This window comes from Pinus tabuliformis, chromosome 7 (assembly GCF_031772625.1).
Source record: "Pinus tabuliformis cultivar Carrire ecotype Pingquan chromosome 7, CPIR1, whole genome shotgun sequence".
In the NCBI taxonomy this organism is placed as follows: domain Eukaryota; kingdom Viridiplantae; phylum Streptophyta; class Pinopsida; order Pinales; family Pinaceae; genus Pinus; species Pinus tabuliformis.
In genome coordinates this window covers 309,071,161-309,143,249 of record NC_142293.1, presented here as the reverse complement: position 1 = coordinate 309,143,249, position 72,089 = coordinate 309,071,161, and positions in this window count along the sequence as shown.

Sequence of the window (72,089 nt, the reverse complement as noted above, 5' to 3'; positions counted from 1 at the left end):
CACATGTATTCATCAGAGATGTGGTCAGATTGCATGGTGTTCCAAAGAAGATTGTGTCAAAAAGGGATGAAAAGTTCACTTCCAAGTTTTGGAAGGAGTTGTTTGTAGGTTTGGGCACAAAGTTGGCCTTCAATAAAACTTATCATCCACAAACAAATGGATAGATTGAGGGGGTCAGCAGGATATTAGAGGACATGCTGAGGATGTACATGATGCATCAACAACGAAAGTGTGAAGAGTATCTTCCACTAGTAGAGTTCGCTTACAACAATGGGTATTAAGAATATTTGAGGATGAGTCTGTTTGAGGCATTGTATGGGTGGAGTTTCAATACTCCCATCAGTTGGAGCAATCCAGTTAACAGGGTGTTGATTGGACCAGACATGTTGACAGACATGGAACAGGAAATGTAGGTTATAAAGAAGAATCTAAAGGTAGCACAGGATAGGCAGAAGAGCTATGCAGATTGGAACATGTTGTTCAAGGAGTTTCAGGTTGGGGAACAAGTGTACTTGTGCATCAAACCAAAGAAGAGCTCCTTATGGATTGGATCATGTGCCAAGCTGGCACCACGGTTTTGTGGACCCTTTAGTATTGTTGAGAGGATTGGACCAGTAGCCTATCGACTTGCACTACCTCCAACAGTGAAAGTACATGATGTTTTCCATGTGTCATTGCTTAAGAAGTATGTTAAAGATGTTGATCATGTGATTAACTGGTTTATATTGCAGGTGGAACCAGATGGAGAATTCCAGTTAGAGCCTCAGTAGTTATTGCAGAAAAAGGTGATCATGATCTAGAATAGAGAAATCGAGCAACTTAAAGTGCAGTGGAAGCACTTTGGGCTCGATGAAGCTACATGGGAGATGGCGGATCATATGTGGGCTATGTATCCTTCATTGTTTGTCGGTTGAGGCAAAGCAGTTTTGGTATATGTCTTTGATATATGTTTTGGTACATGTTTGGTGATGTTTTGGTATATGCACATATGTATATGGATGTCAATACCGCCATGAGATATGTTATAAAGCTCCAATAAGCGGTATGCGTGTCATGTCATTGTGATGTTATGCTTGTTATGTTTTCATGTTGGTTTGCTTCTCAGCAGGGTGATCATTGTAAATACTGCATCGAGCTATGTTATAAAGCTCCATGGGCAGTATGTTTGCTTTTCAGCGGTTTTGCTGAGGTATAGGTGTGGTTGAACACCGAAGACAGTGTCCCCCAAGGGGGATGGTTTTGTAACAGCCCTGGTGAAAATTCCATGTAATAAAAGTTAATAAAGGAAAAAATAATAACCACGGTTGATGGGATACTTATTCCACGTTGAATGTTGGGCAAAAAATCCTAGTGTAGATGTTCATCGATTTAGTATGGCTAAAGGCAATGGCTAAGGCTTTGGAAAGGCAAAATGGAATTTTTGGCACATTTATTTATGAAAATAATGGAAATTAGGAGAAAAGGAAGGTGAAAGGTCACAAGTTGCATGTGAGGAGGAAAATGAAGGAAAATATAGGCCTAATTAATAAAAAGGCTTCCGAGGACCCGTTTGTAACCTTTTTTTTGTTCATTTTTAGAGCTCTCTCATTATTCTCTCTCTCTCTCTCACTCTTGGACACTTAGAGTTTTCTTGGAGCAACTTGGCCTTGGATCAAGAAAGGAAAAGAAGGCAAGAGGAAGGAAGGAGCAAGAAAGGAAGAGAAATATCAAGCAGCTACAATAGGATTCTTTGCAAGTATCAATTTGCATGTGTGTTTTTCTTGCAAGATTTGGCATGCATGGTATTGCATGTGGTTATTTTCCGTTATGGCATGGGATTTGCCAAGTGAGATAGTTTTTTAGCCTAACCTTGCCATTTCCAGATAGCCATGGTGTGATGCGGTTCTCATGTTTTAGTTGAGTTGGATTTCCAGATGGATTCGAAGCTAAGTGAGGTGGATATCTGAATGTTGGAGCACATGGCCTAGTGGTCCCTAAACCAGACTGTGGATCATGGTAAAGCCACTGGCCTAGTAACCCCTGAGCCAGACTGTAGGTTGCGATAAAGCCAGGATTGTGTTTCCTCGGTGGTCTTAGGAATCCTTATTGGTGAATGACAGGATATACGGTAAATCCAAGAGGTGGATTACTCTCTGTTGGCCCTAGTAATCCCAGGTTGGGATATGCAATAAATCCTAGAGAGTGGGTCTCGGTTTAGGGCCTAGTGATTCGATGTGGATTGTTGTAAAGCTTGAGAGACTAGGAGACAAGAAAACTCCTCATGGTGTAGGTGGAGAAAGCTGGTGGCATCCATGCTTGTTGGTCTAGTGATCGGGTGGAGATCACGGTAAAGCTTGTTATTACATGTTTATGGTGTTGGCCTAGTGATCTGAGATGGATTACGGTAAAGCCTGGTTTCTATTGATGAAGGTGAGGTGGTTTAGCCTCAAGATGCCCTGGTTGGTTCTTTTGGTTTGAGTCCCACATTCATGCTTGAAATATGGCACAGGGGTGAATGGCTGAAGAGAGACTTGGCTCAGCCATTCTATGGTCGGGTGGAACATGGTAGTCCCATCTCAGGTTTGGATTTTGCATCATCAATATGAGGTTATTTCTCCTTGTATTTTTATGAGTATTATATTGGTTTATATGTGGATCATATGGATGTGATTTCCTTGGTATTTATGTGGCTATTATGTTGGTTATGTATATGTTTTATGACAGTGGCTATGTATGTCTCTCATCATGTTTTACTTGTAAATGAATGAACAATGTATCTATGACCTAATAGATGATAATGCAACAAATGATATAAGGGAACAATGTTTCATAGTGATTCTTAGATAAGTATGAGACCCCTATGCTTAAATATGTTTTTTACACATGTATATTACATATTTGTGATATGTTTGATGAAACACTTGTCATGGTTAGTAGGGGTCCAGTTAAGGGCTTGTTAAAGTATTTACATTTGCATTATTGTTTCCTTGTTATCTCTCTGTTTAGAAGGTGTCATTCAATTTTGGGCAATGACCTCGACTTTGGGCCTAAAAAAGTGGCTCAAATGTCGGGGATGTTGGCACAACACTGGGAAAAATAGTCCCTGGATGCTAGCATGAGAGTGTCCAGAGGCTCCTAGATGTTATCAGATTCATATCATGGGAGCATCCGGGGGTCAAGTGGTCTAAAACCTCAATGGGACCTAGGGGTAGTTACCTGAGTGGTTGGGATGGTCCCTGGGAGTCCTGTAGCTAATTTGGAAGGTTTATACGTTATGTTTATGTTGATTCCACTTCCTTAAGGTCACATAGGAGGTTGAATCTAATCATAGTAGCCTCTCGTCACATGTTTACCCTGGTTTGTCGATTACTTGGCTAGATATGGGAAGAGGGTGTTACAGTGAGGTCTAATTTGGACTTCACATTGGGGAGACCCCCTTGGTTGATGGATTTCCAACACCATCAACAGATGGTTCTTTTCTTGGGTAATGTGATCGATGTCATAAATTCTAAGGGCTCATATGGCTAGAGTGTTAAGAACATCAATAATTTGCCAGGGGTGATGGTGGTAATTGGCATGGAGGTAATTGTCACTGTGAGTATTTTTTCTGTAGACCTAGTGTCCTAAGGTTCCATCAAATTTCTTGGTGACCAACACATAAAGGAAAGGTACGTTATTGTTTTCTTCAATCTCCATCTTAGATTTAATGTTCTTTGATCTAGAATTAAGGAGGCTAAGAAAATTTTCATGTTCGGTATCATCATGACGCCACTTGACATTAGTGTCATCAAAGTGCCTTTTCCACCAATCAAGCTTTAAATGGTAAGAATCAAGGGCTTTATTTTCAAAAAATTCAATAAAAATGTCTGCTACAATGGGAGATAAGGGGGAACTAATTGCTACTCATGTGCTCTGTTCATAAAACTTGCCTTGGAAACTGAGAAAAATAGAGCATAAGCAAACCTCAACAAGACTGGCAATTTGAGGATCAACCAATTCTTTGATAACATTTATGGCTTCAATAAGAGGAATCATGGTGTAGAGAGAGACCACATCAAAGCTGATAAGTCGATCTTTATTCTCAACTTTTTCTTTCTCAATCATCTTCACAAAATCACTAGAATCTTTGATAAAGGAATCTGAATTACCTACAAGGGGCTTAAGGATTTTAGAGACATATTTTGCAAGTTCATAAGTGGGGGAGCCAATAGTGTTGAAAATAGGTCTTAAGGGAATTTTCCCCATCTTTGTGGATTTTAGGGAGACCGTAAATTCTTGGAGTAATTTCACAATTAGGGGTAAGTCGCTTTTTAGTCCATTCATCTAAGTTAGAATTCTTGATGATCTTTTTAACCTCTTTAATAATCTTGGAAATTGGATTATTTTCTAACTTTCTGTAGTTTCCACTACAATCAAGGTGTTCATTCATCTTTTTAATATAGTCACTCTTATCCATAACAACTATGGTGCCATCCTTATCAGTGTTAAGGACAACAATATTGTCATTGTTTTTAATGCTCTTGATAGCTAAAAGTTCTTCTTTGTTAATATTTCTCTTAGGAGGTTTGGAGTTTTTTAATATAGAGGTGCAGTCCAATCTAATATCTTCTTTGTCCTCAACATTCAAATCATTAGTGCCTTCTTCAATACTACAAATTATGTTTTCAAGAGGAATATTTTTGGGAGCAATGGTAAAATTAAGACCCTTCTTTAGAATTTAATATTCTTCTTTAGTTAATTGGTGAGAGGAAAGATTAATAACTCTTCTAGGGATTCTACTAGATCCTATGTTACTAAGATCAAGCATGCAGTTCATGTGGTTCTCAGGGGGATTGTTATTGGAGTTAATGAAGCCATTTCTAGTGATGTTATTAATAAAGCGTTGATCACTTGAGCCCTTCCCTTTGCTATTGATATCATTAATGTTAACACTAAGGGTGACATATTTATTAAATTTATCAAAGACAACCAAGTTATCATGAGAGGAACACGAGTTAGAAACGTTCCCAAGATTATTAACATTGCGGGTGATAGATATGACTGAGGTATCATACAAGGAGCATGAGTTAGAATCATTAATGCTGAGGGTGACAGATACACCATGGAAAGTTAAAGAAACAATACCATCTCCCCTGTAATCAATGGTCACTCTAGCCAAGACATACCATGAAGGGTTTGAATGAGTGGTAACACCACACAATTTTGACTTGTGCCTCACTTCCCATATGGACTCCCAAGTCCACACCCACTCATACACAATTATGATTTCAATATATATTGTATCAAGTACAAGTTTTCCATGTAAATGAATGTTTCCTTTTTCGTTATGAGGGCCTGAAGTTTTTGTTACTCATGCAAATTTTGAGCAAGCTTACCCCAACTCTGTTATGACCAACTAATTCATTATTTTTATCCTTTTATTATGTCTCAATAATGCCACAAAAATAAGCATTGATGCACAAAGAGTTCTTTTCCACGTCATACTTAACACTTGCCACTTCCTCTGTTGTAACAACATTGCCCATTCTAATCATTTTTATAATCATTGGGCATAGTTAACTGCAAGTAAATAATAAGTTTCACTTTTGCATCTACTCATTGTTTATACTCTGTTTCTTACATAAATACTGATTTGTAGTTATGTATATGGCTATTGCTGTAAAGAAAAAAGAAAAAAAGAAAAAAAGGGAACTCGAAATATTGGCTTAACTTTTACTAAATTGCAGGAATTTCATATATTTTTCATCACCTTTCGTAACATACATTTGATACAACTTGTGCTTCATAGATGAATTGGTCATATCTCACTTGTGACATACTCAAAGGGGAAACCACCTCCAAGTTGGTCATTTACATACTGCTCTTTACAAACCCGCAATTTTATTTAACAACTCATATCGACATAGAAATGTTTCTCATGTTATGTCACTCTATCAGCATACATGTCTTGCTACACTAGTCCTGGATGCATTCATGCACACTACCTTTCCCCTTTTACTATTTATTTCCCTTATGTGTCTTTACAAAGACTCTAGTATTACATGAAAAATGATTATAAACAATTTTTATTTTGTTGTTTAATAATTAGGAGGTTGATGGTTGTATAACCAAATTGTTATGGTTACAGTTCAACATGAGCTTTTTTATCAGAGTTTCAAGGAGAAATAGAAGAGGATAGAACAAAAGAACTAATATTACATAGCTTGAAAGTAAAAATAAGAAGATCATATTTCTCTATTCATTTTGACGTAGATTCTGAGGAATTTAACTAGTTAACTCAAATTGGTCATTTGTACCTTTGAGGTCATCCTCCCCCTCCTCCTACTCCACATGCATCTCAAAACATGCCTTTGCCTCACCCAAGTATAATGTAATTTCATGAGCCTCGGGCTCCCCAAGAAAAACCAGTTCAAAACGATGAATGGGAGGCCAACCCTGTCAGACCTTCCTCTAAATTTGCTCATTAGCCCACTTTTTCTCTTCATTCTATGCATCTTATCATTGCTCCTCCTAAGATATCCTCTTCTCTATCTCATGCTACATAATTTCATGTTCAACAACCTCTTAACTCCTTTACACAATTAGCAGTGGGAAAACTTCATGCATCTACTATTCTTGTACACTCTCCTTTCGAGGCCACCTCGTTTCATACCCACTTTGACATCCTCATAGTTGAAGGAGGAGGGATGAGGGAAATTTAATTTATTGATATGCATCCTGAGATATAAGGAGAGAGAAAGAAGGAGGAAAAGAGATCCTCTTATATGGATGTTCCAAGCACAGACCTCAAATTGACATGAGTTTTTCTGATATTATGGTTCTTATTGTAGTTTACTTGCAATTTTTTCAGACTTTGAAATTGGTATTCGCTTTTGACAATGCTTAGTTTTTATCATGGTACATTGTTGGGTGTGGAGCCTGATTATCTTTTGTATTCAAAGGTATCGTTGCATTGGACCTCAGTTTGAAATGGGGTGGCAACGCCACCCGTAGAATATTCGTTGTAGGGGGGTCCAAGGGGGGGGCGATTGCGACCTTTGGGAGCCCCCCCCACCCCCCCCCCCCCCCCCGGGAGGGGAATTGGGTGTAGCGCCCCCGAAGCTAAGAATAGATGTAAAATTACTTTGTAAAATGTTGTAATTTCGTAGTCAATCTAGGCCGTTCATTAGGCGGAGATCTGACGATAGAAGTTATGTTTAATTTAGGTTTTTTTGCCCTTAAATGCAACCCCTTGCTATATATGAGGGAATTGTATTGCGTCTATGTATATCAGTATTCTGAGTGAGGAAGAGAGAGGAGATTGAGAGAGACGGGGGTATTACAGCAGATCTGCTGTAGGTTATATCTCTCCAGTTTGCATTTTCTGTGTTTATATTTCTACAATATTTTATGTGTTCCATTTCTCTGTAATATATAATTTTCTAATAACTAGTATCAAAGTCGAAGGTCTATTTGGCTGATAAACTCACAGGAGAGAAGGATTCCTGGTTCGAGTGGGAGAAATGGCGGAAGATGGTAGGTTTAGGGTCAAAAAATTCAACGGCCAAACTACCAGCTGTGGAAGATGCAGATGGAAGATTATTTGTATCAGAGAGATTTGTACCAACCATTGAGCGGAAAGACAAAGAAGCCGACAAGTAATAAAACACAGAATGGGACATTCTCAACAGAAAAGCACTTGGAACAATACGGTTGTGCCTAGCGGCATCATTAGTGTTTAATATTTCAAAGGAAACGACAACAGAGGGTTTAATGTCGACATTGGCCAAACTATATGAAAAACCCTCCGCCTCAAATAAGCTATTTCTTATGAAGCATTTATTTAATATGTAGATGTCAGAAGGTGGGTTTGTTGCTGATCATTTAAATGAATTTAATACAGTTACCAGTCAGTTAAGTTTTGTAGGGGTAACTTTTGATGATGAAGTTAGGGCTCTTTTATTTCTATGCTTATTGCCAGAAAGCTAGAATGGTTTAGTTATGGCCATTAGTAACTCTGTCTCTGGATCTAGTACTTTAAAGTTTGATGATGTTGTCGGTGCAATCCTTAGCGAGGAAATGCGATGGAAAAGCTCCGGTGATACATCAGGTAATGCTTTGACTGCAGAGCTTAGGGGAAGAAAAATGGAAAGAAGAAAGAGCCCTGGATATCGAAGTAAGTCAAGAAAAGGCAGATACAAGTCCAGATCCGGGATAGTGTGCTGGAAATGCGGGAAGAAAGGACACTTGAAGAAAGACTACAAGTCTCGAAAGGGAAAAGAAGGAGATGCGCAGCGAGAAACTAATCATGAAGCGAATGTAACAGGTGATGTGTTGCAAGATGCTTTGATTCTTTCATTAGAAAATATTATTGATGCCTGGGTGGTAGATTCAAGGGCCTCATTCCATGCCACACCTGATAGGAAACATTTTTATGATTATGTTTAAGGAGATTTTGGACAGGTTCGATTGGGTGATGATAAACCCTATAAAATCATTGGAATGGGTATAGTTTTCATAAAATAACAAAATGGAAATCAGTGGCTATTGAAGGAGGTAAGGCATGTTCCAAATCTGAAGAAAAATCTGATTTCAACAGGGCAGTTGGGAGGTGAAGGTTGCATAACTACTTTCACAGATAAAACCTGGAAGGTCACTAAAGGATCCCTGGTAATAGCGAAAGGAGGAAAGGTTGGTACATTGTATTTATACAATGGTATTTCTAATTATGTTAATGCTTTAACCTCTACAGGAGAAGATACGACATTGTGGCATCATAGGCTCGGGCACATGAGTGAGAAGGGGATGCAGATTCTTCACTCAAGAAATTTGTTGCCAAGTTTGAAGCATGTTGATTTAAAATTCTGTGAGAATTGTGTTTATGGAAAACAGAAGAGAGTCAGATTCCTTAGAGTTGGGAAAGAAAAGAAGAGCGAAAAATTAGAGCTTGTGCATACAGATGTATGGGGACCTGCTCAGGTATCATCTCTTGGTGGCTCTCGTTATTATGTTACTTTTATTAATGATGCAACCAGAAAAACCTAGATTTATTGTATTCGAAATAAATCTGATGTATTTGATACTTTCAAGAAATGGAAAGCTTTGGTTGAAAATGAGACAGGAAAAAGGTTGAAGTGTCTCAGATCAGACAATGGAGGTGAATATTGCAGCAAAGAGTTTGATAGGTATTGTTCAGAGAATGGAATTCGTAGAGAGAAGACAGTTCCAGAAACACCACAATAAAATGGTGTGTTAGAAAGGATGAATAGGACAATCATGGAGCATGCAAGGTGCACGAGATTGCATGCAGGATTGCCTTTACAATTTTGGACAGACATTGTAGATATTGTTGTTTATCTAATAAACAGAGAGCCTTCAAGTTCCTTGGATGGTGGTATTCCAGAGGAGGCATGGATAGGTAAAAATGTAAACTACTCTTTTTTAAAGACTTTTGGTTATGAAGCCTTTGTCCACTTAATAAAGAAAATAGAACAAAGCTTGAGGCAAAATCAAAGAAATGTACCTTGATTGGATATGGTGTCAATGATTTTGGTTATCGCTTTTATGATTATGAAAAACACAAAATCATTAGGAGCAAAAGTGTCATATTCAATGAAAAGGTTTTGTATAAGGATCAGCTGCAAGAAAAGAAACAGGAAAAAGAACACAGAGAATACATAGTGCTTGACGAGATCACAGAAAAAGTGATGGTGCCTGAAAATCATAATGATCAACAGCCAAAACAACTACGAGAACAGCAACAAGCACCTAAAACACCTAAAAGTGGTGTTAGAAGATCTATCAGGATAAGTAGACCCCCTGAACAATACTCTCCTTCATTATATTATGTATTGTTGACTAATTCTCGTGAACCAGAATGATATGAAGAAGCAGTGCAGGGAGAAACCGGGAAGAAGTGGGAGCAAGCCATGAAAGAAGAGATGGACTCCTTAGCACATAACCAGACTTGGGACTTAGTCAGGTTTCCTACAGGTAAAATAGCGTTACAGAATAAATGGGTTTACAAGTTGAAGGAAGAAGATGGAGGTAAAAAAAAGGTATAAAGCTAGACTTGTGGTGAAAGGGTTTGCACAGAAAAAGGGTATAGACTTTGATGAAATATTTTCTCCTGTTGTTAAAATGACTTCAATCAGAACTATTTTAAGTCTAGTAGCAGCTAAAGATTTGCACCTTGAGCATTTAGATGTAAAGAAAGCCTTTCTCCATGGGGATTTAGCGGAAGAGATATATATGCAGCAGCCATAAGGATATGAGGTAAAAGGGAAGGAGTAACTAGTGTGCAGGTTGAAGAAGAGCTTGTATGGCTTAAAATAGGCTCCAAGGCAGTGGTATCTAAAATTTGACAGGTTTATGTCTGAACAAGGTTATACTAGATGTAACTCTGATCATTGTTTATCTCAAAAGGAAAAATGATGGCAGCTATATTATATTGTTATTGTATGTAGATGACATGCTTATTGCAGGTTCTAACATGCAGGAAATAAATGTGCTCAAAAGAAAATTGGCAAACTCATTTGCAATGAAGGATTTGGGTGCTGCAAAACAAATCTTTGGTATGAGAATAACTAGATATAGGAAGAATCGCAAATTAACATTGTCTCAAAGTGAGTACATAGGAAAGGTGTTGAAAAGGTTTAATATGCAGAATGAAAAACCAGTTAGTATACCTTTGGCTAGCCATTTCAAACTAAGTAAGGAGGAGTGTCCCAAGACTCGGGAAGAAATGGCTCATATGTCTGAAGTTCCATATGCATCAGCAGTTGGAAGCTTAATGTATGCAATGGTCTACATAAGGCCTGATATTGCACATGTAGTGGGAGTTGTAAGCAAGTACACGAACAATCCAGGAAAAGAATATTGGATGGCGGTGAAGTGGACTCTCAGGAATTTGAGAGGTACCACAAATCAAGCATTATGCTTTGGTGGTTCAAACATTGCTCTACAGGGATATGTTGATGCAGATATGGTGGGTGATAGGGATAACAGGAGAGCACAACAGGGTATGTGTTTACTGTAGATGGAACGACTGTCAGTTGGGTCTCAAAACTGCAAAGTGTTGTTGCACTTTCAACAACGGAAGCAGAGTATGTTGCTGCTACACAGGCTAGTAAAGAAATGATTTGGTTACAAAGGTTTTTGGATGAATTGGGTAAGAAGCAGGAGTTGGGAAGGTTATACAATGATAGCCAGAGTGCCATACATCTTACTAAGAACTCTGCATTTCATTCCAAGACTAAGCATATACAGCTCAAGTACCATTTCATACGGTCAGCATTGGAAGATGGACAATTGAAGCTGGAAAAGATACACACTAGCTAGAATCCTGCAGATATGTTAACAAAAGTTGTAACCAGGGAGAAACTGAGAATCTGCTCAATTTCAATTGGTCTTCAAGTATGATGAAGAAGATGAGAAACAACTAGGTCCAAAGTGGAGTCATTGTCCAGCAAATGAAGCAGCGGTGGAGTTGCTATAATCAGTCTCCAAGTGGGAGATTGTTGGGTGTGGAGCCTGATTATCTTCTGTATTCAAAGGTATCGCCGCATTGGACCCCAGTTCGAAATGGGGCGGCAATGCCACCCATAAAATATTCGCTGCAGGGGGGGTCCGGGGGGATGGGGGGATTGGGGGCAACACCCCCTGTTAGGTTCCTATACCAATAGGTTTCATTTTTCATGATTGACCAGGGAAGTGCCAAATATGTTCATCTTTTTATGCTGCAAAGGTTCCATATTTTGTATACAGATAGGGAAAATTAAAAAATGTAAAGAAGGTATGCCCTAAAAGAAAAATCAAAGGGAAAAAAGAGGAAATTGGTCAACAAAAGCAAAGAAAATGAACCCCAAATCAAAAGACCAGGAAAGTGGCCAGTCAAAATGCCACTGCTATCTTGTTTGCAATTTTAAAATGTGCAAATATTGTTGCTTATCACACTTGATGGATGGCCCAACAGTTCAATCTGGACCATGCCATGTTTAAATTTTCTGTTGTAGAATAGAGAAAGAATATCTGTCCAAACAGTTCAAGCTTGGCAGATGAGTAGATAGGCAGAGAAATTAAGGAGCCCAACTGCTTAATCTGGGCCCTTGGAAGAGATAAGGGTAGATTTAGATAGGAGGGTAGTCAAAAGAAAAGAGGACAATCAGGGTTTGCTAGTCCAAATGCACCCAATCCAAAGGAAGAAAAAATGTTAGGTGTATTAGGCTGGGTAGGCAGTTTGAGGTTGCAGAAGCAGGTGGGTGCTCACTTTTGTCTTGTCGAAGAAAGACTCATATCATCAGTGACATAAGAACAAATGGAAGCATGACTAATTTCCCCTTCATTCCCCAGAAATCTCTGACTAACACCCCCTCAAGGACCTTGGGATCTGCCCAATAGTCCTGTTTCACTTCATTCTAGGAGAAATGTTAAGTTGAACTCTGAGTTTACTTGGTTGTAAGAAGCCACATTTCTTGTGTAAAAATCATCATTCCAAACTCCTTTCATTTCCCTATGCCTAAGTTTCATTCCACAAACTTGGCATTCACTCATGCTGTTTCATTTCACAAAGTCATACTAACCTCTAACTCTATTATTTAGCTCCCTAAAACATTTTCCTACCCCTATCATACAAAAAACTATATAAAAACCCCAAAAAATACTAAATATCCCCACCCCTTGGCACTATAGCCATATGACTTAAGTTTGGGAAATATTAGGTTCATTTGGGACTTATATTAGCCCTTCCGCGTCCAAACCACACTTGGGAGTAATTTAACATTTGGTCAAATTACTAACCGCACCTAAACCCTCCATCTAAACCTTACCATATTACCCCCCGCGCATACATTTTATTTGGGTTTCGTTTGATATTTGGTTAAACGAATAACCATTACCCCGGCGCCCAACATATAAAACCCATTCAACTAAAGTTTATGCCCCGGATATATTATAAAACATTTAAATATGCGCGGGCCCCGTCATTCCAAAACCCCGCAACTTTAACGTCCCGACCGCCGTCCAATCCAGGACCTCAAATCTAACAGTGGGCGGCAATATCGGGCGCCCCAATCTGCCGGAGATTAGCATCCAGGGGATGGGCGGTATTGCTGTCGTACCCCCGCCATGCGTCAATCTCCCGGCGTGATCGGAGGCCCCCTCTGCAATACCGCCCCGGGCCAAAAGCGGTGCGGGGAAAACCGGAAACCGCCCGCCACCTACCCCCTGACGTCAGCTCCCCGTCACCTATGACGTCACGTCCGCATCGGCCCACCACTGCCCTGTACCGTTGCCACATCACCCGCTCACGTCACCACCCCGCCAATGTGTCATCTGCCACGTCACTATCCTCGTCAGCTTCCACGTCACCATCACGTACCCGCGGCGCGCCTAAATACGTCATGCTGACGTCATCAATCAAACGCGCCACGCCAAAATGTCCAAATTTTGTTAAAAAGTGTGAAATTGACCGTTTTGTTTCAATTCTATTGGTTCACTGCTGGAGCGCCCTGCATGCTTTTACGACGAATTTCCGCCAGAACTTGAATTCGTCAACCAAGCACCGCACAGTCCATCACCTTCTGAATTCGGCTCCACAGTTCAAGGCACCCCTGCAAACTGTCCTCTGCGCCATAAACCAGGTATTTACCCGCAGTCGACCTATAAACCCTTTCTTTCTGCAGTTCCTCCATTAAAAATTGATTGAACATCTGCGAATTCGCACTAAATGTACTCCGACACCTGAAAACCCGCTTATAAACTCACTGGTCGATCCCCTGTTCAAAACCAACCCGGCAAATTTGCCCTCCTCTACAAATTCACTATAAAAACGCATTTTAAGCTCGTTTTTACCGACAGGTTCTTCAAACTGCCCAGGCATTCAGTTTCTTTGTCAAAATCCTCTGTAAAATCTCACTCCTTTGGCTAGGAATCAATCCCATTCCCTCTACAGTCTACCCACAGAGTCGATCAATCCAGTGAATTCATTTAAAGACTGTCTAAACTCTGCAGAATCTGCTCTTTTACCATAAAATTCACACAGTGAAGGCTAGTTCTATATCTAAGCTCATTCTACAGCTTCCTCACAAAGTTTCTGAGGCAATTCTCACTGTTTAGTTGTTACACCAATCCAAATTTCAAATTACAGACACAGAGAATTCAACATGGCCACTCCAGCAGCCTTGAACATTGCTCCTCTTAATGCACCTCACAAGGAACTTGAAGCATTACCCCTGGCTGATAGGGACCACCTTATTCAAGATTTGGTTGGGGAAAGAAACCACTTACAGGCATTCTGTCAGTTGAGAAATAGTTTTTTAAACAACTGTGATATGTATGGGATATGGGAATCTAATTTTCCCATTTACTTCCTCCCTTCTGTCAATATTTTCCCTGAGATAATTCATCTCTGTGCTGAAAACTATGAGCCAAATCAAAGAGCAATCAAGTCTCCATCTGGGAGCACCCTCTTCCATATAACTCCTGATTCAATTAACCAAATGCTAAATTTCCAACAGACTCAACTGCTGTTTCCTCTTTCTATGAAATACCTGCTTGATGAAGGTCCCAAACTCTCCACCTCAGAGATAGCCAGAGTTGCCAAAATATTCATGAGAGCAGATCGCCAGCCTATAGAGCCACCTCCTTTTCTCTATGTCAATTTCAATGAAGTAGGGAAACTACTGGTAGACATGATATCCTATGTTCTAGGTTTCAAAACAAGTGATCACATTGATGAAACCATTCTGGTTCTATTGTCTGCATATAACCCAGGACAGCCTCCTGCTGTCAAGTACAACTATGCTAAATTTATCTCCAACAAGATACATGACCAACTACTGAAACTGGATAGGGAGGGAGTCTTCAAATATTCATCATACATTTATCATTTTTTCATGTATTATCATCCAGACTGCTTCCGGTGCCCCATCAAAAGATTGGACTCTAAAGGGGAAAAGAGGTCTGTAATTTTCTGGACCTCGGTCTTTCATGAAGTCCAGAACTCCCCCTACTCTTACTGTGAATTTATTGACCTGTTTGTCTATCCAGTCTCTTGTCTTCTAAAGAGAACTCCTCCTGCTAGGCTATCCTATGACATGTAGAAAATATTGCAACTTTCAAAGAATTACAAAATAGGTGACTGGTATTTTTACCAGAATCACACTGTCATTAGGATATATGGCTGTGAGCTCTGTCCCTACAGGCTCCCAAGATATGTGCCAATGAGACTCTTTGCCTTGGAGTATTACAGGCAACTCATCAATTCAAACTTAACTCATTTTCATAGTGCCAAGAAGAAGGCTCGCCTGAAATTCAAAGACCAACTAGGCCCCTTTGTCATGAACAAGAAAGAAGGTTGGCAAGATGCTGATCAAATATTGGGAGACAAACTCAAGTTGAAAAGGAGTTTCTGGTGGGTTCCTTATGACCCAGATGACTTTATCAGTGCCAGAAAAGTAAAATATAGGCTGACAGTCTATGAACATTTTAAAATCCCATAAATTGAACAATTTGTTAATCAAGATGAGTGGGTGCAAGGTACACTAGTTGAGGAATTCACTCAAGAAGAAATAATGGAGCAAAATGTCAAAGATTTCGAAAAAAACTCTTGACTTGGATTCTTTTGAGCAGGTAACATTCAAACTGCCGCAACAAGTCGGAGAAGGCCCATCTACTGCTGCAGTTTCACAAGCTGCCCAAGAAAGATCTACACCAACAACAGGTACAGAAAAAGGCAAGGAGGTGATGGATGCAGAGCAGGAAACAGTAATAGAACAACCTACCACCTCAAAGGAGCAAAGTCAAGGGCGGGTCCCTCCACAGCAAACAGAGGCACTGCAGGTGCCAGCTTTACAAGCTCCTCTTAATGAGGAAAGAGGTAAAAAGCGGGACCGGGAAGAGACTACACCTGCTAGTGGATCAACACAGCAACCGGAAGCCAAGAGACAAAGAGTTGATCCTCAAGTTGAGGAAGAAATTATTGAAGAAGTGACAGAGAGCCCGAGGAGTGGAAGAGAAACAAGCCAGCAAACACCCACCAGCTCATTCCAGCAAGAGCAAGAGAGGCAGCAAGGTATGGAGGTCTCTTCCTCAAGGCAGCAAAGCAAGCAACCACCTGGCATTAAAGCCACTTTCATGGAAATCAAGGCTCAAAATGAATTGTTAAGAGTACAGCTATATGATCAGTTTCTCAAGGAAACACCCTCCAAACAGCAGAGATTGATGGCAACCTAGGACTTTAAAGAGGAGAAAATGATACTAAGTCATTTCAAGCCAAAGATACCACAGCCACAAACAACTGCAGATTACATAAAGACAAACCTGGAGGTGTTTGCCAAGGACATACACCCCATGGACCAAATAGAACTGCATAAACAAACAGGTGAAATGGTCTATGCCACTCTAGCAGACAAAGCTATGCTAGCCCATCAACTGAAGGAATCACTGAAAAACACAAACACTCAATTGGATTTGGAGAGAATGTCTTCCTCGGCGAAAGATAACCGAATAAAGACATTGGAGGAAATTATTGTGGATCTAGGGCATGATCCTAAAAAGGATGCCAAAGCCATCCAAGCCCTCATAAGGAAAAAAGAGGATGATATTGCTGCACTTAAAAAACAATTGAGGCTGCCTTCAACTATGCATCCTCAAACTACAAAACTTGTACAAGAAAAGGAAGGAGAGGATACCATGGATCTGCTAATGAGGAAGAACCAAAGAATAATTCAGATGGAACAAGAGTTGGAGAGAGCACTGCAAGGCAAGCAGGGAGAGTCGACCTCCCAGCCACCTCAAACAACTCCAACTGTTGTCACTATTCCTCCCACAAAAGCAGCAGCAATCCCTCCTATTATCTCAACATCTACAACAACTACATCAACTACAGATGCTACAGTAGCAGCAACAACCACAACACCTGAATCTAGCATGGCATGGAAGAAATGATGAAAGCAGTTAAAGAGCTAGAAGTTCAGGTGACAGAGGCAAAAGATGCCAAAGAAATGCTGGCCAAGCTGGAGGCAAGCTATGACAAGTCCAAGATGACAGTGGCTGAGAAACAAAGAGAAATAAAAGCCTTGGACAACAAAATAAAATCCTTAGAGAAGGAGCTTACTTTGGACAAAACTCTAACTGAAATCAAGAAGATTTTGTGGGCCAAAATTTGCCAGTCAATCACTGACCAATGGCGATCGATTCAGGCCATACATGAACAGATAGAATTAATAGGCCTAGCACAGTTTGAGACTGAAAGGGCTAGAGTAGCATTGGGAAATATGCCTGAGCAAGCCAATAAAATGGTTCACTTCCTCGACACTCATATCAAAGAGGAATTGGCAGCATTAGATATTAGTAGCAGGACAGATACTATTCTGACAGCAAAAAAGGTGTTGACCCTAAGAAATTTTGTGCAAACTCTAGAAAGAAAGTGCCAAGAAATGCAGGCAGAAATAGATGATTTCAAGTTAAAGCTTGCAGCGTTGCAGAGCAGAGGATTGCCCAGCCTATTAACTAGTGCTGGAAGACTGCTGACCCGTGAGCAGTATGCTACCAGGGTGAATAACTATGTTTCAAATTAGATTACAGCATCCTCAAGTACCTCAGAGGAAATAGGGCCTCCCTCTGGACAGACTCTGTATGACAAATTAGAGAACCTGTTTTATATTGAACATGAAATAAATCACCTCTTTGAAGTACAGCCCAATTTTTACAGATATACTGAAGCAGATGAGACATTAGTAAAGATACAAAGGCATCAATTTCCTACAGAAGATTGGTGGCAGTCAATGCTGGAAATTCTGCCAAGGTGATATAATTTTATTTCTTTTTTAATCAGCTACAGGTCAGTAGCTCCACATATACGGGTCAGCTGCCAAAGTGTCAAGGTGGTAGAAAAAGAAAGTCAAATATGATGGCAGCTCATTAAAGCAAAGCAATCACAAGTGGCAAGAGACAGCACATCAGGAACGCAAGCCAAAGCTACAGCCACCAGCCGAAGAAGCAGCCTAAAAGTCAACAAAGCAGGACACCTAAAGCAGCCAAGTACCGCATATTTACTCACTCAGGTTGCGCTGGCTTCCACATCAGTTATTGCTATTCAGCAAAGTAGATGGATAAATTTATGACTAGATATTTTCCTATGGGATATTTTTGTAACAAACTCTCTTATATATAGACCGAACTCATATGTTTTGTGGGTTGGTGATTTTCTCTCTAAGATGCGCTGTAATTTTTTTAGGCTCTCTAATACAAATGGCTGTTGAAGTTCATGGTCTTTGCACTGTCTGAATGTGGAAATGATGTACTGGGACCTGCTACAGAATTCCTCTGTCACTCTATGGAACAATAAGTCATTCTAACTCTATTTTATGTTTTCTGTGTTTGTAAAATGTCATGTATGTTCCATAATCTTTGTAACAGAGAAGAATAATAGCCAAGGATTTGTTTAAATGCACCCTATTCTCAATCTTTGCTATTAATAATGTTTTCTTCAGGATTAGTCATAAATATGAATTCTTAACTGCTCATGTTTGCACTAATTCCTTCATTTTGAATACTGTTTAGGAATTCTTAATTGCTCCTAGATAATATTCATACACTTTCCCTCTACCAGCATAATGAAAGATTCTCGATTGCCTTTCATTCCCTGACTTCATTCCATCATTTCTAGATTTGAAAATTGTTCCAGAACTACCTATCTCACTCTGTAGTATTACCTTTACCCAGGAAACATTTTCAGCAGTACACCATCATTGACTCCATTGCCCAATGAAATAAACTGTTGCAGACTTGCATTCCAGCTCTGCTTGAAATCACCATCCAACAAATTTAAAACAAAACCTTGCACATCATAACTAGCCTAAAAATACTTCAAAACAAAGCTAAATCACAAAGAGAGAGCCCTCTCTGGTTGCAAGTAGGCTAGGACCTGCAGCTAAAAGATTGGTTAGTGGTTACCTCGGCCGTATTCCCTTCAGGAGGCAGGGAACAACCTGAGTGATAACACCCCCGAAGCTAAGAATATATGTAAAATTTCCTTGTAAAATGTTGTAATTTCGTAGTCAATCTGGGTCGTTCATTAGGCGAAGATCTGATGATAGAAGTTATGTTTAATTTAGCGTTTTTTGCCCTAGAAGGCAACCCCTCGCTATATATGAGGGAATTGTATTGCGTCTATGTAGATCTGTATTCTGAGTGAGGAAAAGAGAGGAGATTGAGAGCGAAGAGGGAGTTACATCGGATCTGCTGTAGGTTGTATCTCTTTAGTTTGCTAGATAATATAAAAAGAAGGACTGGTTGTTTCTCCGTGGACGTAGCCCAAACTAGGTGAACCACGTATATCTGTGTCTCTCTTGTTTTATGCATTTTCTGTGTTTATATTTCTACAATATTTTATGTGTTCCATTGCTCTGTAATATATAATTTTCTAACATACATATTTTTTATGTTGATGACATATGGTAGGCATGAGATGATTCTCTATGCTTTATTATACATATTCATGGATGTTGACTCACTTTATGCACATGATTACCATGATGGTGATGTTATCAACGATGGCATATTTTATATGTTTTTATTATGGAGTTACAAAGCTAATATGAATCTTTTATGGACATAGTCGAGGACTATTATGCAACATTTTTTCACTGTCCCTATACTTACCGTTCCTCGATCCTGGAGGACCTCTACAATGACCTTCATGTGTTTTCCTGTCATGAATAACATGTCCTTACATCCCTCTTCATTTCTAGAACATTTCCCTCTTACATCATTTCCCAAGAATATTCATTCAAACTCATTTTTCAAGACCGCGCTATCATTCAGTTTCTTACCTACGCTGATTTGCAGAGTCTAACACTGGGCCTAGTGCTGAACAACACTGGTGATCCATTCATGACCCGTGCTGACCCACTTTTGGAAATTTTTTAAAAATGGAGTCGAAGCTTCTAGGTCTAGAAGCTTCATGAACGGTAGTCTGGTAAATGGTTAGGCAAGACAGAGCCAAGAGAGACTGTTTTGGCTTCTTTCCCCTATTAAAATGGAACAAACCAAAAGGGACAAGGCCTCTCCCATCATAAGAGGATCCATTTCCCCTCTCTCAAGCTATATAAAATCCTGCTTTTCCAACCTCAACTAGCTAATGAAAGGGTTGGAATAATCTGCAAATTCTTGATAGCCATCTTGAGAGCCTTAGCCTTCTAGTTTATGTTTGTAAAGGGAGAATAAAGTTGTAGTTTGTTTGGTTTGGAGAAAAGAGGAAGAAGCCTTTAAATTCCATTGTTTTGAGGGTGAATCATGATATGATAATAATGGTGTTGGAACCCGGACACATCGAAGGAAACCTGCAACGCTAAGGAAAAGGTTGTAATTTCCTTTTTGTCATAATAATACAACTGATATTTTGTTTTCGATATCAATTGCATATGTTAGTTGGTAGCTTAATATGCCTTAGCCTCTTAAGTAGGTTGAATATATTGTATGCTATCATGTCAACTTTGGTTGCTTGTCCATTTGTTTCAGGTGCTTGATTGACGTTAAGGAGCTAATCGTTGGAGCAAAGACACAAGGACTTCATCAAACAAGGATTAGCAATACAAGAGGTAGGATCTTATCCATTCTCAATCTAAGGGAACTTATGTCAGATTATCTTTTTTGTGGCTAGACCCTCTCCCCTGGGCTAGAGGGATTGTCTTTGTCCGCATAGAGAATCTTCCTACTCCACAAATTGGCGACCATATTGGGGATCCATCCCTCTCTTTGGATTGTTTTGCATTTCATGATGTATGACAACTTTTCTCATTTCACTATTTCTCTGTTGTAATATGTACTTCAAGTCATCTACTACTTTGATTCTTGAATTTAGAGTGTCAAGTTCGGTTTTGGTTTGTGGAATTTTTTCTTTTTTCTTTGAATCCCTTGTTCAACGTTGTTAATTTTCTAACAATAGCACCGACTAGTGCGAGTTCCTCTTGAACAGTCGCGCCATAGCCGCTTCTAGCGCATGTTGCTAGTTAGATAGTCACATTGATGCCTATAGGTTAAAATTAGGGTTTCTCTTAAATCATTGCCAGTGTGTCTTGTCCTCATAGATTCTGATTCTTTGCTTGTTTGCCTTTATTCTCCCTTACTAGAATGCTTTGTTAGCTTGATTTGTTTGCTTGATTGGTTTGAGATTGCCTTACTTGATTTTTTGAGTTTTTGGATGGTTTGTGTCCCTAGGGCATCTAGGTCATTGTCCATTCATTTGTTTGTCTACTCATCAAGTCAATTTGTTGGTTTGCTACTTCATGCATTTCATTTTTTAGTCCTTGCATTTATCTTGCTTTGGTTTCAATTGAACAAGTGAAAAAGTTTCGTTTACTCTTCTCTTGTTGAACATCTCTTTTCTAAGCATAGATCACATTGCTCAATTTGTTTTGGTTGAATATTTGCATTTGGTTTGAAAGGAGTTCTTTTTATCGTGCTTTGCATTTGATTGATGTTTGGTTGTTTTGAAATATTCATTGAAATGTTTATGTGAAAGATTCATTTTAGCATTCCATTGAAGAAATACATCATTCTAGTTTGTTTAATTGATATGTTGCATTGAGTAGCATCATTGAAAACTAGAATTACATCATCATGAGCATTTGAAATTAAATGAACGATGTTAAAAGGTCTAGTTGAAGTGCATTTTGTAGGAAGAGTAGGAAGTGGGAAGAATTTTCATTATTTTGTCTTGAAAAGCAAAGTAGTGAAGAATCATCTTACTTTCAGTTGCTTGTTTGTTGCATTGATTGTTTTCTATTCTCTCAATTAGTGTAAGCATTCATCAAATTGAAAGGGTTTTGTCTCATATAGCTGCACTTAAGAGTTTTTCAGGTGACATCGATAGGGCCTAAAAATGAGACTTAATTTCAAGATAAACTTCTAAAATATATTCAATTAACCTAAGGCGCATTTGAAACTAAACGCTCACATTTAGAGGTCTAGGCTAGAGATGTGTTCTGGCGTCTTTAAACCTAGCAGTTGTCATTCACTTCGGCATTAGACAGCGCTAGTATGGACTTGTGCTCCCCATACCATTGCGTATATAAAGGGAGACCCCACTAGGTTTGCAATCCTTTATCCGTAGGAAGCCAAGTATGCCACCTTGTAAATGTGATACACCAAACACAACATTCGGGGAGATTGCCTGCCCGTACTTCTCAGTTCGTCGGGAGGTATTCTGCAGTTCACGGTTACCTGGTAATCCATTTTGCCTAGATTATCTTGAGCAGTCATTTTGGTATTTTTGAATCTTTAAATTTAAAAGATCATTGAGCACTTGTCCTTTTGATCTCGTTGAAACCGAAAGTGACTAGAGTCATCTTTTCCTTTTTCTTGATTCTTAAAACATGAAAAGGCATCAATCTGTTTTAGCGTCTTAATTTTTTTTTTTGCCCATGATCACATCACATTCCTGATAGTCTTATTCTAGACCACATCGTGAGTATATCCCTAATATATTTTTAAAGCCTTGAAATTAATATCTCTTCTCTTTTGTTTGAGACAAAGTCATTGTGGCTGAACCATCAGGTTTTCCTCGTTCCTCTTCCTCTCCTCCATCTGGAAGGTCATCTAGAGAAACTTTCCCTGAACTTCCGCAGTCGCTTGAGGATCAAGGTATTGAACTTGGAATTGTTTTGAGTATTCAACCTTTGCCTTCTCATCCGCCTCTGTCAAATACTAGGTCACCTTACGAATCTAGCCCAAAATCCCCTGATAATCCTATCCAGACTCCTGAGAGTCCACAAACTTTTGATAGTTCGCAAGGACTGGTTATAGACCCTTTTGTGGTATCTCCACAGAATCCTTATAGTCCATATGATCAGCCTGGTGTTCCGTTGGAGTTGTCTCCTCGTTCATCTTCAACTCATCGCCAGATGTTTTCTATGGAGTCAAAAGGGGAAATTCCAGTCCCCTCTCCCAGTCAGTCGAAAGTTTCTGCTACTCACACTCCTCAAGTATGTGATGAGCAAGCATATGAGTTCCCTCCGGAAGGTTTCTCTTATATGGGAAGCAACATTTCTAGCACTTATCTTGAGTTTAGTGAGCCCTTATTGCCGCATGGTTATACCTCTCTAGCTCAGTTGGCTTCGGGCACTCCTAGTGCCTCGTCGTTGTATCAGAATCCTATATGTTCTTCTGGCACCATGCCTACATCAAGTCCATTCGTCCAGAACATGACCTCTCAACCGATTATACGAACTGCAGTCACTTCAGTTCCGGTTCAACCTAACATTCCATCTCAACTTGTTTCATCGTTTCAACTGACTCTTCCGTTTCAACCTACCATTCCATCACAACTTGTTTCGTCATTTCAACCGACGATCTCGGTAAGTTCTTCTACCCCTTTAGTGAGTGGACAGACTGTGCCACCACCGGGGGGGCAGGATCTGAATATCTCCATGATGTCAGGCCAAACCAATGTGAGTGGATCACAAACCCACATGGTTGGAACTAATCAACCTTTTTACGATGTTACTCCTAACCCTGTTTATCTATCTGGGTTAGGTAACGTCCAATACGAGCAGCCATACATGGCTCTGGTTCCATTCCAACTAGCTTATGTTCCATATGGTTCACAAGCCTTGGTTAACCCACCTTGCATTCCTCAAGCTAGACCTTATATTCAACCTGGCCAATCTGTTGTGCCTGGTGGATATGGCCAGATTCAATTCGGGAACTGTCTAGCTACCTTTGCAGCAACAAGGGCAACCTTCACAACAGCAAGAGCAAGCATTGCAACAACGAGGACAACTGCTACAAATGCAAGGGAAACCTTTGCAATAGTCGCAGCAACCTTTGCAGCCACAAACGCAGTTTTTTCAACAACCTTTGCAGCCGCAAACACAGTTTGTTCAAAAATCCTCCCAACCTTCATCCTCGCAAGGCCACCCTTTGCAACAGCCACATGGTCAGCCTGTGCAGCAGCAAAGCCAACCTTTGCAGCAGCCACAAGGTCATCCTTTATAGCAGCAGAGCCAGACTTTGCAGCGGCAGGCCGTATATGCATATCAGCAAGATCAGCCCGTTCAGGGCCAAGGTTAACCTTTGCAAGGTCAAGGTCAACCCCTACAGCAACAGGTTCAAAATCCTTATGCCCAAGGGCAGCAGGTTCAAAATCCTTATGTCCAGGGGCAGCAGGTGCAAAATCCTTATGTCTAGGGTCAGCAGTTTCAAAATCCTTATGTCCAAGGTCAACAGGCTCAATAACCTTTTAACCTATATGCCTATCAATAGCCTATGGCAGGATAGTATCAAATCTACCCAGGACAAAATCCTTCCTACGGGCAAGGTAACGTACAATGGGGGCAAAATCAGATTCCATATGGACAAAATCCTCCACTGTGGGGGAAAAATCCTTATCAACAAGGATGGATTCCACAATTCGGGTCTACTAAAAGGCCCCAAATGCCTTTTAATACACAATTGTTGTTCTTGGCCATGTTGGAACTTCCAGATGTTTCAAGGCTCACCAATGATCTTATCCTTCATTCGCCTTATTGGCCTCCAGTTCCAACGAAAGTTCCAAGTGATTGCCCAAAATTTGAGGGAAAATTGAAGGAGGATCCATAAGCCCACATGATGACATATCACCTTTGGTGCTCCTCCAATTCGTATGTTGATGATTCTATCTGTCTCCGACTTTTCCAAAGAACTCTCACAGGGGCTACAACAAAATGGTACATCGAATTGCCTCGAGGTACCTATAGTGACTTCAACTCTCTCACTATGGCTTTCCTCGCTCATTTCCAGCTACCAGTTCGCTATGAAATTGGCACATATCTGCTTACATCACTTAAGCAAGACATCGCGACCCATATCTTCAATCACATCCACGAATGGAGACGTCAGCGTCGCCTGATCAAGTTTGAAATTGTTGATCAGTTGCTGACATAATGGTTCACAAAATCATTCGTCAGCCCAATTGCTAGAGACATAGCTATGGGTGGGTGTGTTACAGAGGAGCAAGCCATCGCTAGTGCCTAGTATTTGGACCTAGTCTACTCGCAATCTGACACATTATATGAGATGTTACCTGATGCTCCAAGACCATCATCTGATCTGATAGCATCAAAGTCTCTGACTACACCAGTTGTTGATGGAGTGATTGGTTATGTGTCTCAAACTCCCGTGAAATCTTCTTCCAAGAAAAAATCAATCTTGAACATAGTTTCCAATGATCCCTCTAGAAATTCACCTGGTCCTAGTAAAACCTCTAAGGTTCACGTTGTCTAGTCTACCACAACAGACAAAACCTCTAAGGGTAAAAAGAAGGGAAAAGGCAAGGTGAAAGCCCATGCCCCGAAACAGGGCCCTCCTAAGTCTTCTATTGGCGATGCTTCTCAAAGAAAGATGAAGTATCCATGCCTCATCTGTGAGGAGAACCATTACACTAAATATTGTCCCCAACGATCTGATGCTAGTCGCTTGCTAAAAGGGACCCCGATTGTCTTAAAAGAACCCTTTCCATCCCAGCAGACCCAAATGGTAGACCAACCTCAGTCTTCCGCTTCCGTAGGTTCCCAAGTGTTCATGATGAATACGCCTATAAATGTGGCTACTAGATCTAAAGATTATCAAACCCCAACGGCAGGGAAAGAGAGTGAAAGTACCCCTTCCTCCTCTGTCCCGTCGACCTTCAGTCCTCTCCATATAGAGCGACCTAGTCCTGATTCCATTGTCCAACCACCCTCTCGAGGTGTGCTGCGAAAGTCCTCATATAATCCAAATGCTCGAGCCGCTCAACACTACAATATTGTTGAGGATTTGGCTCAAGTGCCATCAGCTATGTCTGCTCTCGAGGTCCTTCAAAGTTGTCCCTCTTAGCGGAAAGCATTACTGTCAGCCATTAGAGGTGTTGATCTATCTGATTCAAATCTCATTTGCTTCAATCTAGAAAATCATGTTCTGTGATTACCTCATCAAATTTCCTTTCTCATTCAAGTGATTATTAATGAAAGACAATTCAAAGGACCATCATTGATGAAGGCGCTCTACCTGCATCATGTCTGTGTCTTGTTGGAAGGCAATCAGTTCTCCTACACTGAACCAATCGCCTAACACGGTTAAAGTCTTCGATGGATGTGATTCTCGACCATTCGGTGTCCTTCCTAATCTTGTCATTACCTTGGAAGGTGATGAGCCTCATTATTGAGTAATTATATGGGCCTTAATTGGCCTTAATTCACCTTCTAGCTTATTCAAACCAACTATTCTCACAACTTATTGCATACTTTTGATTATATTTTGTTTATAAAATGAGTTGGAGTTGGATATTTGGATTTGTGGTCTAATGTGCATGTAATACAGGAATAAAGGATAAAAGCAAGGAAAAATGTAGGTACAAAGGATAAAAGTAAAGAACTTTGGCGAAGACCTTGGTAAAGACTCGAATGGGACAAGGGAAAATAACTATAGGAGGTAAATCCTCCTCATTTACTACCCCTCCATTCGAATATTCCACCATCAGCTCAAAATGCACACAGCCATCACTTTGAAGACTAAAAGATAGCCAAGCAAGGGAAAGGGATAGAAAACAGTTTATCTTAAGTTGGGAGCCAAGCCTCCCTAATGGGAAGGAAGTTGTTAGAAACTTCAAATGTATAAATAGAGAGGCTTAGGACCTCAGTGGGATTCATACTTCTATTGTAAAACTCTGTTTTATTTATGAGCTACAAAGACTTGTGACAATTTTCTTTGTAATCCATGGTTTTTCTAATAAGAATGAGTTATTTTTAAGCCAGCTCTAAGTTAACTCCGAGGGCTAAAGCTCTTGGGTTAGGGCCCGACCCAAGTAGCCAAAGCTCCTCTTCATTGTACATATCTACTAGCATAAGAGTTATGTTCTGTTTATTTTCTTAAGTAGTTTCATGGTTTGCTGATTCATTTGCTCAAGTAGTTTTCTGGTTCTGATTCATTTGTTTAAGTAGCTTTCTGGTTCTGTTCATTTGTTTGAATAGCTTCCTGTTTCTGCTCATTTGCTTTAGTAGCTGCATTGGCTTTAAGTTTACTTCCATTTGTGTTTTTTTTAATTCACAGGTTAGTTAGAGGAAAATATGATTATCAGGTTGTGCGCAGGTGTTTTAGCCTCATCTCCTCCCTCTGGGACCATGACTTGAGGCAGAGACCCTTCAACAACCCCAAAAACATAGGTTTCTGGTTCTCGCATGAGCTATGGAGTTTTCTATTTAACGCAGTTACTGATTCACCATCACTGGTTTTCTCTGTCATTTTCATTTGAAACTGTCTTTAGCATGTTCCTCCTACATCGCTTCCTCGCCATCCAATCACCAACAAACCTTCACAATCACCGTCTGATCCATTAGTTTTCCCAACTGCCACTTACTTTATGAACTTTAAGTCCCCACTATCGATCTGCCTCGCATGATCTGACGGTTGTCGCTTCACCCGATCGCCAACTAGCTTGGCCGATCTCCACCATTGATCAGCCCCTCCTGATCTGACGGTTGTCGCTTCACTCGATCACCAACTAGCTTGGCCAATCTCCACCGTTGATCAGTCCCACTTGATCCAACGACTATCGTGCAATCTCGCGTGGATTAGAGCACGAACGTTATCCACCTAAGAGCAAGTGAGAAAAGTGGTTTTCTCGTGCTACGTGTCACGCAGGAAGGCTAATCGTGTGAAATTTCAAAATACTACTTACAGCCTGAAGGGCGTGCGAGAAACTACTTACCGCCTTAGAAACCCGCTCCCTCATTTCTGCATGTTTCTTTTCACCGCGATATAATTTATGTTCTCCATCTCTTGACTTCACCCGCACGATAAGATCTCATCCGTCTATCTCTTGACTTCACCCCCACGATTAGATCTCAGCCATTCATCTCCTTTGTTAGCCTTGTCCGTCCATCCCTTGACTTAACCTGCACGATATGGTCTCCACCGTTCATCGCGTTCATTAACCATGTTCACCCATCTATCTACGTAACCTCTTGCGATCCAATCTTTCTCGTTCATTTACCTTTCGCCCAACTTATCCAACGGTTCTTATGCACTGTTGCTCCCTCACGTCCTCCTTTCACCGATTTCGACCTCCGATTGCTTTTTCCGCTTGAAACCTGATTTAGCCTAAGTTTCTTTGTTACACCTTAGTCTAGTTTTGATGCTCTTTACTTCTGAAACTTAGATAATTAGCATTAGGTTAGTGTTAATTTAGAAATTCTGCTTAGCATAGTTGTTTAATTGGTTAGTTAGGTTATGGTGTAAGTTTAGCATTTCATGTTGTTTTCTTCATTACTGTAGTAGAGTAGCTCTCTCTTAGAATAGGTTTGCTCTCCTTCCATCAAAGAATTAAGCTTCTTCTAACCCTATAGAAGTTTGGCTTGGAACCCCTGGGGTCTCTTTCCAGACAAATAGTGACAACAGGCAGGACCTTCACTTCTACTTGTGCATATAGCACTGTCACCTCCAAGTTTGTACGAACCCCGGGTTGATAAGTAAAGCTAGTAGCCCTGGGAGTTGCAGCATTATTGTTGCAATACCTAGGCTCATCACTTTTTGGTGTCATTGTCGGGGAGGTGTCTAAGTAGAAGTAATTACTGCTTTCTTCTATTTTCTAGTCTCCAACTTTCTTTTCTTCTACTTCTAGTCTTCAAATTTCTTCCATTAGTTTATTTCTGCAAAAGTAGTCTAGTTTCTTTCTTTCTTTCAATTGTCATTATCTGCTTTCCTTTCCATTCTGAAAGTACTTTCTAGCTTTAACAAAATCTTACAAAAACCAACCCAAAAACATATCTTTTCATGCTTCATAGGATTAGGGACACTTCAGGGAAATTATTGTCAAATACCCCCACTACATCCAACAGGCAACCTTCTCTCTTCTTTAGTGACGGTGAATTGGAAGACCCTTTAGGTGAGCAAACTTACCTATTTGAGGAACCTATAGAAGAAGAAGAATAGGAAGAACCCATTCCTACTGAACCAATGGTTGGAAACCAAAATGACAGGAGAGACAGAGAGAGAATCATCACAGTCGACCAATTGTTTTTCTTTACCTCTTCCTCCCCGAATGGTAATGTTCCTTACATGAAGCATACTGGTGCTCCATATGGGAGTGTGGGGGATGGACTTTTCAAAGATTTAGACTTAATGGGTATTTTTCCTCTCCCACCTCCACATGTTGCCTCAGTCAACATGATCTCGGTTAAGTCTGATCCTTGGGTCATTCCTCCTCCTAATCAAGTTGATTCATGGGGTGATGTCATGTCATTAAGCCCTGCCAAGATTAATTATGTGGAGATTGTTTTGACTTCGACTTCGGTATCTACTAATCACATTGTTTTGGGTATGTCTCTTGACACGTATTCTCAATCTCCTTGGCTTGGTTCTTCGGATTCTTCTGATCCCTTAATCGAGACATTTCCTACTAACGAAAGTATCATGGAAATTATGTCTCTTGAGGAAGCACCTTGGAATGATACTCATCATCGTTCCTCATTCTTACCTGGCCAGGAAGTCATGTCTACCTGTCTTGAGGAGTTCTCTTCTCCATTCCTGACCCAACCACTTCAGGTGCCTGTCATGACCCATGAAGTCTGGTTGGCAGGGAGCATGGGTAATATTACCCCAACTCTGCCTATTGACATTTCAGTTTATCCTGACATTGTCAAGATGTTTCAATAGGGGGCACCTTTTCCTCATTATGAGTTTAGGTTTTCCTCGCCTCCTTTCACACGACTTTTTCGCCGAGTCTCTACCGTTTTCCCATTATCGCAATGGGATTTCCATCTTATGACTCGTAATGTTATGAAACCAGCTCACAAAAAGATAGAAAAGATAGATCAACGCCTTAGAATTTAGCCTCTTCGAGAGGGCAACCTCCTTTACACTACACAAATGAATGATTCTTTGATGATTCAAATGACAAAACCTCCTTTCTATATATAGGAATCTAAGGAGTCACAATATAACCCAGCCGACCTAACAATAATAATATAAAGGCACAAAAATAACAATAGAGGGATTCTATGGGGCACAGTAATAACAATATGGGAATAATAGGGGCACAACAATATTAATAAGGGATAATCACTAGTATTATAGGGATCTAACATGCCCCTCTCCTTCAAAAAAGTGTTGTCCTCAATGCTTGAGTAGTTCTAGTTCTGTATAAAATTCTCATCCTCCCATGTGGAATCTTCAGCGGATAAGTTCTTCCACTTAATGAGATACTCCGAAATTGATCGATTTCGTAGCTGTCGAGTTCTTGTTTCTGTGACTGCTTCCGGTTCCAATATAATTTTTCCTTCCTCATCAAGTTCTGGCAATATTGTTTGAACTGGGAGCTTGTCGCCTATAACCTTCTTTAAACATGAGACATGGAAAACTGGGTGCACTCGAGAAGCTGCAAAAAGCTCAAATTTGTATGCCATAGTACCAATATTTTGCAACACCTTGTACGGACCATAATATTTTGGTGATAATTTATTATCCTTCTTAGCTTGCTTGAGGGACATTTGTTTATATGGTTGTAGCTATAGGAATACCAAATTACCTACACCAAAACTTCTTTCGCTGCGATGTTGATCTGCCTGTTGTTTCATTCTATTTTGCGCCAACACGAGGTTATCCTTTAAGAGTTGGAGAACTTGTTGTTGATGCTCGATTTGATGTTCCACTGCTTGAACCTTAGAATTTTCTCTTAAATATGATGTGATGGATGGTGGCTGATATCCATAAAGTGCCATAAATGGGGTCATTTTTTTTGTTGTATGGAAGGAAGTGTTATACCACCATTCAGCCAGAGGCAACCATTTGAGCCATTGTGTCTGTTTATCAGATACAAAGCAATGAAGATATCCTTCCAAACATTTCTTTACATCTCAGTTTGCCCATCAGATTGAGGATGATAAGATGAGCGATGAGCTAACTGAGTAGCGAGACAAGAAAATAATTCTGTCCAAAAATTTCTAGTGAAAATGGGATCTCTGTCACTTACAATAATCTTTGGGTTTCCATGTAGCTTTTGAATTGTTTCCGTAAATGTAGTAGAAACTATACTGGCTTTAAATGGATGTGATAATGCACAAAAGTGTGCATACTCGGTAAGTCTGTCAACTACCACCATGATGACACTCTTTCCCTTAGACTTGGGTAAACCTATGATAAAATCCATTGAAACCTCCTCCCAACGTTGGCTTGGAATGGATAAAGGTTGTAATAGACCCGGGGTCTTAATTGTTTCAACTTTATTTTGTTGACAAACCAAACATTCTGCCACAAATGTTTGAAAATCCGATTTAAGGCCATCCCAAAAAAATTCCTTCTTAACCTTGTGGTAAGTTTTTAAAAATCCTGAGTGCCCTCCTAAGGGAGAAGTGTGAAATTCCATAAGATATTTGTTTGAGTTGGGAATTCTTACAGAGGTATAAGCGATCTTTGTACCATAATGAATCATTTTGCCAGCTAAATGTATTAGATATACTGGAATCTTGTTATAACTTTCGAATAAGTGCCCACACTTTTTCATCATTCTTACATTCCTCCCTTGCTTCATTTATCCAATCTGGTTGGATAATAGAAATGGCGCACAACAATGCTTCCACATCCTCATCCTTTCTTGAGAGTGCATCTGCCACCACATTTTGCTTCCCTTTTTTATAGATGATTTCAAAGTCATAACCCAACATCTTTGTGACCCACTTTGGTTTCTCTTTAGAGGATAATCTTTGTTCTAAAAAGTATTTAAGGCTATCATGATCCGTTTTTACCTTGAAGTGTCTTCCCATTAGGTAGGGTTGCCATTTCTTAAGTGCATGTAGTATTGCCAACATTTCCTTCTCATAAATATCTTTTTGTAAGAACTTTCCCTTGATTGGATGACTTTCAAAAGCAATGGGTCTTTCATCTTGCATTAAAACAACACCAATTCCATTTCCCGAAGCATCACATTCCACAATAAATGTTTTTGTGAAGTCCGATGTAGCTAAGACCGGTGCTTGGCACATTGCCTATTTAAGATGTTCAAAGACCTTTTTTGCTTCTGGAGTCCATGAAATTAGAGGTGTTGCTATTCTCCCATAATTCTTAACAAACTTGTGATAATACCTTGTCAACCCGAGAAATCCTCACAGATGCTTTATGGATGTGGGGATTTTCCATTCCTTAATAGCTTTAATTTTGCTAGGGTCTACCTTAACTCCTTCATGAGATACAATATGACCCAGATATTCCACCTCTTGTACTCCAAAGAAACATTTGGATCTTTTTGCATATAATTGTTTCTCCTCCAATAGTTGTAGCACCCTGTCAACATGTTCAACATGATCCTTCCAAGGCTTGTTGTAGATTAATATATCATCAAAAAATACTAACACAAATTTTCTAAGGAAGGGTTTGAAAATGGAATTCATCAAACTTTGAAATGTAGAAGGTGCATTGGTAAGGCCAAAAGGCATGACCAAAAATTCATAATGACCCTCATGAGTTCTAAATGTTGTTTTCGGAATGTCTTTAGTCTTCATTCTGATTTGATGATATCCTGAACGAAGATCCAACTTAGTGAAGTAAATTGATCCATGTAATTCATCCAGTAATTCATCAATGACAGGAATGGGAAACTTATCTTTAATAGTGAGCTTGTTGAGCTCCCTATAATCCGGACACATGATCCATGATCCATCCTTCTTGTGCTCCAATACTACTGGAGCAGAGAAAGAACTTTGACTAGGTTGAATTATACCAGCCTCTAGCATTTCTACAACCATACGTTCAATTTCACTCTTTTGGGCATAGGGATATCTGTACGGCCTGATGTTTGGAGGAACACTTCCTGGAACCAGATGAATAGCATGATCATGATCACGAATAGGTGGGAGACCTTTGGGAGTCTCAAATACCTTGGAATGATTGTCCAAGACTTTTTGGAGATCTAGAGAAATAGATGATTTCGATGTGGAAACATCTAGTGAACATAATTGTGCAATTACACCTCTTTATTCCTTTATTAGAAGCTTTCTCATACAGTTAGAGCTGATTATCTTTCCCGGTTTCCTTGCAATACCCCTTAATTCAACTTCCTTTCCTTCCACAAAAAATTTCATGAAAAGTTCTTGAAAATTAAAATCTATTGTACCCAAGGATTGTAGCCATTGGACTCCTAGTACAACATCAACACCTCCCATTGGAATGGAAAGCATTGGGCTAGTCAATACATATTCTCCCATGGATAGCTGGATATTATGGCACTTTCCAGAGCAATTTATTGTTCCTCGATTTGCAACCATCACTTGACACGCTGGTGCTGGATATAGGAAGCAATTCAATTCTTTTGCTACCTTACAATGAATAAAATTGTGGGTACTTCCTGAATCAATCAACACTATTACCTTTTTCTTCTTGATTTGTCCTTCTATCTTGATGGTTTGAGGAGTGGTGATTCCAGAAAATGCATTACAAGATATGGTCAGATTCATTTCTTCTTTATCTAGGCTGTGTTCCTAGAGTATATCCTCTTCTTTTGACCTTTCTTGCTCCTTTTCTTCTTCCTCTTCACAATCTATGTAGAATAATTTCTTCTCAGCACACTTATGACCTTTAGTGTATTTGCTATCACAAATGTAACAAAGCCCTTTTGCTCTTTTTTCATCCAATTGTTGTAGTGTCAACCTTATAGGTTGTGGAAGACTAGGGGCAACAACACTTCCATCTTTATAGTTGTGAGTGGTATGCTTCCTGGTTGCCATAATTTTGCTTTCCATTTTTCTTGCTAACCTAAATGCCTTCTCTAATGAATCAGGTTCCCAAAGGCGAACATCATGTTGGATATTATCCTTTAAAGTCCCTATGAATAGATCAATCCTATGCTCCTCTGGAATATTTTTTACCCTTATGTTCAATTTTTGGAACTCCTCAATGTGCTCCATTATTGAACCCTTTTGTTTGAGACTTATCAATTAGCTAAAAAAAGTGTTGATTTTTGTATCCTCATAATGTGATGTCAATTCTTCCGTAAAAATTGCCCAAGTGATAATTTGTTTACGAGAGCAAAGCCATTGATACCATACAAACTGATTTGGTTCCAAATATAAAGTTGCAATACGTACCTTTTGTGTGTTTTTCACATTATTGAGATCGAAAAATTGCTCCATTTGTAATATCCATGTTGCGGGATTCTTGCCATCAAACTTCCTCATATCGATTTTTGGAATATGGTAGGTCTTCGATCCAACATTAGATTCTATGAAATCATGATTAACATTTCTTTTGTTCGCACCATGAGTTTCTTTTACTACCCTTTCACCATTAGTAAGTATTTCTTGTAGAAAATTTGTCAAATCTGTCTTCAAATCTGCCACGCCTGTCTTCAAATCTATCTTCAAATCATCCATCTTAGCTTCCATGCCATTCATCTTAGCTTCCACGCCCTTTATCTTAGATTCCACGCCATTTATCTTGGCTTCTGTTAGCTTTTGTGAGAGTGACATTTGTTGCACTTGGTCTTGTAATTTTGATATATCATGTAGCATTTCTTCCTCTTCTTCATGAGTCATGCTAGAGCTTCCAGGTTGCTTACTAGGCATTTGCATTTTCTTTCCTCACGGCATCAGTTACTGATAATAATGCTCTACTATGCCCTTTGAATTCCTTCAAAATAACTTTTCAAACCAAGCTTAAGCAAAAATTTAAAAAAATCTACACACCTTTTTTCACTTTGTAGGAGCTCAATATTGCCTCTGATGTATCTCTGTAATTTCATATCCTCCAGTTCTAAAATTGTGACTTGCAGTAGCCCTCTGTGTCCTCTTTCCAATGCCACCATTTTGAAATTGGATTCTCCAAGGAAGAGTTATGCCAAATCTCCCACAATGACCTAATTATAGACTAGTTCAGTAGAGCGAACTTGTATGACGTGCCATGTGTCCCTGTTTCGACCTTTGGCTCTGAAAAATATACAAAAGAAACTACAGTCTATCCTCTTTCTGTACCTTCTTACGAAATTTCAATCTGATGCTCAGAGAGAAAGTTATGACGATTTTCCCCAAGTCACTTGTTTGGAATGTAATTCAAGAGTCTGCAAAAATACCAACTTCCTCATATCATATCTCCACAAATATAATGCGAAAAGCTCTGAAATTTAGACCCGAGGTTCAGTGTGATTTCATCTCAAATGGGTTTTTTTCCTCTTTTGAAACATTGCAAAAAAAAAATTTATAGCGAAAATGCCACGATGACCTATTTGGAGCAGCAAAACCCTAGAATCCAAAGCTCTGATACCAAATGTTATGAAACCAGCTCAAAAAAAGATAGAAAAGATAGATCAATGCCTTAGAATTCAGCCTCTTCGAGGGGGCAACCTCCTTTACATTACACAAATGAATGATTCTTTGATGATTCAAATGACAAAACCTTTTTTCTACATATAGGAGTCTAAGGAGTCACAATATAACCCAGCCGACCTAACAATAATAATATAAAGGCACAAAAATAACAATAGAGGGATTCTATGGGGCACAGTAATAACAATATGGGGACAATAGGGGCACAACAATATTAATAAGGGATACAACTACAATAGTAATGGGGTAGTCACTAGTATTATAGGGACCTAACACGTAACCCTCACTTGCCCAGGGGGCATGGAGGCACAACCTCTTATTAGTGCACAACCTTTTATGAATTTTACTCTATTATTTGGCCTAGTCGATGTTTACACGTCATGTCAACGGTGAAACTCCAGTTTTCCTCTCTGTTGATTGATTACATGAGTTTGGAAATGGACTCCATCAAAAAGTATTATGCGTGAGTCATCTCGCATGATTACTTATGTACATAAGTGTGTTATTCATTTTCATGTAGTTTGGTTTGGTGTGCTTTTCAAGCAGATTCTTGCTTATTATGCCTTCACCTGCTTTGCAGATGTCTGTGACTCCTTACATCAGTTTCGTTGATGGTGCTTTCCGTAGTACCCGGAATCTATCATCTGCAGCATGGGCTATTTATGACCCTCATGGTGAGTTGATTGATCTTCAAGGTATTTGTTTGGGTCAAACAACTAATAACATTGTTGAATATAGTGCAGTTCTCGAACTCTTGTCAGAAGCCATTGCTCTTGACATTCGAGAAATGGTTGTAAACCTTGATTCACAACTTGTTGTTCTTCAACTCAATGGGCAATATTCTGTCAGAAACCCTCAGTTATTGAGAATGTATTTGTGTATTCGTCTATTGGAAAGAAATTTTGATTATATCACATATCATCACATTCCTAGGCATATGAATACATTAACAGATGCATTGGCTAATTATGTTTTAGACAGACATTTATGCAATATGTGAAAAAACATTGTATCAGGAAATATAGCACATATATCTGTCGATAATGTTTGAGTGTAATACATCAACATCCAAAAAATATTATATGTGTTCCAAGTACATCTGTGGCTCGCAGGCTTCAAAACTGTAAATGCACACTATGGACTACTCTGTGTGGTAATCATGATAGCATATTACTGCTCGTACTACACGAGTCAGTAATCAACGAATCTGATCCAACACCCCCACCGTGTGCCGCTGGTAATGGTGAGGAATTTCCCCGATTCATGCATACTCTAGGATCCCTCTCGTCAGGCCCTCCAAATTTCAAGCAATCTCCTCTTCATTGTCCACTTCTTCCTGATAAGGAGCGACCTCGACCTGTTGAGCCACGCGTCTCACTATAGGGGACATCCCTGTTGGTCTCTCCGGTCCAAAATTTGCAGTTACAAAATCAAGATGTCACGAATACATATATGCAAAAAAAAATTAAAAAATTGCTCACCTCCATCGTCAAAGTCTTCTCCCTCTGGGAGTGGTATCTCAGGATCACCGCGGAAGTCAGTCCCGATGTACAGTCAATCCTTTACCAAGATCAACTGTCATCTGAGCCATACAAAGAAGGCAGACCTATAGGACATCTGCTGTCCCCCTCAAGATCTAGGCATCAGCTCACTCCATCGGACCATTCGTGGATCTTGCGATACTGGAGGGTTCACCTCCGCCATCTAGTAATGGAACACTGGGATCTATTCCAAGAAGAAGGTCACTAAGACGAAGCCATATCCAAATTGCCTTAAGTTTCCTACCTTGCACTTGGACAGTTTTCGTTTCATGTTTACCTTCATGGCCTCCACCCAATTGAAGGCAGTGGGCACCCAGCAGTCCACAGCATACTGGAAGCACGATTTGTTGGACTCGTGTAGTGCTTGAGCCCCAGCCACTCAGTTGATGGTTAAGAGTATTACCTTCAATGCAAGATTGTTTATGGTCATGATGTCGATCTTGTCGCTTATAGATTTCAAGGCTCCCGGGCAATGTTGGGCAAGCAGCATGTTTACACTCACCCCAATAGGCCTGCCTCCATACAATTGGATTGGTTCCCCTCTACGAGACAACCTGGTAATGAAGTAAATGTCTGAAGTCTCCAACTCCAGCTCTTGGTCATGGATCACAAATACCTCTTGTCCAATGTCCCATAGACTGATCAGTTGTTGTAGGAGCTCAGATTGAGCCCGTAGGCCCGGTGTTAGAAAGAAATTGAGGAGCCCATAGTTCCTTAATGCATCCAGATAGTTTGGATCTTCCAAGGCCATTTGGTTTATTCTTTCATGCTCTCGTTCTTTCCACTCAATCACCATCTTTTCGCTTTGATTTGCCTGCAAACATCCCACATTTAATTTAGCATCAATGTTTGAAAGGGAAATTTCGAATTTAAAGCATTAAAATTGGGTAAAATTTGAAAAAATCTCATTCTTTGTGCCAGCGTGATTGTTTTTAAAATAGGTGTGCTGATGGTGCGAGTCCCCGTGCTAAAAGCCCCTGATCAACACGGTCTTGTGCCTGGATCCCGCGCCAACCGAGGGCGATTTTTTTTGCTAAAAGTCCCTCAAAATCCCTGAAAACACAATTAAATGCGTAAAAAAACAAGTATCAATGAGAAGAGTAGGGCCTCGGTTGTTACCTACAACAAACAATTTGACGATCAACTTCCTGGATCTACAGCAATCTGCTCCTGAAGATTTAGGGCACAAGTGGGTAAAAATTGCTCCAAATGAGGTAAATGGTAAAAATGTTTTACTTTTTCCCTTTTTATAAAATTTTCACTATGATTTAGGGTTTTAAAAAGTATCTTTCACCAGTTTTCCTTAGAAATGGATAATGCATTTGCTTCTTGTGCAGCGACAGGTAATGGTTTTCTGGTGATGATGCAAAACAGGAGTCGTATTTAAGCTCTTTTCCTGTCTCATAAAAAATGAAATGAAAAGATTGCCGAGTATTTTTCCCTTTTTGACTTGTTAAAGAAAATAAAAACGGGGAGTCTGCTTTAAGCTCTTTTTTGACTCTCAAAACACAAAAAGATTGCCGAGTTCTTGTCGTTTTGACCTCATAAATGGTTTCAAAACATTGTCTACCCAGTATACGTTTACCCATTTTTCGGGTTGGGATAAACTATTTACGAAAAAGATGTGCCTTGGCTGACATGGTCAAGAGGTTCTTTTGAGTATTGTTTTCTACCTTTTCAGACTCGAGAGACAACTTTATGAAAAGGGACCTTTAGGAGTTTTATTTTTCGTGTATTTTTCAAACTCTCTAGACATGAAAAAGATATTGAGTTTTTTCTTTGTCGAACTCATTAAATTCTTACGACATTGGATTCGTCACCATGATGGACATGAGCTTCTCGTTCCTAGGGCTCATTAATCTTAATAGGTCAGATCAATCCGAAGGATGGACTTATATTACAAGCATATATTATCCCCTTCAAGCTTGTGATAAAAAGTAATTGGGGTACCTGCGAGAAATGGTGGGGGAAAATGGAAATTTTTTACCAGTTGTACCGACAGCTTGTCACTCTTGAACATGACACTCTTTTGCTTCGTGTCAAGTTGGGATATCCTCACTTCATCATTGACCTTCATGGGTTTGGGTTGTCCACTTTTTGCCTTTCCATTTGATCTTTGCCACTCTATCATGACCTCCGATCCTATGGATCCAAAAGCTGCCAAACTTTGGAGTCGTGTCGCCGATATGTTCAAGAGTTAATCCTTCCACAGCTTGCACTCATTCCTGATTCTCTGTATCATCCATAATCATTGCATTCCCTTGTCTCGCGTCGATGATGTGGGATACATCATGGCCCTCCTCCAAAAAGGTCACTTCTTGTCGACTTTAGCTCATAATTTGGGAAGTTGGTCGAGAGACTCCCTTCCAGTACCTTAGAGCTTGCATGCCTTAATGGCAAGTTCTTCACACTCGATGACAAGTTCTCATCATTGGCTTTTGATCGAGTGACTTCACGAGTGTTCAACTTCAGTTCCTTATTCACACTCAATGGATTGTGCTATTGGTACCTTGAGAGCCATTGTCATTATTGGTGGTTTCTCTCACACTTGTTAATGGTTCACATCATTGATTGGTAATCAAGCGATTTTATAATATGTTTGACTTCAACACATCTATTCACATGCTAGAATTTATACTTTGATCGGGTCGTGTTGGAGTGCAAGACCCTGCACTTAGATTACAAAAGTCCAGGTTACAGGGCGATGTGACATGATCATGCTTACATACATGTCTCTTTGAGATGGATGGCTGCGACCATACCATGAGTCTATTATATGTGATCCTTCTCATTATTGGATGGCTGCGACCATACCTTGGGTTAGATATGATCTTTTTTACTAGATGGTTGCGCCCATACCTTGGATCCATTTACATGATATTTTTTTGTATGGTTGCATCCATACCATGATTCATGTATCAGAGATTTCAGTGATGTATATGTATCTATGCTTGCTTGCAGGTTTTCCGACGATAGTTTCCGGTTCCATGCATCTAGTCATAAAGCATTTCACCCCACTCTTGTTCAACCTTCATGCTTTAGGGGGCATCTGTTACACAACATTTTGTCATTGTCCCTGTATTCCCTGTTCCTTGATCTTGGATGACCTCTACAATGACCCTCATGTGTTTTCCTGTCATGAAGAACATGTCCTTACATCCCTCTTCATCTCCAAAACATTTCCCTCTTACATCATTTCCTAAGAATATTCCTTCAGACTCAGTTTTCAAGACTGGCGCTATCACTCAGTTTCTTCCCTGCACTGATTTGTAGAGTCTAACACTAGGCCTAGCGTTGAACGGCAATGGTGATCCATTCATGACCCGCGTGACCCTCTTTTGGAAAGTTTTTAAAAATGGAGTCGAAGCTTCCAGGTCTAAAAGCTTCGTGAACGGAAGTTTGGTAAATGGTTAGGAAAGATAGAGCTTAGAGATACTGTTTGGGCTTCTTTCCCCTATTAAAATGGAACAAACCAAAAGGGATAATGCCTCTCCCATCATAATAGGATCCATTTCCCCTCTCTCAAGCTATATAAACTCCTTCTTTTCCAACCTCAGCTAGCTAATGAAAGGGCTAGAATAATCTGCAAAATCTTGATAGCCATCTTGAGAGCCTTAACCTTCTAGTTTGTGTTTGTAAAGGGAGAATAAGCTTGTAGTTTGTTTGGTTTGGAGAAAAGAGGAAGAAGCCTTGAACTTCCATTGCTTTGAGGGTGAATCATGAGATGCTAACGATGGTGCTGGAACCCAGACACGTCGAAGGAAACCTACAATGCTAAGGCGAAGGTTGTACTTTCCTTTTTGTCATAATAATACAACTGATATTTTGTTTCCTATATCAATTTCATATGTTAGTTGGTAGCTTAAGGCTCCTTAGCCTCTTTAGTAGGTTGAATATATTGTATGTTATCATGTCTGCTTTGGTTTCTTTTCCATTTGTTTCAGGTGCTTGATTGACGTTAAGGAGCTGATCGCTAGAGCAAAGACACAAGGACTTCATCAAACAAGGATTAGTGATACAAGACGTAGGATCTTATCCATTCTCAATATAAGGGAACTTATGTCAAATTGTCTTGTTTGTGGCTATACCCTTTCCCCTGGGCTAGAGGGATTATCTATGTCCGCAGAGAGAATCTTCCTACTCCACATGGACCGCACCTAATTTATAAATTTAATTAATAAAAAATGATGCCTTCTAAATGCCTTCTCTCGATTAAAAATAAAAAAACATTTGTCATAATACACAATTAGTTAAAAAACAGTTTTTCGCTCCAACTATCTAAGGGGGGTATAAAACCAAATAGAAGGCAAGGAAGGGGGGGTGGAAAATGCTAGTGATGAGAGGTATGTATAAGCTCTGAAAGTTGTAATTTTCCCTCTAATTCATTATTTATAGAGTACTTAAGCTTACCTATTTTGGTGATAACATAAATCCTTTCAGCAGTGACAAGTAGTATAGTGAGCTCATCAGATTTCAAGTTCTTTTCAAAGGTTGTTATTTATCTCTTGAATCAATTACTACACATTAAAAGGTCTTATATTTATTTTATATCAATGCTAATTGGTATAATTTTGGCAGAAAACATTGATGTCCGATATTATCAAAGGAGCCCATGTTGCCCAACACTTCATCTTGCTTTATTATTTGACATTCTTGATGTCTAATGAATTATGTTACATCTTGGACATTTTCAAGTTAATTTTGGTCTTGATTTTCACAAAATTTGGCTGAAACAACACGTTGTACCCCCATTTTGTCAATAAAATCAGTGTTTTAACAGTTGGTATTTTTAGCATATTTTCTCCAATGAATTTACTCTATGGTTTTTTTAAGGCAAAATTCTTTGATATTAATAGCATCCAATTATTATTAAATTCATATCATATTTTATAAACATACATGTGTAGTCTTATCATTGACATGGTATGGATTTTTAGAAAACTACCTGTAAATTAATCTATTTCAAATTGATGTTAGTTTGATTTAATTTTTAGTTATTTACTTACAGTTGTGTACATGGTCATTTCTATAATTGTTTTTCTATTTATCTTGCTATTGTAATTAGTTTTCTTGAATTTTCTTGTACAAATTTCCTTTAAATAGTTTTATTTTGTCTCATCATAAATATTTATTGTAAATAATTGTATCATACTCCTAGGCATTAAACCCAAGTCTAGTCCCATTATCTCACTAACCCGATGAGATTCGAGAGTGTCGACAACAAAGCATTAAACTCTTCTCATCAACATACTTTTGGCAACCATACCGGGGATTGAATTCATAGATCCTATATACATGACCATTCAATCTCCAAATCAACTAGATCTTCCAATTCAATTGAATGATCAAAGGAGTATTTCACATTCATTCCTCAATTTCATTCTTGATAATGCTCACACTCTTGTTGAATTAGAACAAGCTTGGGTTGTTATAGCTCGAGATATCGAATTACACGAAAGAATAGAAGCCTAGAAAGGAATCTAAAAGATCATGCCAATTGCAGGGAGTTGGCTTATGACAAACCTTGTGCTTCTAGAATAATTCATGGATTGGACCGTGAATATAAACCCTCGAATGAAGTCCAAAAGTGAAAGGCAATCCTTGCCCCCAATCTCGGCTTCGAGTTTATCAAAATTTTGTCTATTCTTCTAGGATTACTTCTCCATCTCAAAGAAACATGTCAGGAATGTAGGTGTCCTCTCAATCTACTCCCTCTTCCTCGTAGTCTTCATCATATGCTTCATCTTCTATTCAAATTGACAATATGTACTCTTCATTTAATCTAATTTCATCTATAAACCATGCCAAAGTAATAAGAAAGTACAAATTGTTCCAATTCGAGGAGGACCTAAATGCCACCCCTTGGCATGTGACTTCTCCTCTAAATCTAATGCGGCAAATACTCATTTGCCTAAATTTAAAGATCACCTCCCTAAATTTTCATCTGATGGCACTATCACAACTAATTAGCACTTAATTGCATTTTCTAATGCATGTCACAGCGTTGGTGCTAATGCTAATGATACATGCATGCATATGTTTATGAATTCCTTAGAAGGAAAAGTACCAATTGATTATTCGAAATTTGGCCCAAATATTTCTCCACCTAGGTGGAGCTTTTCTACTAGTTTAAATCCACTTATGGCTAACCTCAAAGCCCTGTGGATCTCATTCGTGAATACAATAATGTTGCATATGCCAAAGGTGAGACCATTAAATCTTTTAATATGTGTTTCACTAAATTACATAATCAAATTTCAAAGATAATTAGGCCACATAATCAAGAAGACATGATGCATTATTACAGTACTTTGCCTCTTTCCTATCATCATGGCTAGAGGAGAAAAATGTTGATAACCTAAGATTTGATTTATAGATATGCTTGTAATACGAAGATCAATTACGTCACACTAGTCTTCTGCTTGAAGATTTAGTAAATCAATTTGACCTATCTACAGTTCTTCAACTCATGCAAGACATGAGTAATCAATTGATTTCTTTTGAGAACAAAGTCCCAACACAACCGCATGATGAAGCTTCCACTTCATGATAATTTTCATAAGGCTACGTTGTTCTTTGCTTTGATAATTTTATTTCTTCAATATTACATTAAGTTCACTCCATATCATCATTACATTATTAATATCTATACCATTATTCATCAGCATATGCAATTATATAGAAAGAACAACATCTGTAGCGGAACATAAAGGAACAATAGAAGAAAAACATGCACACGCATAGAGACACCAGGATTGGTCTGAGACCAAGGCAAAACCCACTACGGGGAAAACTCTTGCAAATCCTCTTCTTCTTAGATCATCATAAAATGATTCAACAAAAGAGAGTACAATGATCCATAACTTTATCTAAGCAACAATACATTCCAAGAAGCGTGCCCCAAATTTTTTTTGGTCCCCAAAAAACTTTGAGTTGAAGGCCTTGAGTTTGAGGAGAGAGCAATGGAGAGTCAAACGAAGGTTTTCCTATTCGTTTCTACCATGTCTTAATCTGCTGACGCGTATGAGGCCTCCTCCTTTGTGGCCTTTGTCTCTGAATGTAGATTTAAAGAGTTTTCACAAGCTCGCAGTGCAGGATCGAGACGAATTTTGACATATTTGGGGGATTATCATTTGCAATACCTTTGTGAGAAGCTCACAGAAAATGGAAAATGTAGGGTCAAAGAAAGGGGTTTCCCAATCTTCGAAGGCACACCTTGGATATTTCTATGCCTCTTCTTTGCATCAATATACCCTATTACCTTGGATAATTCCAGACCATGAAAGATCCAGAAAATCATTGAGCAAAGAGCCATGGTTTCGCCTAGCACTCACTTTGTGTGGACAACATCCGAAGGTCCAAAAAACCAGAAGCTTGGCTCCACTTGGTTTATGATGGTCTGCTTTGTGATGTCAAGAGTAGGAACCTCCTATCCTTTGCCAAAACTATGGTTTCAAAGAAGATCGAAGCTGGAAATCCAATCAAATCTATTGCATGTAGGTTTTCCTTAGTCAGAGTTCTCAGATGGAAAATATCTTATTGGATTGAATGGGTTGAATCTGCCATTAAGGTGTTGGCGAATCGAGCCCTCAAATTTTTTCTCTACAGCAACAGTGGATAGAGAAGAAAACACTGCCCTTTTGGGGTTAGAAAAGATGTCTTCAGGTTTTTGCAGGGGTAATTCCTGTGTTGATTATCGTTTTTTTTGTTTTTATGTCATATCTATTCAATGTTAATTTCAATATTTTGAACAGGAAGATGTTAAACAAGGACAAAAGTCCATAGGAGGCAGTAGAGGGGTAGACGCAGATCCGAAGGATTCATATTAGATTTTTATCAAGACTATCTCTGGGAAATCGATAGTGTTATGGATCTGGAGAATGAATCAAGCGACAGATCTGAAGCAAAATGTTTAGAATGTTACAAATATTTATGCCTCATTACAAAGTCCGATCTTTTCTAAGAAAGTGTTACAAGAAGAAATCCCTTTGTAAGACTATGGAATTCAAAGGAACTCTACTATCATCCGAAATGTACAACTAAAAGGAGGAGCCTTAGGAGCAAGAACATGTGCCATACCAATACCAACAGTTAAGGACCAAGTTTTTTTAAAGATGTATTAAGAGGGAAAGCTGGTACTCAGGACAAACAAAACCCAAATCTGACAATTCCAAGGCCATACATAGTAGAAAAAATGGATCAAGCTCCAAATCTAACCATAGAATTATTAGAAGTAAGTGGCCTTTTCAATACCTTACAAGAAAAAGATATCATTTGTCGTTTTAATGGTTTCTGGCCTAAAGTTGAAGATCTAAGTGAGTGGATCCATCTCAACTGGACCACAGACTGTGATATTTATATGTGTGCAAAATGTTTTTTTGTGGTTCAATTTGATAACGAAAAAGACTACAATCATGTCAGAAATGACGGACCATGGTTCTGGGGAAGGGCAAGGCTCTTTGTAACCCCATGGTTCCCTAGTTTTGATGCAAACTCAATGGTGGTCTCTAAAATGCCGGTTTGGGTTAGACTTCACAATCTCCCACTACCTTTTTGGCATCATCTGGCCTTAGAAGGCATAGGAAACTCCTTGGGAAGATTCCTAAAGCTAGATCAAGAAAGAATGGAAAAAGGGGTCTTCACATTTGCTTGTATCTATGTAGAGATGGATTTAAGCAAAGGCCTTCCGGATTGTGTTCATCTGACACACAAAGATTTCAAGTGGACACAATGGTTAGATTTTGAAAACACGACATTTAGATGTAGGATGTGCCACCAAACAGGGCACTTGCAAAACACATGCATCCAAGCAAAGGAAAAAACAAAAAAGAGATTGCAGAAACCAAAAGGATGGCAATTTCCAGAACCCCCATCGTCAGATGAGGAGGATGAAGAAATGGAGGGAACTCAGCAACAACCAGAGATAGAAAAACAACAAGGCTCTCAAGAGAAGGGAGAAGAAGAGGAGGAAGAACAGAAAGACCAAGCAAAGAATTAAAATAGATTTACAACTGATCAGACCCTTGAAAAGCCATTAGAGGAAAAAAAAAATCAAGGCATAGGTGGAGTTAAGCGAACTCATGTATCTGAAAGTTCTGATTCAGATAAAGAAGTCCCAAACATTTTCGAAAATAATGAACTAGCAATTGTCACTACTACCCCATCACCTGGGGTTTGGCAAAAAGTTCAAAAGAAAAAAGGAAAAAAAGAAAAGTTTAGCACATCTGGCAATCTGTAATTTTATTTTTATTTTTATTTTATTGGTAGCTCGGCTACAATGCTTGTGTATGGTTCACATACGGGTCCCTCGAGACGAATATTGAATGCTTTATGCATATACTCAATGTAACTTTTCATTTTTACTAATAAAAAGTTACTGATTTTTGCTTTGCAAAAAAAAAAAAAAAACTTTATCTAAGCAACAAAACAACTATGATATCCATGAAACAGATCTAATCATGCTTGAAGACAAAACCCTGATTATGATGGTTGAACTGTGTTGTCACTGACTATAATCAAATGTTGGATACTGCTGAACACTGTTGTCACTGAGCAGAATCTTCAAAATACAAAAATCTCATCCAAGAGTCCTGGACACATGGAGGAGGAGATGTGTGAGCGTCTATAATAGAGTTGAACGCTCTTTTCATAACTTGATGGCTGTGTTTGGAACAGATCTGGACGCTCTCAGGTGAACTGGATGAGGGCGTCTAAGGACAAACATACCCAGACCTGCTTCAAGCCCTAGACGCTCTCTTAAGACTGTTGTGCGAGCATCTATAGCATCCCAGATGCTCTCATGACCACTCTCTGCAAGCGTCCATAACTCACTGTGCCATCATCCAAGGCTCCATGGACGCTCCCATAAGCATGTGTACCAGTGTCCAGGGACTAAAATATCCAGTTTTGTGTTAGCATTTGGGGACCAGAAAACCATGAGTTAGAGCGAATCTTACGCCTGTGATTTCGAACCCTTGTGCGAACTCCTTCTGTCAAGCCTGTGTGAACCAAGACAAAAAGAGAAGAGAAGATGGCTTGATCGAATGTGTCCAAATGAGCTTGAGGTCTCTTCTATTTATAGGCTTTCATGAGGGTCCACTTGGGGTTAAGGCTGACCTAAGCAGTTACCCATGTGGTTAGGGCCGACCCATTCCATAATACATGTATGAATAAAATAATTCATAACTCAACTTCTGCTTGTCGAAATAAGGTAATATTTAGGTTGATTTTGGTCCTCTCAAAAAGAGGAATCTAATGAAATATCATCTTGGTCATTTGAGCTCTCCAAGGTGGAATTTGACTGTAGTTGCAAAAATTAACACTTCAACCCCTACTAGAAACCCTTTTCGGGTTTATCATATGAATGTTCTTCTTTCCAAACCATGGTGTAACTTTTGTGGAGAATACCATGAGGAAAAGAATTGTGAGGTTAAAAAGAGTGTGCAGGAATTAATTTTGGGAAAATAACCAAACCCACTGTCACAACCTTGGATTGAGCAGATGACAATGAAATCATGATGGCTAAAACAAGGAGCGCTTTCAGAGCTCAAAATTCAAGGCATCAACCCTCCAGGGAGGCTAATAGGCAAAAGACCTCAATTGTCATATCAACACATCTAAATGTAAATCCTTCCATCTCTTCCTCTTCAATTGCTTCTCGATTTAATATTTTAAAGCAGATGGCCAACATCAAGGTTGATGTCACATTGCTTGATATGGTTGCCATTCGCCCAAACAACAATAGCACTTGAAAAACTTTCTTAAAGGGAAAATACCTACTCCTATAAATTTTTTTAGAACCATCCTGAAGAGGATCCTCCCGAATATAGAATCTTCATTGTAAATAATTCTAGAAATTTGTTAAAAATCCTCCTTTTTACGTCTCTATGAAGGTATGAGAGTGATGAAAGTGAAGTTTAGGCCCCCCCCCCCAACACCATGCTCGAACTTTTAGATTCACAAATGAATTTTAAAATGTCTTCTTTTAATATATCATAAAAGCTTAAATAAAATTGCACCGTTCATCCTCGGGTCTTGAACTTTTCTCCTTTTTAAGGGATGTGAGAGTAGAAAGAATTTCCACTTTGATTATCTCAACTTCAAATATTTTTTTCATTTCATTAGTAGTCAAATGTCGGGATAGATTAAGGACCCGTAGAATTTCTCCAATGGGGCATCTTGATAGTTCATTAAAGAGTTTGCTAAAATGCTAAGCACTAGGCTTTGCCTTCATTGAAAGATTTTGCTACCTCCCCATCTAGATCCTTTATTTCCCAGATGATGTTTAAATTCTTTCAAAATTTTGCATACTGATGGAAGGATTTAATATTGTTATTTCCCTCATGTATCCAAATTACATTGACTTTTGAGACACCGTGTTGTTTCTTCGTTATCTAACATATCTTGTTGTTGAGTCTCTAAAGCTTTTAAAGCAAGCTTCTCTTTGTAAAAAAAAAACACGAACTTAATTACATTTGTACAACAACATGATATTTTTCCCACTCTCCTTAAGAAGAGTTTAAGCCTTTTCCTTGTATGAGATGTGCCATTCCTTGGTAACTTTTTCCATCATTACTAAATTATCTAAGGATTTTTGTATTAATGAAGATCCTATTCCTAGTTGGAGACAAACCCATGCAGAGGCTATTAATTTTTTATAATATTTATTGAGAATCCATGCATGGTACAACGGACCACCTGAGCCAACTCGATATTTGATTTGAAACCAACCATATGTAAGAGACTCCAATATAAGAAAATGATCAAGCCTTTTTGAAATTCCTTCCTTGCCTGTTTTGAAGTTTCACCATGTGGGGATGAGTTTTGTCGGCTCCATGTCAATAAGTTGGGAACATTTAATAAGATGTTTAAAAAAGTCTCCCAAAAATATTTGGTGGGGATGGGACCCTTAAACCTATCGAAGGGAAAGGGCAAAGTTAAGGTTGCTACCTAGGATAATGTTTTAGCGAGTTAGTCCCCAAAGACACCAAATTTTCCTAAAAAGGTCATACATTTGAGCATATGTCATACATATTGATCACTTTGAGCTTCGAATCCAACTCTTTCACTACTAGTTACCCTAAATCATTGAGTTCCTATAAAAATAAGAGATGGCATGTAAAGTTAGATTCCATGTTGTAAGAAAAACACTTGATTGCATAGTTGCATCCAAGGAATTGAAAGACCATCCTTTTAACCACAAAGAAAAAACTTTGACAACTTTTGAACCTACACACATAATTTCTTGAATTAGAATATTGTTCAGAGAATAGACTCTAAGAACCATTTGAGGGCTAGCATTTTACGGCTACCCCCTTTCCCTTGCATGTTAAAGGATAAGCAAATCATGGGGAATTCCTTTTTTGAGATTTTTTCGCTGTAAGGGCCCAGTTGATGGTGGATTGCTTGCCACTTCTAATATCCATTTTGGCCTTCTGTTGTACAATTGTGAGATGGGATTTCTTGTTCGTTGGTGCACAAAGAGACTTATTCAAAACTAGGCTTCCTTCTCTAACCACGATATCCTTGTGCTTTGACCTAGGTTGCGAGACATAAATTAACTTTAAAACGCCTTCAAGTTTCTTACGAAAGTGTCCACCCTACATTTTAACTCCAAATTATACATTATAAAAAAATTATCAATATCTATTTTATAAATATATTTTTCACATTTAAAAATAATTACTATTTAGATTATTAATAAAAAAAATTAATAATATTCATTCATATAAATACCTATTTTATTCCCTGATGGGGGTGATTTCGATGGTCGAGGGGGTGGGGGGGAGGAGGTCTTATGTGATGAGCCTTCCTCCATACTGACGTGATGGACATTAAAGTCTACGAGGCACGACTTGTCCCTGGCATGAGTGTTAGGGTTGGAGGGATGGCGAGAGATATGAGCTCACTGGGGAGCGAAAGAGGCTTGTGTAGGTTTAAGGATCCGAATGCCCTATTGTTGATGTTTGAGTTAGGTTTTAGGCTTAATTAGGATATGTTCAGCTTGATTTTTGAAAATCACTAGAGAATAGTGGATACCAGCGGAGTGAAGAAGATAGATTGGGAAGGTGAGATCTCATCAATTTGTGCTGACTGATGGAAGATGGAGGAACGACTAGTTTGGGGGAAGCTGTAGGTGATGTTGGCTAACGTATGTAGCAGGTGGTTGTCGCTCCTCTCGAAAATTTCTATTTTAGTCATTATGTCCTAGGTTTCTTTAGTAATCCTCCTTTGGTATATTAATTTACCTGACATCTCATATTTGTCAGTTTACCAATTATCACTAGTCTATTGGGTTTTGGGTCTGGTATGTTGGGGTCTAGTCTTGGTTTAGTCTATTTCTGGTTTGTGGGCTTGGCGATATCGTTTGGATTGTGGTTATAGAAGATTATGCCTAGTTTTCCATTGTTGTTGTATGTTTTTCAGAGTTATTGTGTCAATGGTTATCTCTAGTTAGTGAGTTTAAGGTTATTGTCTAGTTGATGGTTTTTTAGAGTAATATTGGGCTTATTCTTGTCGATGTCTAAAGCTCTGACTACTTGTTTCAAAAAAGAGGGGGTATTAGTGTGGCATGTCTCTTGCTGGGTTTGCCTATGGCTATGTCTCAATGCTCAAAGAACTGTAAACCTCAAGGGTGGAAGATATTATTACCCCTGTGAGCTTGGCAGCGGTGGTTTTCTCCTTGTCTTGAGTTGGTGTAAAAAAATTCGGTGTTGGCAATCGGCTTATTGTCATTAGTGTGTTGTAAGTGTGCATGGTCAAGGTTTGTGCACACCTCATATTACCAGTTACATGTGTTCATGTGGGCATTTGAAGAAAGGACCTGTCTTGCGCACCATGCCTCCCAGACAACGTATGCGTAGTAGGAGAGGTGGTGACAAAAATAACTCCTAGGGTCAACATAGGGCCTGTATATTTGCAAATGAATTTGTTGAGGCATACTTCAATGTTGTTCCTCCTAAGACTCAGCAAAAAATTAAGAATTTGGAAACCATGGTGCGTACGAAGAGATAATCTTACTCTGATTCCGAGATATTGGAAGATGTATCCTATTGGGTGCTCGACCCTGGCCATACTAGGGGTCAGAGGAAACAATACCTTAATTCAATTGCACTACAGTGGCAAATGAAGACCATGTTGGGTATGTTGGCATTATGATACAGGTGTTGTCCTTGATGGAAACTCACTTAGATGACAGTTCATAGTGCAACAGGTTAACTTACAGATCAGACTCCAGAGATTGAAGAAAGAGAGTGGTTTAAGAAGTATATGATGGTTCACTTTTTCCAAGCAGCATATACACGCAGGTTAACAGAACAAAAGGAGCGTATAGTATACACGCACTCCCACAGGAGGAAAAGCGCATAAATGTTGGAAAACCATGGTTTTGGTCTAAGGTATTTGGTCTTAGGTACTTGGTCCGAAGTATTGACCCTAGGTATTTGGTCCAAGTTATTGGTCATAAGTGGTTTTGGTCGGAGGTATTGACAAAGGATCTAACTATATAAGGAGGAAAAGATCATTAGGCCAGAGGGGGCAAGTATTGAATATCTTATGAAGTGCTAGATCAAATATGCAAGTTATGGGTTTCTGATGCTTTGCTTGATCTGAACTAAGGATGCACCTATGTTGTTGATGATGGATGATGGATTGGGATATTAAGGCCTGAAATGAATTATCATTATGTGGTTTGATCATGGATAGTCTAGATCTGAATACTGATGCATGTTTTATTCTGTAAATGTTATGATCTGGGTATGACTGAAGTCTGGAATATCTGAGAAGTTTTTAAGATAGTATTTGCAGATCTATACGCTGGTTCGCTTTGGTAAAAGCGCGTATACACACTGGTCAATCACATCCAAGTAGCGTATACATTATGAAATATGATATTTGAAGTTGCAGTTGGATCTGGTTGTTGTTGCAGAGTTCTGGGTTCTGCTTTGTGTTCTGGTGATAGTGTTCTGAAAGTTCAGATTGATTGATTGTGATCTGCTTCAGTGATGATGGGTTGTTAGTGATTGATTGATTTAGTTGTGGTTGATTCAAAGATTGATGATTGAGTTTCAGTGATTGGTTGATACAAATGTATTTGATGGTTGTATTGTAGTTGTGATTGATTTTGAGCTTCAATGTTGTTGATGGGGCCAGTATGAAAATTTGATGAAACGATGCCTTCAGATTATGGTGTTGTGTTCCAGGAGTATCCAGTCTGAAAATTCATGAAACGTGGTCCCTGGAGGAAGAGAGAAGGTCGTAGCCTTCTGTAGGCTGGCGCCTACGTACTAGTAAATATATCGGCTAGTACAAGAGCTAGGGGGTTGGAGTTCCCTTCCAGTAGCAGCTGGAAAATGAGTGAAGGTTGGAGCCTTCTGTAGGTTGGTGCCTACGTACTAGTAAATGGATCAACTAGAACAAGAGCTAGGGGGTTTGGAGCTCCCTTCCAGTAGAAACTAGAAAACGAGTGAAGGTTGGAGCCTTCTATAGGTCGGCGCTTACGTACTAGTAAACGGATCGGCTAGTACAAGAGATAGGGGGTTGTAGCTCCCTTCCAGTAGCATCTGGAAAATGAGAGAAGGTTGTAGCCTTCTGCAGGTGGGTGCCTACGTACTGGTATCAGTCTGCACCAGTACAAAATTGTAAACATGTTTTTCTTATATTAAAAGAAGGTAGCAATAGGTGGTTTTTGTCCTGCATTGGGTTTCCACCTTAAATCTTGGTGTTCATGTGTGTTGCTTATGTGTGATGATTTATTCTGTTATTACTACACATGGTCACTGTTTATATGGTTAATGAAGTACTGATGCACTGATTAAAGATCAACATATGATGAGTTAACTGAATTAGAAGTTTGATGGATATACACTAGTTGCTTTAAAGACAGTCGTGTGTACACGCGAGTTACCTTCATTGAAGTAGCGTATATGAATTTGAGTATGAAATGAAAAAGTTATTGATTTGGTAATACTGATTCACCCCCCTCTCAGTATTATTTCTGACAATTGGTACATAGCAGGTCCTTTGGCAGAAGCTTGATCACTTGAAGGAGATCCGTAGAAATAATGGGAAAGAAGTTAAAGAAGAAAGCACCTAAGAAGAAGAAGACATCTCAAAGGAACAATGACAACATGAGAGACAATGGGTCATCAGGTGGAAGCAAGTATTCAGATTCAGAATCACCTCAAATTGAAGATGAACAAGCAAAATAAGTATCAGGTACAAATTTTTGGTCTTCTGGTGATACTTTTCTCTGTTCATGCAATGTTGAAGATATTGAAAGTGATAGTGAAAGAAATATAGAGCTAGAAGTTAAAAGACTCACAGATAAAATTAGAGATCAACAAGATCTGTTTAATAAAAGGGAATGTGCCTTCAAAGAAGAAGTTACCAGATTAAAAGCTGAGTTGGAGGAAGGAAACAAAGTAAGAAAGCAATACAAGGAAAAGGAAGATCAATGTCAAAAGCTGCAGGATGAAGTGACATAATTAAGAAATGAAGTGAATGAAAAGAGTACAACAATCAAGAGACTTAAAGATAGATCCCGTTACTATGAAAGTTTTGAAGCTAAGATCCTCTCTCTAAAAGAAGATCTTGAAAATTCAAATAAGCATAATGAAGAACTACCTCAAGTAGATGAAGAACAAGAAAATGAGATTCTCAAATTAAGGCAACAAGTGGAAGAAGGAAGAAAGGCTGAAGAAATCTTGAAGAAGCAATATCTAGAAAAGGAAGAGCAATATTAGGCTGAGGTAAATATCTTAAAAGGTAAATTAGAAGAAAAGGATAAACTGTTACGATTTCAAGACAGTACTAAGATTTTGGATAATATTCTTAGTAGTGAAAGGTCTCCTACCATCAAAACTGGTCTTGGTTTTCATGAAACTATTGAAGGTGAATCTAACTCTCAAGATGAGGCAAGGAAATCTAATGCAAAATCTGAAATGCTCAACAAGGAGATGAGAAGTCAACCCCATCTACAACCAAGGAAAGAAAGTCTTCAAATAAAATCATTTACTCCTAACTATGGAAGTGATAGTCGGTTATTTCCTCTGATGAATAATGTTGAATGTTTTGTATGTCATAATTTTGGACAGTTGCAACCAGATGAAGAAATAGATTAGTTCAAGCTAATAACCGTCACACAAAAAGATCATCAGCTTCCAGGTACTTTAAGGGATATTGTTTTTCTTGCAATATGTTTGGTCACAAAGCCATTGACTGCTATAGAAGGAATAAGAAACATATAAGATGTTATGCATGTAACAAGTTTGGACATATAGCAAAGGAATGCAGGAGCAAATTTCGGCCACCATACCAAAAGGAGAAAACATCATCACACTCAAAGATATGGAAGAAGAAGGAAGTATAGTAAAAAAGATGTGGCATAGAACAATATACAGACATAATAGACTCAGGGGGAGCTGAAAGTGTGAAACTTCAATGCTCTAAATCTCATATGCAGTTATTATGAATACAAGTCGAGTATATACGCGAGTTTGAAGCTGTACAATCGTGTATATGGGGTTTTGAGGAAAAAGCAGTGGGATAGACTCAAGAAAAGGGGTCTGATATGGTTCAGTCAATTATCTACTCTGTTTGATGATGGTTACAATCTGTTGATGATATGTGGAAATGTGTTGGTCCTCATAAGTTGTTAAAAAGTTGATGTATATCTGATTGATGATGATGCCTTAATGATTCTTACTGATATTTTCAATGATCAGATTTGACAATGAACAATTGGCACAAGTTCAGGGGGAGCATATGCTTCTAATAATGCGTTGTTGGCATTATGTTAGAAGACCTTGGTACATGATAGTAATTATATTACTTGATCCACATAGTTGTTTGATTTAGGTGACTCTTTTGATGATGGACATATACAAGCTGTTGATCTTGATGCTACTGACAAATGCTGATGGTGCAGATCATATATGGTGTATGATAGTTGTTGACGACTATCATGGTCTTGTTTAGATTGTTGGTCCTTGTTGTTACACAGTAATTTGTCACGGTCTCCCTGTCAGTCTCCCTACTATGTCATGAATTCAAATTAATCATGTTCATGCTCTATAATCTGGCCAAATGACCCACTTTGCCAAAGTTTTTGCTATCAACGTGACTTTTGTCAAAATAACCGCGCTGATGGGCGCTCCATAACAGACCGAATGCGCTGTCAGCGCGGAAGCACACGTGTTTCCCACGCTGATCGAATTTCATGAGCCAGCGCATTTGTTATTCATATCTGATCGCGCTGACATGACCTTCTTTGTTATTCAGCTGCGATGTCAGCGCTCCAGTGCAGTTATGGACCCGCGCTGATCCAGTTTGGGCGAGTTTGTTCTAACAGCCAGCCTTCCAGATGACTCCAGACCTGGTTGTTGGCCTTGTAAATGTCGCCCTCCCTTCTCTGGCATGTTTGTTTTGTCATTTGAGCCACCTTCCTTGGAGATAAGCTCATCCTCCCACCATTCATGGAGACTCCTTCTCCTATTTAAGCCTCTACCATTGCCATGAGCAGCTAGTTTTTGGAGTTTTTGGATAGTTTGGATAGTGTGGAATTCATAGTGCTTAGACTGCTGCTGCTAGTAGGTAGTTGGTGTGACAAGTGTGGATTTGCTAGAGGAAGCTTAAGGAAGGTTGTGAGTATTGCTTGTGTGAGAGAGAGCTTTTGTTTTGGGAGATCTACCTCCAAGGGTGAATGCTTAAGAGACTTGCTGGTTGGACCCTTTAGAGAAGGACTCAGCGTCAGAACTTTGGTTGTACCTTTCTCTGTTATTGATTAATAATAGATGACTACTATTATGGTTCCATTCTCATTTGTCTTTGTAATGGTTAATGTGAATTACATCCTTTCTGACTGATGTATAATTGCATTTATTAGATTTCACGCATGTGTTTGTATTTCTTTTCGTGTGTGCAGGTATCTATCTACGGGGATCGTGGAAAATCGTGACCAGCCAAAGCGAAGGAGTGAGAACGACATCTCTGCATCAAACAATAGCGTTGGAATCCAAGTAGGTGTTCATTGTCTCTCTTTTATTTGCAATTAGGAACTTGCACAGTAGCATTGATTGATTGTTGCTAGACCCATTCTGGGCTAGTAGGGATCGCCTCTATCCGTAGAGGGGATTTACCTCTGCAACAATTTGGCGACTCCACTGGGGAGCTGGCCTTTGTCTCTTTTTGTTCATTCTTGTTCTTGAGTTTGATTGTTACTCTCTTTTCAAAATTGGGGATTAGTTCTCTGCCTTTAGACTTCCTGGTTCAATCTGGGAAGTGTCTTAATTGTTTAAAGAGTTCTTGCCTTGGTTTGGGAGTTTTTGGCTTGATTTTGCCTGTTTTTTAGCCTCAGCGCGGTTTATATCAAAACAGTCGCGCTGACAGCGCATAACTGTCTCTTTGACTTCGTGGTCATCGCGCTTTTACGCCAAACAGTCGCGACGGTTCTGAAATCGAACCAGCGCGCTTAAGTCGTGTGCTTCCGCGCTGACAGCGCTTTGTTGCTACGCGTGACCTCTGGTCAGCGCATTGTTGCTGAGTGTTACCCGCGCTGATCCTGTAGAATTGAATTTGTTTCAATTTTGCCTCCTGAGCCTGTTGGTTTGACTATCTCCTGCTCTTTCTACTTGGTTTATGACTTGATTTTTATTGTTTGAATTGTGAAACACTTGCTTGCGAAGTCTTGTCAGACGAATCTTGTTTTGTGTCCTGTGACCTAGTGCCATCATCCCGTTTTCACTGGATTGACCTTGTTTTATCACTCGTTCACGAAGATTCGTTGCTGCTTGCCTTTGCTATCGCGGAAACCTTCCTCTTTTTGCTTTCTTTGCTTGGTTGTTTAGGCGATTGTCGTTGAACCAGTCCTTGGATTGTTTCACTACCCAGACACAGGTCACAGTTGCTTGGGTTCAATCGGCTCTTTTCACGCTTGTTGTGTTTTTCATTGAGTGATTTTATTTCTCTTTACTCGGTGTTGTTGTCTCTCAAAATTCATTTTAAGTGCACAGTGCCATTGAAAAAGAAATCAAACTAATGTCTTTTGCATTCAATAGTTAATGAAAAGAAGAGCATTTCATTGATTTGTGTTCTCAAAAGAAAAATTTCATTTCTTTGTCATTAGCTGCATTAGATTGCTTGATTGATTGAGTTCATTTTGTTTGATTGAAAACTCTTAACCCTCTCATAGTTAGAATTCATCGAACGAAATGGTATTCTTTGGCATGTAGTTTGCATCTAGGTAATTGTGAGAGATCACACGATAAGGCCTGAAACCGAAACTTAATTCAAGATCAACCATAAAATAAACTAAATAAACCTAAAAACGCATTGGAACTTAATGCAAACATCTAGAGGTCTAGGCTAGAGACGTGTTCCGACGTCTTTAAACATAGTCACTATTGTTTCACATTACGGTTGGGTGATTCCTCCTTCTGTGACTCGATAGTGGTCTAACACGGACTGTGCTCCCACGTACCGTCGCGTATATAGGGAGACCCCACTAGGCTTTTATCCTTGATCCATAGGAAGCCGAGTCTGCCGCCCTGCGAACCGTAACGCACCGAACACAGCATTCGGGAAGATTGACTGCAGTACGGAAAGTCCTTGGTTCTCATACGATTGCCAAGGTGTATAAGCAGTTTTACGGATTGCTTGGTAAACCCATTGCCTAGAATCTCCAGAGTAGTCACTTTTGATCCTTTTCGGACTCCTCAAAAGAAAAGGTGCCAGTGAGCGTCTTGTCACTTCGTGCTCATTAAACATTCGAAGGAGACTAGAGTCATCTTTTCGTCCTTTTCTTGACTCTTGAAACATGAAAAGGTCAAGTTTAGTTCCTGTGTCTTAAAAATTTATTTGGCCACGATTAACGTTACCTGGTTAGATCTTGTGTGCGTTAGCTTGAGTAGGCTTCTTTTTGTTTGCCATGGCAACTTTTCCAGGGTTCACCAACCCAAGTTCCCCTCCTGACGGGAATCCTGGTCATTTCCCTCCTCTCGGGAATGTTGGTGCTCCTTATATGGCAACGTTATCCCTTCCGGGGTTAACTGTCGAGTTGCCTGTTTGGTTGTTTTCAACCTCTTTGGTCCCTGCCATATCGGCTGCTAGTCCATCAGTCCCTCCACCTGAACAACATCATGTTGATCCTAAGGTGGATCTCTCCCCTTCGACGCCTACTTCTACATCTTCCTCTTGTACTTTGCCTGGTGAAAGTCTCGATTCGAATAACCAGGTGGCTAAGAAGAAGAAGAAGTCTCCCAAGGGAGAGTCTAGAAGTACAGCTCTTACTCTGAGTACACCTGAAGTCGGGCCCCCTTCTGCTCCTTCGCGGAAGGTTAAGTTTCCTTGTCGATTATGCAAGGAGGACCATCTTCTTCACGATTGTCCTGGAATTCCCAAGGTACTAGAAGTATGGTCTCGTGATCCGGCCTGCCCCTCATCTTCCACTGAAGCTCGCGACGATGCTACCTTATTAGTTGGGAATGGTAAGGGAAAAGGGAAGATTCGAATCCCTTGTAGACTTTGTGAAGGCAATCATCCCCTTCACCTTTGTCCACTCATGGATAAAGCCTCCAGTGTCTTGGAAAGTCTCCCAACTCCCTCACCCCAACTTCCCGTTGGATATCAACATCTTTCTGCAGTTGCATATCATCTGCCTCCCGACAATGAGATTGGTTCACATTCTTCTCTTGTCCAGGCCCCTCTTCCCGAACCCGGCTGTGTCCAGCCTGTTTCAGACCAACCATTGGTCGGAAAGAGTGTCGACTTGAGTCCGCCGCTCGCTCACTCTGTTTTGGAAGAGAATCATGCCCACGTTCTTCTCGTCTCTTCAGATTCTCCGGAGTCCCGAGATGACTCTCCTAACCCAGCTGCTCCCGAAGGTTCTCCTTCGTTTCCTTTAGCACATGGGGGCAATCATACGATTCCCCCACCAAGTAGTATGGTCGCTTCCTTTGATTGGAATCGCCTGATCGCCGGCCGCCTTCCATCCCATGTGCCTTTCCAGATTACAGTACTTGCCTGTGATAAGGCAGTACCTGGCACTGTTCTGGATGAAGGTGCGTCGGTCAGTCTTATGCCGTACACTACTTGGCAAGCTTTAGGTTCCCCGCAGCTTGGGCCGGTCATGCAGAATCTGTTGGCCTTCGACGGAGGAGCCTGTCCATCTCTAGGAGTTCTCCCGAAGTTCCCTATTACTTTGGGAGGAAAAACCGTCTATATAGACGTCTTGGTTACCCAAGGTGTTTTAGACTTTAGTCTTCTCCTTGGTCGCGACTATGTTTACGCCATGGGGGCACTTGTTTCTTCGCTTTTTCGTGTGGTTTGCTTTCCACACGATGGAAGAATTGTGACTATCGATCAATTGTCGTTCGTTAGTCCCCCAATGCCTCCTGCGCAGTTGTCGTCCCCTCCTAGTTTTTATCCACCAGTTGTATCTGCCCCACCGCAGATCAACTACGTGGCCACCTACCCCGTGCCTGTATCCAGTGATGACACCGTCGTGCATAGTGTCCTGGGGGCATTAGGTCCTGACTTCCAAGATGTTTCCCTTCCACCGGGAGTGGCAATCTTGGAAGCCCCGACTTTCTATTCATTATGATGGAGTTCGGGTGGAGCATAGTTCCTTTCCGGTGTCAAGCTCCTTAAAAAATGAAACTAGGTTTGGTTGGAGCACAGTTCCTTGTCTTGTGTCAAGCTCGTTAAAAAATGAAACAAAGTGTCCCGAGCATAGTTCCTGATCTTGTGTCAAGCTCATTAAAAAATGAAACAAGGGTTACGAGGATAGTTCTTTTACTGTGTCAACCTCATTAAAAAATGAAACAACAACTCCCTTTCCAAATCGAGTCTTTTGATTCAGATCTCGTAAAATACAAGTCGAGTCTTTCATCGATCTCGAGAGTGAACCTTCATTCCATCCACTTTGTTGAATGCAATGAAGCTTGGGGGGCATGTACCTTGATTTGCGTTATTATGCTGGGGGCATGCGAACTTATAACAAGCATAGTTTTTCGTTTCAAGCTTGTGTAAACATGAAACCGAATCCAAGCAAAGTTCTCCATGGTTCAAGCTTGTGTAAAAATGAACCAATACCCGATTTACATCTCATGATTGCCATCTTTATCCACTAAATTCTGCTAGATGAGCCTTGGTTGTTTTCATTCCATCGCCACCATCTCTTTGGCCGATCATATGCTTTCACTTGGTTGTTCTTCCTTTCCTGAGGGACCGCAGCGATGAGTGGTTTTGTTAGCCAGCCTCTTGACCATTACATGTTTTGAGCAGTTCCACCATTACCGGAACCAGTTGCTACCCTCTATACCACTCGTTCCTCCAGGACGAGTCTCCTTTAAGCTCTTTTCTGACTCGTAAAATATGAAAAGATTGTCGAGTATTTTCCCTTTTTGACTCGTTAAAGAGAATAAAAATGGAGGTCTACTTTCAGCTCTTTTCCGACCGTTTAAAGATGAAAAGATCGCCGAGTTACCCCTCTTGACTCGTTAAAAGTGAATAAGAGGCGGTCGTCTTTAAACCCTTTTCCCGACCGTGTAAAAACGAAAAGATCGTCGGACCCTTGTCGTTTCCGGTTCGTAAATGGTTACGAAACAACGTGATGTTGATCGCTTTTCTACTTTTTCGGATCGATGTCACTATAATTGAAAAGTACTCCTCGATCATAACGGTCGGGCGGTTCTTTCGAGCATTGTTTTATACTTTTTCGGGCTCGAGAGACACAACTTTACGAAAAAGGACCCCCCTGGAGTTTTCTTTTCTGCTGTCTTTTCAGACTCTCTAAACAGGAAAAGACGTCGAGCTCCTCCTTTGTCAGGCTCGTTAAAACCTCATGACATCGGACACCGTCGAAATGATGCTTTCCAAGTATATGCTATCTCCGTCAAGCTTGTCATCCAAAAATAATCGGGGTACCTGCCAAAAATGGTGGGGAAAATGGAACTATAATAATTGTCGTGTCGGCAGTATGTCGCTCTTGAACATGGCACTAGTCTGCATTCGTGTCTGGGTGGGGATTTCTCATCTTGTTTTACACTAGCCTCCGTGGGTTTGGGTTATCCTATTTGGCCTCTCATCTGCTCATTGCCTTGTCACCATGACCTCTGCTCATTTGATGTCAGATACTGCCAAATCCACTGTCGTGCCGCCGATATGTTCAAGAGAAGTTGACCTCTGCAAACTTACAACCTCCCTCTGATACCTCACACAGAATATCTTATCCTTCTCTGTCTCGTGTCGATGATGTGGGAAACATTATGGCCCACCTTCGATCAAGGTTGCTTCCTATCGACTTCAACTCATTATCCAGGAAGGTGACTTAGAGACTCCCTTCAGGTGCCTTAGAGCCCGCATGCCTCAATGGCAGGTTCTTCGTGTTCGACGCGAGGTTTTCATCATTGGCCTCCGATCGAATGATTCTGCGGGTGTTCTACGCTAGCTCACTGATTCGCACGCCGTGGATTGTACCTATAGTACCTTGAGGACCATTGTCATTATTGGTGGTACCTCTCGCGTCTGTTAACAGTTTTCATTATTGGCTGGTAATCAGACGATGTTCATGCATGTTCGACTTCAGCTCATGTATTCACATGCTTGGACTTGTACTTTGTTCGGGTTGGGATGGAGTGCAAGACCCTGGTTTTTGTCTATTACGAACCAGGCTGCGATTTTGTGGATTATTAATACATGACTCATTGATGGATGGCTGCGCCCATACCTGAGTCTTTGGGATGGCTGCGACCATACCTTCTTATCATCATGGTCTCTTCAGCTGGGTGGCTGCGTCCATACCACAGACCTTCTTCGTATGTCTTTTGGATGGCTGCACCCATGCCTAGACTACATGTAATCGAGATATCAGTTGTACATACGTGCCGGTCCTTCCTGGTGGTGTTCCAGTTCAGCAGTTTTGTAAAGCATTTCACCCCTCCCACTCTCTCGGGCTTCATGCTTTAGGGGGCATCTGTTACACAGTAATTTGTCACTGTCTCCCTGTCAGTCTCCCTACTGTGTCATGAATTCAAATTAATCATGCTCATGCTCTCTAATCTGGCCAAATGACCCACTTTGCCAAAGTTTTTGCTATCAGCGCGACTTTTGTCAAAATAACCGCGCTGATGGGCGCTCCATAACAGACCGAATGCGCTGCCAGCGCGGAAGCACACGTGTTTCCCGCGCTGATCGAATTTCATGAGCCAGCGCGTTTGTTATTCATATCTGATCGCGCTGACATGACCTTCTTTGTTATTCAGCTGCGATGTCAGCGCTCCAGTGCAGTTATGGACCCGCGCTGATCCAGTTTGGGCGAGTTTGTTCTAACAGCCGGCCTTCCAGATGACTCCAGACCTGGTTGTTGGCCTTGTAAATGTCACCCTCCCTTCTCTGGCATGTTTGTTTCGTCATTTGAGCCACCTTCCTTGGAGATAAGCTCATCCTCCCACCATTCATGGAGACTCCTTCTCCTATTTAAGCCTCTACCATTGCCATGAGCAGCTAGTTTTTGGAGTTTTTGGATAGTTTGGATAGTGTGGAATTCATAGTGCTTAGACTGCTGCTGCTAGTAGGTAGTTGGTGTGACAAGTGTGGATTTGCTAGAGGAAGCTTAAGGAAGGTTGTGAGTATTGCTTGTGTGAGAGAGAGCTTTTGTTTTGGGAGATCTACCTCCAAGGGTGAATGCTTAAGAGACTTGCTGGCTGGACCCTCTAGAGAAGGACTCAGCGTCAGAACTTTGGTTGTACCTTTCTCTGTTATTGATTAATAATAGATGACTACTGTTATGGTTCCATTCTCATTTGTCTTTGTAATGGTTAATGTGAATTACATCCTTTCTGACTGATGTATAATTGCATTTATTAGATTTCACGCTTGTGTTTGTATTTCTTTTCGTGTGTGCAGGTATCTATCTACGGGGATCGTGGAAGATCGTGACTAGCCAAAGCGAAGGAGTGAGAACAACATCTCTGCATCAAACAATAGCGTTGGAATCCAAGTAGGTGTTCATTGCCTCTCTTTTATTTGCAATTAGGAACTTGCACAGTAGCATTGATTGATTGTTGCTAGACCCATTCTGGGCTAGTAGGGATCGCCTCTATTCGTAGAGGGGATTTACCTCTCCAACAATGAGTCATTGGTGATAGGAAGGTCATACTCACTTAGTTGAGTTATAGAGTCATGTTATTCTTTTGAAAAATATTTTTTGCAGACTTTGCATGTACTCAGGAGGAGCATGGACAGTTTAGTGCATCTCAACATGTACAAAGGGGGAGATTAATCAAAGAATTCAGCATGTACTCAGGGGGAGCATGGACAGTATAATGTATATCAAAGGGGGAGAATATCTTGGTCCTCCCTTTGCCTTTGATGTTAAAGGGGGAGAGTGTCTTGGTGTTGTTGTTGCCATCAAGTCCAAAGGGGAAGATTGTTGGCATTATGATACAGGTGTTGTCCTTGATGGCAACTCACTCAGATGACAGTTCACAGTGCAACACGTTAACTTATAGATCAGACTCCAAAGATTGAAGAAAGAGAGTGGTTTAAGAAGTATATGCCGGTTCACTTTGTCCAAGCAGCGTATACATGCGAGTTAACAAAACAAAAGGAGTGTATACGTATACACGCACTCCCACAGGAGGAAAAGCGCGTACATGTTGGAAAACCAAGGTTTTGGTCCGAGGTATTTGGTCCAAGGTATTGACCCTAGGTATTTGGTCCAAGGTATTGGTCCTAAGTGGTTTTGGTCCGAGGTATTGACAAATGATCTAACTATATAAGGAGGAAAGGATCATTAGGCTAGAGGGGGCAAGTATTGAATATCTTATGAAGTGTTAGATCAAATATGCAGGTTATGGGTTTCTGATGCTTTGCTTGATCTGAACTAAGGATGCACCTATCTTGTTGATGATGGATGATGGATCGAGATCTTACGGCCTGAAATGAATTATCATTATGTGGTTTGATCATGGATAATCTAGATCTAAATACTAACGCGTTTTATTTTGTAAATGTTATGATCTGGGTATGACTAAAGTCTAGAATATCTGAGAAGTTTTTAAGATAGTATTTGCAGATCTATACGTTGGTTTGCTTTGGTAAAAGCGCGTATACATGATGGTCATCCACATCCAAGTAACGTATACATTATGAAATATGATATTTAAAGTTGTTGTTGGATCTAATTATTGTTGCAAAGTTCTAGGTTCTGCTTTGTAGACAGTGTTCTGAAAGTTTAGATTGATTGATTCTGATCTACTTCAATGATGATGGGTTGTTAGTGATTGATTGATTCAGTTGTGGTTGATTCAAAGATTGTTGATTGAGTTTCAGTGATTGGTTGATACATATGTATTTGATGGTTATATTGCAGTTGTGATTGATTTTGAGCTTCAATGTTGTTGATGGGGCCAGTCTGAAAATTTGATGAAACGAGGCCTTCAGATTGTGGTGTTGTGTTCCAGGAGTATCCAGTCTGAAAAATTATGAAACGTGGTCCCTGGAGGAAGAGAGAAGGTCGTATCCTTCTGTAGGCCAGTGCCTATGTACTGGTAAACATATCAGCTAGTACAAGAGCCAGGGGGTTGGAGATCCCTTCTAGTAGCAACATGAAAATGAGTGAAGGTTGGAGCCTTCTGTAGGTTGGCGCCTACGTACTAGTAAATGGATCAGCTAGTACAAAATCCAGGGGGTTGGTGCTCCCTTCCAGTAGTAGCTGGAAAATGAGTGAAGGTTGGAGCTTTTTGTAGGTCGGTGCCTACGTACTAGTAAACGGATCAGCTAGAACAAGAGCTAGGGGGTTGTAGCTCCCTTCCAGTAGTAGCTGGAAAACAAGAGAAGGTTGTAGCCTTGTAGGTGGGTGCCTGTGTACTGGTATGAGTCTGCACCAGTACAAGATTGTAACAGGTTTTCCTTATATTAAAAGATGACAGCAGCAGGTGGTTTTTGTCCCGCATTGGGTTTCTAGCTTAAATCTTGGTGTTCATGTGTGTTGCTTATGTGTGATGATTTATTTTGTTATTACTGCACATGGTTACTGTTTATATGGTTAATGAAGTATTGATGCACTGATTAAAGATCAACATATGATGAATTAACTAAATCATAAGTTTGATGGATATATTTTGGTTGCTTTAAAGACAGTTGTGTGTACTCGCGAGTTACCTTCATTGAAGTAGCATATATAAATCTGAGTATGAAATGAAAAAGTTATTGATTTGATAATACTAATTCACCCCCCTCTCAATATTATTTCCAACAGGGTATGCATATGAAAGATAAGCAAGTGGAAATGTATAACATGTTTGCTTCGTTGGAGGATATCAAAAGAATGTTGAGAAATCAATGTTTCTTTATCGACATACTTGATGCAAAGTTGGCCCTTGTAGAAGGACATCTTTAATGTGATTATGATACTTCTACTCCTCCTTGTTCGAGTGCAAAAGATCTAGCTCCTATATCTTCCTTGAATTCCTAATCGTCTATAAGTTTGATAGTTTATTTGATCTTTTCTCATGTTTTGTGTTGCTTGGATATAACTAGAATGTTTGGTTTTGTTTTTGGGTCTCTTTCTAAAGGATAGATGGGTAATTCACTTGGGTTTCCTTGGAGACAGTGAGAATCCCTTTATATGAAAAAAGAAATGACATTGTATGACTGATCTATATATATTAGTTTTGAAAACATTTTAAAGCAATAACAATTTTTAATTTAATAAAAAATACGTATTTTTCAAAAATTTGCAATAACACAAAAAAGAAGAAATTAAATCTATATACAAGATACAACATGGAGGATGGATCCAAAAGGTTGAATATTATTGCACTCAGAGGTGCTCTAGAGCCCACTATGGTAGAGATGTTGTAATGTAATGTTTAACATTTTGACTAGGTGAAATTGCATAAAAATAAAAATAAAATTTAACTAAACACATTAATGTAATGTAATGTAAATAAAAATAAAAATAACCCTCTAGAAATAAAACAATAACAAAAATAAAAATGACCCATGGTATTAATCCATGGTATTGAGAACCCATGGTATTCATGTGGAATATAGCCTATTTAAGGGGGGGAATTAAACTAGCCTAGATCCATCTTAACTATGGATCTACCAAGTGCTTAGAGGGATTAAATCCCTTGAGATGCAAACCTCTTTTAGAGTGAAAAGAGATTTGATCCCTCTCAATGCTTGGTAGATCCTAAATTAAGATGGATCTAGGCTGGTAATAAAACACTACATATCATATTTCCACGAATGGAATTTTGCAATATAAATGAGTACACTGTGAAAATGATCAAAGTGAATTCTCTTAGATGCCATTAATAAAACAAACTCTAGAGAGGCATAAGAAAAAGAAGTGGGCCTACTTGTGGTATACGCCACAACTTAATACTATGTGTATCTTGACATTGGAGTTTAAAATTTAAAGTTGGTTTTATGTTAAAGAGTAAAATCAAGTATTGGTTTAAATGTTAATGTGACATGTGGGGTTTTTGTAGGTTTTAGCCCTATACGAATATTACTTGCAAACAAATTATTAAAACAAAAAAGTAAACAATGGCGAGAACATAAAGCAAATATACACATATATTTTCCCCTAGATCCCAAAACAGGGACTACCAGATTAATTTTTCATTATATTCCTTGCAATGTTACAATACATTTATACATATATTTTCCCCTAGATCCCAAAATAGGGACTACTAGATTAATTTTTCATTATATTCCTTGCAATGTTACAATACATTTATATACATGCTGAAGCATTCATAAACTCCAATCCACAACCCTGGATTAGAACATAACCGTAGTTCCCTTGACCGGATCTGCAAAATACCATGGGTAAAAAACCATCATGCCCAAAACCATGTGCAAAACCCATGCACAAAACCATGGGTAGGTCCGCCCACCATCTGCAGGTCCACCCTCATCCTTGGGTCCGCCCCACTATTATTGGGTTTGCATAAAAAAAAATCATGCAGGGGGGTTGTTGCCCCGCTTGTAAGCCCCCCACTGCGGCCAACACAACGTACAAGTACAATGCCTAAAACTAGTCGTGGAAAGAATATAACACACACCCAACAATTTTATTTTTGTTTATGTTTTATAATATCTACAACTATCTTATAATATTTACAAAGTTATTTAGTTTAAAGATTTATTCTTCTGTTTTTTAATTTTAATTTATATTATTTAATTATTGAAATTAATTAATTTTTTTTTTAAGAATTAATATAACATTTAATAAAAAACGAAATTTTTTTATATGTAATTTTACTCACAATATTTTTTTATTACAAATAAATAAATAAAAATAAATACTATTCTAATTGATTTTTAATATAATGTTTAAAGTTCACTCTTATAAACGTTTAAGATGTAACCCATAAACCTATAAAAGATTGTAAAAGCCTTTTTTTAGATAAATATGGTATTTCCTTCCAAACTGAGATTTACATGGATATTCTAAATATGTTAGGTAAGTCTTTCACTAGGGAGGCTGGACCATGGCTAAAAGTGCACTCTTCGTAGAGAGGCGAGTGAGATCATGCTTTACAAAAATTGAGTAGAAAATATACATGCAAAAAAGCAGGGCAAACCGGCTTGGATAAAGAACTATATAATTCAAAAACAAGATGGTGATGAGCATAACACAACAAAACCTAGGAGTCAGAATCCATAACAACTAACTGAATTGGATCTCTAGTGTTGCTGAGGGTGTTGCTAGTTGGTGGACGAATGTCTAGATGGTTCTCAATGCAACTCATATGTTGATTGATGTTCCTTAGATGACTGTGGAGGTGTTATAGGGAGTGTAAGATGTCAACTCCGTGCTCAAAATGATCTAGCATAATTCTACCTAGAAGATATTTCAGATGCCAATGCAAATCAATGGTATACATGTATTAATTAAATTGACCATAGGTATGCCCAAGATCTGGCACCTAGACAACCAGATCTACCAAGACTTATGTATTGAAAGGTGCTACTGGTAGGAGGTCCCTTCACACTCCATGCAAGCAAGTTCCTTCTAAATGGGACTCGAGGTGAGGTCTTGAAACCTAGCGACAAATTCTTGAAGCCTATGATGTGCATGTGTATGTCCCCGAGAGGCTCTCTCTTGATAGTAGGTGGCCCCTTGGCGGGACAATGCGCATTGTCGAGGCATGTCTCTGAACCAAACATAGATGTTGAGAAGGATAGAAGATAAATAGACTAGTGGATAATGACCTCGGGAAAAGGAGCCACGTAAGGGAGGGGTGTGGGTATGAAAGCAAGAAGGCAAAGTGAGACAAAAGAGGGTGGAGTGAAAAGTCGTTAGCCATCCATGAGGAAACAAAGAGAGTGAGTGGATGGATTCAAGCAGAAGCAAATCCAATAAGGGAGGTTAGCAGCAAGAGGCAAGCACCCACTAATAGAGGTGCAAGGGGGGATACATGGCCGCTAGAGGAGGCATAGAGGGGGTTGGAGCTTCAGATACAAGTAGTATCGAATGCTCAAAACAATGGAGAAAGAGCGAGCCAATAACAAAAATACTGTAATTCTGACAACATGAATAGAAATTGAATAAGCAAACATACATAGACCAATAATATTCGAACCTGGAAAAAGTGCAATAGTTTGACTTCTACGAAGGGTGGTGTCAAATGAGTTGTTGCCACCTACATGTGACATGACGCTTCATCTTGCATGCAATATTGATAAGCCCAAGAACGAAAACATTGAACCCTAACCTACAAATAAAAAATATGAGGGGAAAGTGCCTTAGTAATGCCAAGGGTGCTGAAGAATTCGATTGAGACTCCAACTGCTAAGGACTATAATGGAAATTGTAACAGGGCCTGATTGGTTATCACTGAAGTGAGCTAGCTAGAGCCCCTAGTAGAGAAATATTTGAGTTGACGATGGAGAAACTAACTGTAGAGAGAACTATCCAACATCAAAATTCAGATAAGCTCGCAGTAAGAGGAGAGCCAGATTTATAAAGATACAAGTGTTGCTCATCTCCCACACGAGGATGGGTCTGTCTCGATAGAATGATGTCCAATCAAGGTGTTTGTGGTGCATGGTCTTGGGATCAAGGATTCGACATACCTCTCGCCTTAGGCGAGGTGTTAATAACTTGGCAGTCATTCAATATACTTGTGGGGGCCGGCTACCACATCCCCTGACCACTTGGCCAGGAGGTGCAGTGGTATCCTATCCCCCCCCCCCCCCCCCCCCCCACCTTTTTCCTTAAAAGCACTCAATTCAAGATATCAATGTCTTTCTTGATTAACTACCCACGTTCATCTTTAGAGGGGACTATAACAAGAATTCTAGGGGGATGAGAGCATTGCCAGAGAGTCCAGACATCCATGGTTTACCAATATATCTGCCACTTTATTTCCTGTGCATCGAACATTGGAGTGGATGGTGACTAGAATGTACCCCATGAGGGTAGAGGCTTAGCAAATGAGTGCTTCTAGTCTCCAACTCCTAGATACTCGGTGTACAATATGTCATTCTATATTTTGATGATGACTTGAGAATGACCCTCCACAAAGAGTTTAGAGTAACCCTTGAGATCATGCAATTTCCAATCTAGTGACGAGGCCAGTGAGTTCCAACGCATTATTATTGTTTATGCCCATGGAACCTAAATAGAGATAGAGAAGAGTGGAAGGGACGAGATGCCAATGATTGAGGATTAAGGCTTCAAATCCATGGGCTTGCTAACTGGAAGGGGACCAAGAGAAGGCAAGGATGGTTTATTTAATATCAGTTAGGACATAACGTCAAAGAGAATCAACACACATAGAGGAACTTTTAAATATTTTCCAATTTATCTCTTTCTAGGCTGCCTAAAGAGTGAAACTGGGGGTGAGTGTCTATATATGGTTGAGAACTAGGTTGGAGAAAGCACTTTTCTTCCAACTGGATATGGTATTTTGGATGTTGAGGGGGTCTTTATTAGTGTTGGAGAGACCATTTTCAAGACATTCCCAAAGATCAGAAGCATAGGTACATTTGTTAAAGAGGTGTTCCATGTATTCAAAATGCTGAAGGCACAAAGGGCATCTAGATGGTCCTTGATAGCTCCACTTTAATAAATTATCCCAAGTTAATGTTATGTTTTAAAACAACAAATGAACTTGTAAAAGCATCTTTATGTGCATAAGGAAATATATAATTTTATATAAAGTGATTTTTTAAATCAGAAAGAGTATTTGTATTGTATAATTCAGTGCCTGGTTCACAACAAACAAATGAGGCATTACAAAGCTAATTCATAAAAAAATTCCAATTGTTTTCTCCTTTCCAATAGGAATACATGATTTTCTCTAGGATAATATATTTGAGCAACAAAAAGAGGCGTTTTGTAGGTGAATACATTAGAAAAATGCCCCAACTAATCACAAATTTACAACACATATACCACTATTCAATTATGAAATATTTCATGACTATTAACTACTTGTTGTATTGGATAGGTTCATTTAAATTCAAGAAAGTAACAGTTGTCAGAGTGCTTGAGTTGGCTGAGCCACTTAAGCTGAGAGTCAGGTTCTTGATATGGTCTTTAAGCTCCTCAATCACCTTTCTTGGTCCCCCCAATTTTCCATTTTTATATTTTCTTGTATAAACCAGTTTAACTATTTTTTTTAATAGACTTCATTAGCCATTAGGGAATCATAGCAAGCCTAATTTGAACATTCATATTTAATTCACCTATCTTCAATTTACACCCCTTGTTAGCATACTTGTTTGCTTCTTTATTGAAGTCTCCTAAGACATGAGAATATGCTTTGGATGTGATATATTTTGCAATTTTCTTGTTTCTTTTCATGATGTTTTCTATAGATTTTTCCTTTGGCAAGGAGTCCTTCACTGGATGGTGTAGGATTAGGAGAGAATCTCCCATAGCCGCAAGTGTGTTCATTTGATGTTCTTTGGCTAACAAAAGCCCCTGGTAGAGATCATATATCTCTACTTGATTATTTGTCATATGTTTAAGACCCCATGGGTGGTTGAATGCTTTGTCCTTTGGCCAAAAACACTTCTCCCCTTTTGCAACCTCTTTATGTAAAGTGGTTTATGAATAAAAAATTATTCTAAATTACTTTTAAAATAATATTAAAAGTTCACTTTTACCGACATTTAAAAAGCAACCCATAAACTTATAAAAAGATGGTAAAACCATCTTTATGTGTATAAAGAAATATATAATTTTATATAAAGTGGATGAATAAAAATAATATATATATATTATATCAATGTGAAAAAATTCAAAGAATGATTTATTAATTATATAAACGTGAAAACGATTTATATGTATGGTTTTTTAAATAGATAAGTATGATTATTCATACTTTGAATTAGTGACCTTAATATTAATTAGCATTTATTCAAATTATGTAACCTTCTTAATATTTATTAATAAAATTATTTTGTATCAATTAAATTAATTAATAATTATCACTTTAATAATATCTTATTTTATTTTCTTATTTTAATGAAAATTTTAATAATATCCTATATTCTTTTTCTTATTTTAATGAAAATTTTAAATTTATTAATTATATTTGAAATGTAAAATAAATATAATGAAAATTTTGATAATATCCTTTATTCTTTTTCTTATTTTAATGAAAATTTTAAATTTATTAATTATATTTGAAATGTAAAATAAATATAATGAAAATTATAATATTTGTAATTTTTTTATTAAAAAATTATTATTGTTTTTTTTTTTTTTCTGTAAGCTGAGGTAAAATTCTATTACTAAAATAAAAACTATGTACATATACAGGGTGCCACCCGCCCAACAGGGAAACCGGGTGGCCTTCGAAAGTATATAACCGCCATCCAAAAGAAGTATAAGTTCAGTTTGTCAAACCATACTAAAAAACCCGCTATTCTACCTAAAAACATACTATTAAGAGCTGGAAATATAACCATACTGTTCAGCACTGTAAACAAAACATCTACTATCTGAAAATGGCAAAAATTTCATGCAAAGAACCTCTTGTCAGCAGCTGGCATGTCTACTGCTTCATGGCATCACTCTTGACTGCATTTTCTGTCTTAACCGCTATTCCACTCTCTTTGAACAACTGGATCAGCTGATCCATCTTCCTATCCTGCATGAGAAGAGTCATTTGTATATTCTTCAGTTCTCTTTTAAAGGTAGGCATGCCTTGAGCTAGCTCCACCATTTCAACTGCTACTTGTTCCAGGGCCTTGGCGAGTAAACGTTTCATACCCCAATATACATGCAAGG